This window comes from Mesoplodon densirostris, chromosome X (assembly GCF_025265405.1).
Source record: "Mesoplodon densirostris isolate mMesDen1 chromosome X, mMesDen1 primary haplotype, whole genome shotgun sequence".
NCBI classification, from domain to species: Eukaryota; Metazoa; Chordata; class Mammalia; order Artiodactyla; family Ziphiidae; genus Mesoplodon; species Mesoplodon densirostris.
The window spans coordinates 18131667-18192614 of record NC_082681.1 but is presented as its reverse complement, the minus strand read 5'-3'; the positions used below and the strand labels follow the sequence as shown (position 1 = coordinate 18192614).

General features: G+C 39.8%; 1 pseudogene; it reads left to right on the top strand.

Annotated features, from left to right (window-relative positions):
* The first annotated feature begins 546 nt into the window (after window positions 1-546).
* Window positions 547-58129, top strand: LOC132481494 (transmembrane 9 superfamily member 2-like; annotated as a pseudogene).
* The last annotated feature ends 2819 nt before the right edge of the window (window positions 58130-60948 follow it).

Sequence of the window (60948 nt, the reverse complement as noted above, 5' to 3'; positions counted from 1 at the left end):
AAGGCCCAGGAATTCCCCTCCGCCCACCCCGGCAGCAAGAACTGAAGATGGCGGGGCGGTAACCCTGCTATTGGTACTAAGAGAAGCAAAATCAGGAGGACGCGAGACTCTGTGATGCTGGGAAGTTGAAACCTCTCAGGCTGCTTCCCCCCTCCCCCCCGCCCCCGGGACACCGCGAGGCAGCTCTGAAGGCTGCGCGCGAGGAACCGCCAGAACCGCGGGAAAGGGCTAGGCTGGGGATGCTGGGAGGACGAGGAGGGAGGTGGGGGATAGGGAGGAGGGGTGAGGGGCGGTGGAAGGCGCGGCGGGGACCCGCACGCATGCGTGCTCCGCGCGTTCACAAAGCCAGCCAGGCCGTCTAGCAACCGGTCTCCAGGCCAATGTCTCGCCCGAACAAGTAGCCTTCCCTGGAGTTCTAGTCCCACCAGCCGGTCTCGGCTCTTCCCTGTCCGTCCACGGTTCTTCCTTATCATTTCCGCTTCTCCCCTCCACTGGTTCCGATCTCGCCCATGGTGTGTGTCCTCAAGCGCTGAACCGGCTCCTAGAATGTGTACTCGTGGTTTCCGCCTGGGAACCAACCTCTGTCGCCTGTGGCCCACCCTCCCCGGGCTCAGGTGGCTGCTGGGGCTGGGGCTGCTCCCGGGGTTTAAGGCCGCCCGCTGCGCGGCTTTTTATCTTCCCGCGTTGGCTCTGGTCAACTTCTGCGAGGCAGACCGAGAGACTGCTACCTGCAAGGTGAGGACTAGAGGGAGGAAGTGAGATGTGAGGGGAGGCTTCGGGTTGCGGTAGGGGGCACACCGGGGCCGACCAGTGCTGGGAGCTCTCAGACTCTGACCCGGAATGCCAAAGCCCCCTCTGTGGGTGTGTTTCAGGGTCTCAATCGCTGAGCCTCGCACTTGGCGGATCCGGACCTCTCTTTTTCCCTGATCCTCTTTCCCTCCCTCTTGGCTCCTCCCCCTTCGTCTCTTTTCCTCTAACTCCCTCTCAGCTTCTCCTCCGCCCACCTCACAGCTCCTCCTTTTACACTTTTCTCTCCGCTTCTTGCCCGCGGTCTCGGGCTTCTTCCTTTCCACTCCCTCTTGACCCCGCCCCCTCCCTCCCCCTCTTCCCTCTAGGCTCCGCCCTTCCTCTCGGCCCCGCCCTCTTCTCTTCTCTTGGTGCCTCTAGTTCCTGCTCCTGCTCTGTCCCGCCTACTCCTTCTCAGCCACTCCCCTTCCCCCTTGGTTCCTACCTCTCCCCCCTTCCAATTGGTTGCTCCTCCACCTCTCTCTTAACTCCTCCTCCATCATAACTCCTCCCCTCCCCCTCCCGCTCGGGGGTTCCTTCCTCACCTACTCTGTGTCCTCTCTCTCTTTCCCACTTCCCCTCCCTACTCTCCCCCATATACTGAATATAATCTGCCTTTCAAGATTCACACAGTCACTAGGTCTTCCTTAGATATAGTCCCACCATGTTTCTGTCACCCCTCACTCCTGTGGTCACACACTTTTACCTCCTTAATTCTTGTTAATTCACGTTGGTTTCTCCTGGGCCCTCTCCGCAAACAGCAAGATAATATTGTTTACCTCTCAGACTTGTGAGAATAAAATGAGACAACGTATGAAAAGCACTGACAAAAACACCTGGCACCTGGTAAGCCTTAAATAAATGGTAACCATTATCATTATGAGTTTTCTCTAGCCAGAGATTTCTGGCACAATTCCTCTTCCGCATGTCCACCAAACCCCAATAATATTTTGACTCCCTTCCTTGGCAGTCTTGTTTTTGTAACTGTAAACTCACTCTAAAAATTTTTTTTGCAAGTGATCAATTCAAAAAGTATTAATGAATTGTAAGACTTATTTTCTGACCTCAGGTTACCCAGTCGAGTGTGTGGGGTAATGTTCTCTTAGAAGGAACCACACAGGCATTACAGAGTTGAGAACAGTGCGAGGTGTGGTTTGACTATAGACTTAGCCAAGTTGAAAGCTGGGGTTTTTAGAGGCCAGTTCTAGGTGCAGCAAACTTGCTCTTAATTCTGGAGCTTGCCTTTTCCTGTGAGAAGTATTGATGGTGGTGTTTTGAGCCATCATCTTGTGAAACATGTGTAACTAAGAAATAGCATGTAAAAATTACTTTACACCTGCCTTTTCTCTGACTGGTAATACCTAGTACTGGCTCTTTATTTCAGCAGGCTTCCTAGCAAAGAAATATAATCTTTAACGAATTTCTTTCTTCCTTCCTTCGTTGCGTCTTCGTTGCTGCATGCGAACTTTCTCTAGTTGCAGCAAGCGGGGGCTACTCTTCCTTGCGGTGTGCAGGCTTCTCATTGTGGTGGCTTCTCTTTGTTGTGGAGCACGGGCTCTAGGTGCGTGGGCTCAGTAATTGTGGCACATGGGTTCAGTAGTTGTGGCTCGTGGGCTCTAGAGCACAGGCTCAGTAGTTGTGGCACAAGGGCTTAGTTCCTCCACAGCATGTGGGATCTTCCCGGGCCAGGGCTCGAACCCGTGTCCCCTGCATTGGCAGGTGGATTCTTAACCACTGTGCCACCAGGGAAGTCCCAAGTTGAACATTTAAAAAATTGATTTGTGGAAACTCTTAAATAAGGAAACTAGTTCCTTGTCTGTGGCATCCTTTTTCCAAGTTTGTCAGTTGTCTTTGGTTTTGCTTATTGTTTTTTTTCTTTTGTCGTTTAGAAAAATTGGCTTTTATTCTATTTTTCAAATTTTTTATGACTTCTGAGTTTTGTGCCCTATTTGAGAGGTCTTTACCACACCAGCCAAGATTATAAAATAATTCTCCTATGGCTTCTTTTTTTTTTTTTTTTTTTTTTTGCGGTACGCGGGCCTCTCACTGTTGCAGCCTCTCCCGTTTCAGAGCACAGGCTCCGGACGCACAGGCTCAGCGGCCATGGCTCACGGACCCAGCTGCTCCGCGGCACGTGGGATCTTCCTGGACCAGGGCACGAACCCGTGTACCCTGCATCGGCAGGCAGACTCTCAACCACTGCGCCACCAGGGAAGCCCTCCTATGGTTTCTTATATTACTTGTATGGTTTTAATTTTAACATTTAAATAAGATTAACATTTTCTGGTGTAATATATGAGAGGAGCCCTCTTAATTTTTTTTTCAGATTGGTGACCAGTTGCCTTAACACCATTTATTGATTAATCTATCTTTTTTCCACTTGATTTGAGAAACTATCAAGGTTCTTATAAATATAGTAAGCTCCAAATATGCATTTTATTTATTTATATTTATTTTTGGCTGCATTGGGTCTTCGTTGCTGTGCATGGGCTTTCTCTAGTTGTGGCGAGCAGGGGCTACTCTTTGTTGTGGTGCACGGACTTCTCATTGCAGTGGCTTCTCTTGCTGCAGAGCATGGGCTCTAGGCACGCGGGCTTCAGTAGTTGTGGCTCGCGGGCTCTAGAGCGCAGGCTCAGTAGTTGTGGCCCATGGGATTAGTTGCTCCATGGCACATGGGATCTTCCCGGACCAGGGCTTGAACCCATGTCTCCTGCAGTGGCAGGCAGATTCTTAACCACTGTGCCACCAGGGAAGTCCCGCATTTTAAAATATAGTTGAAATCTTATGTACTTTGTTAGTTTGGGGACTCTAGATGAGAACTATTATCTTTAATTATCTGCTGTCCTTTAGAAACCTTTGCCTATTCACCTTTATAAAACTATAACTCATATATGTTGCTATTTCTAAATTTCTGATTAAATTTCACTAAGTGTAGATACAATTCTCTTGTTTACAGAGTTATAGTAAGGTTATTTACATGTGTTCCCAAGTGTGATAACTTTCCATGTCCTTGTCTTTAAAAAAGAAAAATCTAACCACATGGTATAGATGATAGCCGATGTTCAATCTTTTAAAAAGCAGCATATGAAATTTTGAAAATGAATAAAGGATTACCCAAGTTCTGCTGTTTTAGTGATTTAAAAAATCCTGTCTGGTAAATTATCAAGAGACAGCTGAGATCCAGGGAAGTAAGCAAAAGCGTCCTGTGAAGAGCCAGAAGAGATGTTATAGTGTTCATGAACTAACTTCATGCTCTCAGACCGTCTTTTTGACATAGGCTTTTTTTCTGGCCTTGCTGTGTGGCATGCAGGACCTTAGTTCCCTGACCAGGGATGGAACCAAGGGCTCCAGCAGTGAGAGTACTGAGTCCTAACCACTGGACCGCCAGGGAACTCCCTCCATTTAAAGTTATTATAGGACTTCCCTGGTGTCGCAGTGGTTAAGAATCCGCCTGCCAATGCAGGGGATATGGGTTCGAGCCCTGGTCCGGGAAGATCCCACAGGCCATGGAGCAGCTAAACCTGTGTGCCACAACTACTGAGCCTGCGCTCTAGAGCCCACAAGCCACAACTTCTGAGCCAACGTGCCACAACTACTGAAGCCCGCACGCCTAGAGCCCATGCTTCGCAACAAGAGAAACCACTGCAATGAGAAGCCTGCGCACCACAATGATGAGTAGCCCCCGCTCGCTGCAACTAGAGAAAGCCCACGCGCAGCAAGGAAGACCCAACGCAGCCAAAAATAAAACATAAATAAATAAATACATTTTTTAAAGTTATAAAATATTGGTTATATTCCCTGTGCTGTATGATATATCCTTGCAGCTTATTTCTTTTATACACAGTAGTTTGTATCTGTTAATTCCCTACCCCTATCTTGCCCTTCTCCACTTTCCTCTCCCCAGTGGTAACCACTAGTTTGTTCTCTATATCTGTGAGTCTGTTTCTGTTCTGTTATATTCATTCATCCTATTTTTTAGATTCCACATATAATTGATATCATACAGTATTTGTCTTTTTCTGTCTAACTTATTTTACGAAGCGTAATACCCTTCAGGTCCATCCATGGTGTTGCAAATGGCAAAATTTCATTCTTTTTTATGTCCTTTTTCACATAGTTTTAACAAATCTGATCATTTATTACACAAATTGAGGGCTTACCCTATAGCAGATTAGGGGGAAAAAAAGAAGGGAGAAAAGGCATAATGACAGCTGACAGCCAAAATGAAAGAGAAACTCTTTACAAAAATAAAGGAAACTCTTTACAAACAAGTTTATGTTCTTTGGTAGGGGTGGAGGGGTGTGGGTAGCAGGGGTGTAAATAGTTATCTCTTGCCATTCAGTTTTGGGGCAAATAGCTGTTCTCATCTCATTTGATACTGGAGATGTCACAGAGTCAAAGCAGGTGCAATGATTGATGCTCAAAATGACCCTGGGTCATCAAGGAAGGTTAAATTGTGATCATAATGTTTTGTTTAAGATAGGAAAGAGTGAAGTGTATTTTAGAATAATTCTTATAAAAATGGTTACAATAATACAAGAAAAGCACTTATGCAGGTAGCTTTAATTATTTCAAGTTCTTAACTTGAGTTCCATGGACCCTAGGGGCCCTATGAAGCCTCTTAAAGCTGAACAGGGAATTTGGTGAATATGTGTGCTTTTCTGGGGCAAGGAGCCATGGCTTTCATCCTATTCTCAAAGGGTTCTATAATTTAAAAAGGTTAAGAATGGCTGAGGTATCTGAAAAATTTATGTATTCAAAGACCCCGATGATGCCAGATAAATGAAATGTTATGAATTTATAGCTATACTGTTTTAAAAATTTATAACTGTACTGTGTTATAAATTTATAACACTGTGCTAAGTTATAAATTTATAACTATACAGTTATAAATTGATAGGAGCAATAGACCCAATTACCTTTCACTTACTTCATTATGTATTTTGCAAGTGCTACCTTATATTACTTTGTATAAGTAATGATTTTTTTTCCCTTCTTGTAGTCATCAGTAGCACTATTTGTAAATAGACTGGACTCAGTGGAATCTGTGCTACCTTATGAGTATAATACGTAAGTTGTAAGTATTATAATTATATCCAATATAATTGATATAATTGTGATTAATTTATATCATAATTATGATATAATTGTGTTAAAATGTGCCTTAAGTTTTTTTTTTTTTTTTTTTTTTTAATTTCTTGTTCTCTCCTCTTTGTATGTTTCAGGTGTGGCTCTCATGTTACAAACTCAGGCTGAAGAGAAAGGTGACTTTCTTTTTTTTTTTTTTATTTTACAAATTTAATCAGTTATACATATACATATGTTCCCATATCCCCTCCCTTTTGCGTCTCCCTCCCACCCTCCCTATCCCACCCCTCCAGGCGGTCACAAAGAACCGAGGTGATCTCCCTGTGCTATGCGGCTGCTTCCCACTAGCTATCTACCTTACGTTTGGTAGTGTATATATGTCCATGCCGCTCTTTCACTTTGTCACAGCTTACCCTTCCCCCTCCCCATATCCTCAAGTCCATGCTCTAGTAGGTCTGTGTCTTTATTCCTGTCTTACCCCTATGTTCTTGATGACATTTTTTTCTTAAATTCCATATATATGTGTCAGCATACAGTATTTGTCTTTCTCTTTCTGACTTACTTCACTCTGTATGACAGACTCTAGGTCCATCCACCTCATTACAAATAGCTCAATTTCATTTCTTTTTATGGCTGAGTAATATTCCATTGTATATATGTGCCACATCTTCTTTATCCATTCATCTGTTGATGGACACTTAGGTTGCTTCCATGTCCTGGCTATTGTAAATAGAGCTGCAATGAACATTTTGGTACATGACTCTTTTTGAATTATGGTTTTCTCAGGGTATATGCCCAGTAGTGGGATTGCTGGGTCATATGGTAGTTCTATTTGTAGTTTTTTAAGGAACCTCCATACCGTTCTCCATAGTGGCTGTACCAATTCACATTCCCACCAGCAGTGCAAGAGTGTTCCCTTTTTTCCACACCCTCTCCAGCATTTATTGTTTCTAGATTTTTTGATGATGGCCATTCTGACTGGTGTGAGATGATATCTCATTGTAGTTTTGATTTGCATTTCTCTAATGAGTAAAGATGTTGAGCATCCTTTCATGTGTTTGTTGGCTGTCTGTATATCTTTTGTGGAGAAATGTCTATTTAGGTCTTCTGCCCATTTTTGGATTGGGTTGTTTGTTTTTTTGCTATTGAGCTGCATGAGCTGCTTATAAATTTTGGAGATTAATCCTTTGTCAGTTGCTTCATTTGCAAATATTTTCTCCCATTCTGAGGGTTGTCTTTTGGTCTTGTTTATGGTTTCCTTTGCTGTGCAAAAGCTTTGAAGTTTCATTAGGTCCCATGTGTTTATTTTTGTCTTTATTTCCATTTCTCTAGGAGGTGGGTCAAAAAGGATCTTGCTGTGATTTATGTCATAGAGTGTTCTGCCTATGTTTTCCTCTAGGAGTTTGATAGTGTCTGGCCTTACATTTAGGTCTTTAATCCATTTTGAGCTAATTTTTGTGTATGGTGTTAGGGAGTGATCTAATCTCATACTTTTACATGTCCCTGTCCAGTTTTCCCAGCACCACTTATTGAAGAGACTGTCCTTTCTCCACTGTACATTCCTGCCTCCTTTATCAAAGATAAGGTGACCATATGTCCGTGGGTTTATCTCTGGGCTTTCTATCCTGTTCCATTGATCTATCTTTCTGTTTTTGTGCCAGTACCATACTGTCTTGATTACTGTAGCTTTGTAATATAGTCTGAAGTCAGGGAGCCTGATTCCTCCAGCTCCGTTTTTGGTTCTCAAGATTGCTTTGGCTATTCGGGGTCTTTTGTGTTTCCATACAAATTGTGAAATTTTTTGTTCTAGTTCTGTGAAAAATGCCATTGGTAGTTTGATAGGTATTGCATTGAATCTGTAGATTGCTTTGGGTAGTAGAGTCATTTTCACAATGTTGATTCTTCCAATCCAAGAACATGGTACATCTCTCCATCTATTTGTATCATCTTTAATTTCTTTCATCAGTGTCTTATAATTTTCTGCATACAGGTCTTTTGTCTCCTTAGGTAGGTTTATTCCTAGATATTTTATTCTTTTTGTTGCAATGGTAAATGGGAATGTTTCCTTGATTTCATTTTCAGATTTTTCATCATTAGTATATAGGAATGCCAGAGATTTCTGTGCATTAATTTTGTATCCTGCAACTTTACCAAATTCATTGATTAGCTCTAGTAGTTTTCTGGTAGCATCTTTAGGATTCTCTATGTATAGTATCATGTCATCTGCAAACAGTGACAGCTTTACTTCTTCTTTTCCCATTTGGATTCCTTTTATTTCCTTTTCTTCTCTGATTGCTGTGGCTAAAACTTCCAAAACTAGGTTGAATAAGAGTGGTGAGAGTGGGCAACCTTGTCTTGTTCCTGATCTTAGTGGAAATGGTTTCAGTTTTTCACCATTGAGGACGATGCTGGCTGTGGGTTTGTCATATATGGCCTTTATTATGTTGAGGAAAGTTCCCTCTATGCCTACTTTCTGCAGGGTTTTTATCATAAATGGGTGTTGAATTTTGTCAAAAGCTTTCTCTGCATCTATTGAGATGATCATATGGTTTTTCTCCTTCAGTTTGTTAATATGGTGTATCACATTGATTGATTTGCGTATATTGAAGAATCCTTGCATTCCTGGAATAAACCCCACTTGATCATGGTGTATGATCCTTTTAATGTGCTGTTGGATTCTGTTTGCTAGTATTTTGTTGAGGATTTTTGCATCTATGTTCATCAGTGATATTGGCCTGTAGTTTTCTTTCTTTGTGAGATCCTTGTCTGGTTTTGGTATCAAGGTGATGGTGGCCTCGTAGAATGAGTTTGGGAGTGTTCCTCCCTCTGCTATATTTTGGAAGAGTTTGAGAAGGATAGGTGTTAGCTCTTCTCTAAATGCTTGATAGAATTCGCCTGTGAAGCCATCTGGTCCTGGGCTTTTGTTTGTTGGAAGATTTTTAATCACAGTTTCAATTTCAGTGCTTGTGATTGGTCTGTTCATATTTTCTATTTCTTCCTGATTCAGTCTTGGCAGGTTGTACATTTCTAAGAATTTGTCCATTTCTTCCAGGTTGTCCATTTTATTGGCATAGAGTTGCTTATAGTAATCTCTCAGGATCTTTTGTATTTCTTCAGTGTCAGTTGTTACTTCTCCTTTTTCATTTCTAATTCTATTGATTTGAGTCTTCTCCCTTTTTTTCTTGATGAGTCTGGCTAATGGTTTATCAATTTTGTTTATCTTCTCAAAGAACCAGCTTTTAGTTTTATTGATCTTTGCTATCGTTTCCTTCATTTCTTTTTCATTTATTTCTGATCTGATTTTTATGATTTCTTTCCTTCTGCTAACTTTGGGATGTTTTTGTTCTTCTTTCTCTAAGTGCTTTAGGTGCAAGGTTAGGTTGTTTATTCGAGATACTTCCTGTTTCTTAAGGTGGGATTGTATTGCCATAAACTTCCCTCTTAGAACTGCTTTTGCTGCATCCCATAGGTTTTGGGTCGTCGTGTCTCCATTGTCATTTGTTTCTAGGTATTTTTTAATTTCCTCTTTGATTTCTTCAGTGATCACTTCGTTATTAAGTAGTGTATTGTTTAGCCTCCATGTGTTTGTATGTTTTACAGCTCTTTTCCTGTAATTGATATCTAGTCTCATAGCATTGTGGTCGGAAAAGATACTTGATACAATTTCAATTTTCTTAAATTTACCAAGGCTTGATTTGTGACCCAAGATATGATCTATCCTGGAGAATGTTCCATGAGCACTTGAGAAAAATGTGTATTCTGTTGTTTTTGGATGGAATGTCCTATAAATATCAATTAAGTCCATCTTGTTTAATGTATCATTTAAAGCTTGTGTTTCCTTATTTATTTTCATTTTGGATGACCTGTCCATTGGTGAAAGTGGGGTGTTAAAGTCCCCTACTATGAATGTGTTACTGTCGATTTCCCCTTTTATGGCTGTTAGTATTTACCTTATGTATTGAGGTGCTCCTATGTTTGGTGCATAAATATTTACAATTGTTATATCTTCTTCTTGGATTGATCCCTTGATCATTATGTAGTGTCCTTCTTTGTCTCTTCTAGTAGTCTTTATTTTAAAGTCTATTTTGTCTGATATGAGAATTGCTACTCCAGCTTTCTTTTGGTTTCCATTTGCATGGAATATCTTTTTCCATCCCCTTACTTTCAGTCTGTATGTGTCTCTAGGTCTGAAGTGGGTCTCTTGTAGACAGCATATATATGGGTCTTGTTTTTGTATCCATTCAGCCAGTCTGTGTCTTTTGGTGGGAGCATTTAGTCCATTTACATTTAAGGTAATTATTGATATGTATGTTCCTATTCCCATTTTCTTAATTGTTTTGGGTTCGTTATTGTAGTTCTTTTCCTTCTGTTGTGTTTCTTGCCTAGAGAAGTTCCTTTAGCATTTGTTGTAAAGCTGGTTTGGTGGTGCTGAACTCTCTCAGCTTTTGCTTGTCTGTAAAGGTTTTAATTTCTCCATCAAATCTGAATGAGATCCTTGCTGGGTAGAGTAATCTTGGTTGCAGGTTTTTCTCCTTCATCACTTTAAGTATGTCCTGCCACTCCCTTCTGGCTTGTAGAGTTTCTGCTGAGAGATCAGCTGTTATCCTGATGGGGATTCCCTTGTGTGTTATTTGTTGTTTTTGCCTTGCTGCTTTTAATATGATTTCTTTGTGTTTAATTTTTGACAGTTTGATTAATATGTGTCTTGGTGTATTTCTCCTTGGATTTATTCTGTATGGGACTCTCTGTGCCTCCTGGACTTGATTAACTATTTCCTTTCCCATATTAGGGAAGTTTTCAACTATAATCTCTTCAAATATTTTCTCAGTCCCTTTCTTTTTCTCTTCTTCTTCTGGAACCCCTATAATTCGAATGTTGGTGCGTTTAATGTTGTCCCAGAGGTCTCTGAGACTGTCCTCTGTTCTTTTCATTCTTTTTTCTTTATTTTGCTGTGCAGCAGTTATTTCCACTATTTTATCTTCCACCTCACTTATCCGTTCTTCTTCCTCAGTTATTCTGCTATTGATCCCATCTAGAGTATTTTTTATTTCATTTATTGTGTTTTTAATCGATGCTTGATTTGTCTTTAGTTCTTCTAGGTCCTTGTTAACTGTTTCTTGCATTTTGTCTATTCTATTTCCAAGATTTTGGATCATCTTTACCATCATTATTCTGAATTCTTTTTCAGATAGACTGCCTATTACCTCTTCATTTGTTAGGTCTGGTGGGTTTTTATCTTGCTCCTTCACCTGCTGTGTGTTTTTCTGTCTTCTCATTTTGCTTATGTTACTGTGTTTGGGGTCTCCTTTTTGCAGGCTGCAGGTTCGTAGTTCCCGTTGTTTTTGGTGTCTGTCCCCAGTGGCTAAGGTTGGTTTAGTGGGTTGTGTAGGCTTCTTGGTGGAGGGGACTACTGCCTGTGTTCTGGTGGATGAGGCTGGATCTTGTCTTTCTGGTGGGCAGGTCCACGTCTGGTGGTGTGTTTTGGGGTGTTTGCGGACTTTTTATGATTTGAGGCAGCCTCTCTGCTAATGGGTGGCGTTGTGTTCCTGTCTTGCTAGTTGTTTGGCATAGGGTGTCCAGCACTGTAGCTTGCTGGTCGTTGAGTGAAGCTGGGTGCTGGTGTTGAGATGGAGATCTCTGGAAGATTTTCGCCGTTTGATATTATGTGGAGCTGGGAGGTCTCTTGTGGACCAGTGTCCTGAAGTTGGCTCTCCCACCTCAGAGGCACAGCACTGACTCCTGGCTCCTCAATTTGGGATGATTTGTTGTCTATTCATGTATTCCACAGATGCAGGGTACATGAAGTTGATTGTGGAGCTTTAATCCGCTGCTTCTGAGGCTGCTGGGAGAGGTTTCCCTTTCTCTTCTTTGTTCTCACAGCTCCTGGGTCTCAGCTTTGGATTTGGCCCCGCCTCTGCGTGTAGGTCGCCGGAGGGCGTCTGTTCTTCGCTCAGACAGGACAGGGTTAAAGGATCAGCCTCTTCGGGGACTCTGGCTCACTCAGGCCGGGCGGGAGGGAGGGGCACGGAGTGCGGGGCGAGCCTGCAGCGGCAGAGGTCGGCGTGACGTTGCACCAGCCCGAGGCGTGCCGTGCGTTCTCCCAGGGAAGCCGCCCCTGGATCCCGGGACCCCGGCAGTGGCAGGCTGCACAGGCTCCTGGAAGGGCAGTGTGGACAGTGACCTGCGCTCGCACACAGGCTTCTTGGCGGCGGCAGCAGCAGCCCCAGCGTCCCACGCCCGTCTCTGGGCTCCGCGCTTTCAGCCGCGACTCGCGCCCGTCTCTGGAGCTCCTTTACGCGGCGCTCTTAATCCCCTCTCCTCGCGCACCAGGAAACCAAGAGGGAAGAAAAAGTCTCCTGCGTCTTCGGCAGCTCCAGAGTTTTCCCGGACTCCCTCCCGGCTAGCTGTGGCACATTAGCCCCCTTCAGGCTGAGTTCTCGCCGCCAGCCCCAGTCCTCTCCCTGCGCTCTGACCGAAGCCCGAGCCTCAGCTCCAGCGCCGCCCGCCCCGGCGGGGGAGCAGACAAGCCTCTCGGGCTGGTGAGTGCCGCTCGGCACCGCTCCTCTGTGCGGGAATCTCTCTGCTTTGCCCTACCCAGGTATGTGGGGAGTTTCTTGCCTTTTGGGAGGTCTGGGGTCTTCTGCCAGCGTTCAGTAGGTGTTCTGTAGGAGTTGTTCCACGTGTAGCTGTATTTCTGGTGTATCTGTGGGGAGGAAGGTGATCTCTGCGTCTTACTCTTCCACCATCTTACCCGGAAGTCCCTTAAGTTTTTAAAGTTAGTGAACGAAAGCCCTGAATATATTAAGAAATGTAGTGGTAATTTTATAATAAACGTAACAGAAAAAAGGATTAGAATAGAGAGCTTTCAATGTGAGACAAGTGCTTAAAAATTAGGAAGTTGCCATACTTGATTTTTCTTTCTAAGAAAGGAAAATTATAAATTTACTACACTTTGAACTTGAAAAAATATCTTTGCAGAGTTGTATCTTATTTCTAAAATATCAAATACTAAGGTAGGTTTATACTAAGGTTTTTAATGGATGAAGGTGCTTAGTTTAGTAGTGAGTAGCTGTTATAAGATTCAGTATGATCATTCATTTGAGAATAACAACAAATGATGTACTTAGAAAAAATGATTGTAGTTCCCTTTGGTATTACTTTATTTCTACTAATTAAGCGGAAATAAAATCAGGTCTGATTTTCATTAAAATACCAGGTGTAAATGTAGGGTGTTAGTATGAGAATTTAAAATATTACAGAGGCCTACCATTTATTTTATCTTCTACCTAAGCCATTTTACATTCAAATTTACTTAAAGGTAATTGTAATTCTTTTCACCTAGTAACTATTTGATTTGTGAGTATGTGGGAATGTGTTTGGGGCTGTTTGTTTTTTAATTCCCCTTTGATCAGAACTGATAATTACAGTTTCTAAATGTCCCAGGTTAGAATCAGTACAGACTTTAAGCCATTGTTACCTTATTTGTGCTTATATGTAATTTGAAGTTTAATCCTAAATATAGTGTTGTTTTCTTTTTGATTGTGATTACCTGCGTTACAAAAGTCAAGAGCAGTACCATGAGCATTTTAAATAATGAATTCATAATTATCAGAGGTTAAACAGTTTAAAGAGGAACATATAATGAGGTCTATAAATCATAAATAGAAAGATTCTGGGTCATATTTTTAGAAGAATCTACTATTAAAAGTGGAGAGGCTAGATAAATTATAAGGACTGATTTCTTTGCTGATTTTTTTTTTACCTTACTTGAACCTCTCTCTCTCTCTCTTTTTTTTTTTTTTTTTTTTGCGGTATGCGGGCCTCTCACTGTTGTGGTCTCCCCCGTTGCGGAGCACAGGCTCCGGACGCGCAGGCTCCGGACGCGCAGGCTCAGCGGCCATGGCTCACGGGCCCAGCCGCTCCGCGGCATATGGGATCCTCCCAGACCGGGGCACGAACCCGTATCCCCTGCATCGGCAGGCGGACTCTCAACCACTTGCGCCACCAGGGAGGCCCTCTCTTTTTTTTTTTTTTTGACTTCTGTCAAGACTCCGGAAAGAAAAGCCCTTCTGAAAATCTTGGACAAGTACTATTTGGAGAACGAATAACATCATCTCCTTATGAGGTTATTCAGTTCATCTTATTTTAAATCTTATTTAAAAATGAATCTTCTCAAAACTGACTACATATACAGCCATCCCTCGGTATCCATGGGAGATTGGTTCCAGGACTGACTGCAGATACCAAAATCCACATATGCTCAAGCCCATAGTCAGCCCTCCACATAGGCAGGTTCCACATCTGCAGATTCAACCAACCACGGATCGTGTATTAAATTTTACGTTTGCCATCCACGGTTGGTTGAATCTGTGGATGTGGAACCCATGGAATCAGAGTGCCCACTGTATATTTATTGAAAAAATCTTCATGTAAGTGAACCTGGATAGTGCAAACTTGTGTTGTTCAAGGGTCAACCATAATCGCACCAGAGTCTTTGCTCTAAAAGGAGGTAAAGAAAAAGGAAAGGAGGTAGAATCCGGCATTGCCAGAAGAATACATTAATACAGTTGGCCCTCCAAATCCAAGGGTTCCACATCTGAAGATTCAACCAACCTGGAATCGAAAATATTCGGGGAAAAAAATTCCAGAAAGTTCCCAAAAGCAAAACTAGAATTTACATAGCGTTTACATTGTGTATTAAGTATTATAAGTAATGTAGAGATGGTTTGAAGTACAGCTGACCCTTGAACAACACAGGTTTGAACTGCGTGGGTCTACTTATACCCTGATTTTTTTTTCAGTATATGATCTGTGGTTGGCTGAATCCCTGGATGTGGAACCCTGATTCAGAGGAACCATCTATGTAGAGGGCCAACTATAAGTTACAGGTAGATTTTCAACATCAGGGAGGGTTGGACCCCTAACCTCTGCATTGTTCAAGGGTCAACTGTATAGGGGAGGATGTGTGTAGGTTATATGCATATACTCCACCATTTTATATGAGGGACTTGAGCAATGGTGGATTTTGGTATCTGTGGATTTTGATATCCTTGGGAGTTCTAGAACCAATACTCCACTGATACTGAGGGATGACTCTATATGCTCTTTAAGCTATCTGCAGTAGTTGGTGGTTCCACACAAAGGTTTTGCCTTTCAAGTTTTATTTTTGCTTCATAAAGAAAAAAAGTTCAATTTTTTGTTCTTGCATATTTTGGGTAGGGTGATATAAGTAGATGTAATTGGACTCTCAGTATCTATTGATATTGCCCTTGATATCTTAATAGATATGGGGATAGAGTGAGGATGTTTTCAAGAGCAGTCATGGTTATGAAGGCACTAACTTTTTTCTTCTTTTTTCTCAACTTCATTGAAGTATAACTGAAGTACAATAAACTACACATATTGAAAGTGTATAATTTGATCAATTTTAGTATAGGTGAAACCATCAGACGTTCGCTTGTTTTACAACTTTTTATTTTGAAATAATTACAGATTCACAGGAAGCTACAAAAAAATGAACAGGGAGGTCTTGTATACCCTTTACCCAGGTTTGCCCAATGGTAACATCTTGCATGACTATAGTACAATAGCAAAACCAGGGAACTGATGTTGGACAATGCACAGACCTTTTTCAGATTTCACTAGTTTTACATGCACTCTTGTGTGTGTGTGTGTATGTGTGTGTGTGTGTGCATGTGTGTGTGAGATGCAGATTTGTGTACACACCAGCACAGTCAATACACAGCATAGTTCCATCAGCACAAGGCTCCCTCATGCTGCCCATTTTCTGTTCTTTTTCTATTTAGTTTTCAAAATTCTTTGTATATTCTAAAAATAGTTATGATTCCTTTATTGCAACAGTATTTTGCAAATAGTTTCTCCCAGTCTGTGGCTTGTGTTTTCATCTTCTTTATAGGGTCTTTCACAAAGCAAATGTTTTAAATTTTATGTGGTCCAGTAATCAAGTTTTCCTTTTATGCATCATGCTTCTGTTGTCAAGTCTAAGAAGACTTTGCATAGCCTTAGGTCCTGAAGACTTTCTTCTAAAAGTTTTATAATTTGACTTTATATATTTAAGTCTGATCCATTTCGAGTTATTTTTTGTATAAGGTGTGAGGTCTGGGTTGAAATTCTTTTTTTTTTTGCCTGTAGGTGTGCAATTGCTTCAGTACCATTTGATGGAAAGACCTTTTCAGCAATTTCAGTTCTTCCTCCACTTACTTGCTTTTGCACCTTTGTGAAAAAATCACTTGGGCCTAGTTGTGTAGGTCTATTTCTGGGTTCTCTATTGATGTGTTCCATTGGTCTGTGTGTCAGGCATTTGCTTTTCGATGATTAAAGTTGCACACAATTCCCCTGTGGAGTACCATTGTCCTAAGAGAAAAGTGCGCCTTTTCAAGAAATGCTATCCTTTGGATGGAAGAAACATGACAGTTTAGTTCAGTTGCCAATAAGGAATTTTCGGGTTAATATTTGTATGATTTCAGGATATGAAGTGTTAAATTTCATTGTTTATTCTTGCTTATTGTTTTCTGATGAACCACAATGGCACTTCATCTTGATAATCTCCTGTAACTAGACTTTGTAAACAAGAGGTTTCATATTAAAAGTATCAAATATTTTATTATCACTTTTTTTGGTAACAGCTTTATTGAGAGATCATTCACATACCAAATAATTCACCCACTCATAAGTGTCCAATTCAATGCTTTTTAGTATACTCATGGAGTTGTGTAACCATCACTATAACCAATTTTATTATCAGTTTTTAGTGAAGGGTTGTAGATCAGGGTAGTTTTTATAAAGCTGCAGTGGATTTTATTTATTTATTTATTGGCTGCACTGTGAGGCTTGTGGGATCTTAGTTCCCCAACCAGGGATAGAACCTGCATCCCCTGCGGTGGAAGCATGAAGTACTAACCACTGGACTGCTAGGGAATTCCCGCTACAATGGATTTATACCCCACCTTTTATAATACTGAAGAAGGCAAATTCTTCTGTTTAGTGGTGAAAGCAGTGTGTGTGTATGTGTGTGTGTGTCTACTGTAATCATTTTAAGTATGAACTGAAATGTAGAGGAGATAGTGCTGAGAATGATGGCATACTGAAGTCTCTGAAGAAAAGTTTTATTTGTAAGATAAAGTGCTTGTTTTGTGACATTTGATTTATACAATTTAGTCAAATCTCTTAATATTTTTAATTTTCTTTCTTAATAGTTTTCTTTTAACAAGACAGAAACGTGTAAAAGTTTGTGTAAAATCTTATGATACAGCAAATGAAAATCAGAAGAAAAAGCTGTCCTTCTTTGTCTCTTGTAATAGTCTTTATTTTAAAGTCTTTTTTTTTTTTCTCTGCGGTACGCGGGCCTCTCACTGTTATGGCCTCTCCCGTTGCGGAGCACAGGCTCCGGACGCGCAGGCTCAGCAGCCATGGCTCACGGGCCTAGCAGCTCCGCGGCATGTGGGATCTTCTTGGACCGGGGCACGAACCCGTGTCCCCTGCATCGGCAGGCGGACTCTCAACAACTGTGCCACCAGGGAAGCCCTAAAGTCTATTTTGTCTGATATGAGAATCGCTACTCCAGCTTTCTTTTGACTTCCATTTGCATGGAATATATTTTTCCACCTCCACACTTTCAGTCTGTATGTGTCCCTAGGTCTGAAGTGGGTCTCTTGTAGACAGAATATATACGGGTCTTGTTTTTGTATCCATTCAGCCAGTCTATGTCTTTTGGTTGGAGCATTTAATCCATTTACATTTAAGGTAATTATCAATATGTATGTTCCTATTACCATCTTCTTAATTGTTTTGGGTTTGTTATTGTAGGTCTTTTCTTTCTCTTGTGTTTCCTGCCTAGAGAAGTTCCTTTAGCATTTGTTGTAGAGCTGATTTGGTGGTGCTGAATTCTCTTAGCTTTTGCTTGTCTATAAAGGTTTTAATTTCTCCGTCAAATCTGAATGAGATCTTTGCTAGGTAGAGTAATCTTGGTTGTAGGTTCTTCCCTTTCATCACCTTAAATATGTCCTGCCGCTCCCTTCTGGCTCGCAGAGTTTCTGCTGAAATATCAGCTGTTAACCTTATGGGGATTCCCTCGTATGTTACTTGTTGTTTTTCCCTTGCTGCTTTAAATATTTTTTCTTTGTATTTAATTTTTGATAGTTTAATTAATATGTGTCTTGGCATATTTCTCCTTGGATTTATCCTGTATGGGACTCCCTGTGCTTCCTGGACTTGATTAACTATTTCCTTTCCCATATTAGGGAAGTTTTCAACTATAATCTCTTCAAATATTTTCTCAGTCCCTTTCTTTATCTCTTCTTCTTCTGGGACCCCTATAGATCAATGGAACAGGACAGAAAGCCCAGAGATAAACCCACACACATATGGCCACCTTATCTTTGATAAAGGAGACAAGAATATACAATGGAGAAAAGACAGCCTCTTCAATAAGTGGTGCTGGGAAAACTGGACAGCTACATGTAAAAGAATGAAATTAGAACACTCCCTAACACAATGCACAAAAATAAACTCAAAATGGATTAAAGACCTAAATGTAAGGCCAGACACTATAAAACTCTTAGAGGAAAACATAGGCAGAACACTCTATGACATAAATCACAGCAAGATCCATTTTTACCCACTTCTTAGAGAAACGGAAATAAAAACAAAAATAAACAAATGAGACCTAATGACACTTAAAAGCTTTTGCACAGCAAAGGAAACCATAAACAAGACGAAAATACAACCCTCAAAATGGGAGAAAATATTTGCAAATGAAGCAACTCCAAAATTTACAACCAGCTCATGCAGCTCAATATCAAAAAACCAAACAACCCAATCCAAAAATGGGCAGAAGACCTAAATAGACATTTCTCCAAAGAAGATATACAGATTGCCAACAAACACATGAAAGGACGCTCAACATCACTAATCATTAGAGAAATGCAAATCAAAAGTACAATGAGGTATCACCTCACACCAGTCAGAATGTCCATCATCAAAAAATCTATAAACAATAAACTCTGGAGAGTGTGTGGAGAAAAGGGAACCCTCCTGCACTGTTGGTGGGAATGTAAATTGATACAGCCACTATGGAGAACAGTATGGAGGTTCCTTAAAAAACTAAAAATAGAAGTACCATACGACCCATCAGTCACACTCCTGGGCATATACCCTGAGAAAACCATAATTCAAAAAGAGTCATGGGGCTTCCCTGGTGGCACAGTGGTTGAGAGTCTGCGTGCTGATGCAGGGGACACGGGTTCATGCCCTGGTCCAGGAAGATCCCACATGCCGTAGAGCAGCTGGGCCCGTGAGCCATGGCCTCTGAGCCTGCGCATCCGGAGCCTGTGCCCCGCAACGGGAGAGGCCACAAGAGTGAGAGGCCCGTGTACTGCAACCCCCCCCCAAAAAAAAAAAAACCAAACAGACAAAAAAAGAGTCATGGACCACAGTTTTCATTGCAGCTTTATTTACAATAGCCAGGACATGGGAGCAACCTAAATGTCCATTGACAGATGAATGGATAAAGAAGATGTGGCCCATATATATAATGGAATATTACTCAGCCATAAAGGAAATGAAACTGAGTCATTTATAGTGAGGTGGATGGACCTAGAGTCTGTCATACAGAGTGAAGTAAGTCAGAAAGAGAAAAAAAAATACTGTATGCTAACACATATATATGGAATCTAAAAAAAAAAAATGGTCATGAAGAACCTAGTGGCAGGACAGGAATAAAGACACAGACCTACTAGAGAATGGACTTGAGGTCATGGGGAGGGGGAAGGGTAAGCTGTGACAAAGTGAGAGAGTGGCATGGACATATATACAGTACCAAATGTAAAGTAGATAGCTAGTGGAAAGCAGCCGCATGGGACAGGGAGATCAGGCCGGTGCTTTGTGATCACCAAGTGGGGTGGGATAGGGAGGGTGGGAGGGAGGGAGATGCAAGAGGGAAGCGATATGGGGATATATGTATACATATAACTGATTCACTTTGTTATAAAGCAGAAACTAACTCACCGTTGTAAAGCAATTATACTCCAATAAAGGTGTTAAAAAAAAACAAAAGAAAAAGGTGGATTCCTTTTTTTAAAAAATAAATTTATTTATTTATTTTTGACTGCTTTGTGTCTTTGTTGCTGCTCGCGGGCTTTCTCTAGTTGCGGTGAGGGGCTACTCTTTGTTGCAGTGTGCAGGCTTTTCATTGCTGTGGCTTCTCTTGTGTGGAGCACAGCCTCTAGGCGTGCGGGCTAAAGTAGTTGTGGCTTGAGGGCTGTAGAGCGCAGGCTTAGTAGGTGTGGCGCAAGGGCTTTGTTGCTCTGCAGCATGTGGGATCTTCCTGGACCAGGGCTTGAACCTGTGTCCCCTGCATTGGCAGGTGGATTGTTAACCACTGCACCACCAGGGAAGCCCCAAAGCTGGATTTCTTGAAGAGAGGAATATAACTGAATTATCAACATCACTGTTGTGTTTGGCATCTGAAATCACATGACTTAATTTTTCACTTCCTTTCAGAAGTAGTTTTAATAACTATTTAATATCTACTGAAATTGTATACTATTTTTTTGCGACTTGAGTTTGATTAAAAATCTGAACTTAAATGTAAGATGATGTTAGTATTGCTTGATTTGAAATGCTTTTTAAATCTTTTCCTTAAAAATATTTATATTTAGGATTATTGATAATATGCCAGTGATATGGTGTCATGATATGGAAGATGGAAAAAGTACTGCACACCAGGATTTCCGATAGGATGTTTTATTACCCAACGTGGCATATCGAAAGATGCTTGCATTATCCATGTAAGTGTTGAGAACTTACTATAGAAATATAAGAATGTTGCTTCATTTACAATTTGCTTTCTATTTTAGTCACTTAACAAACATGAATGGGACACCTACCATCTTCTCGGTTTTGTGCTAGGTGTTGGGGATACAAAGACAAATGGTCCCTGCCCTCTAGAAGTTCACAGTCCTATGTAGGGAGATAGACTTGTAAGCAAGTCACTGTGATAAAATGTTATATGCTAGGAGACTAAGGGGCAGTGAGGATATAATGGAGGGAATGAAAAAGTATTTGTCAGATGAATGGGTGGGTGAGCATTTCTATTAGGGAAATCAGTGTGGTCCAAAGCTTGGAAGTCTGAAACAGCATACTGTGATTGGGCGACTGTGAATAGTCGAGTGTGTTTGTGGCATAAGATTTGCGGTTTGGGGGATGCAGGTAGAGATGAAGCTCAGAAGGGGGGTGGGGGAATTCCCTGGCGGTCCAGTGATTAGTACTCCATGGTTCCACTGCAGGGGGCCCGGGTTCAATTCCTGGTTGGGGAACTAAGATCCTGCATGCTGAGCCGCAGGGCCAGAAAAAAAAGGGGGGTGGCGGCTAGGCAGAAGCCAGATCATGGCAGGAGGTCCTGTATGCAATGGTAAGGAAAATAGCATTGACTGCCTGTTATGAGCCAGGAGCAATGTTATATCACTCTATATACAGTGACTAATTTAACCCTTAGAATAGTCCTGTTGCTAGAATCTACTACTGCTGTTTTACAGATAATGAAATTCAATCTCAGAGATGGTAAGGGACATGACTAGGGGCATACAGCTAGTAAGTGGCAGACATAGGACTCCAACTCAGATCTTTTTTATTTTATTTATTTATTTTTATTGAGGTATAGTTGCTTTACAATGTTGTGACAGTTTCTGCTGTACAGCGAAGTGAATCAGCTATATGTATACATATATCCCTTTTTTTGGATTTCCTTCCCATTTAGGTTACCACAGAGCATTGAGTAGAGTTCCCTGTGCTATACAGTAGGTTCTCATTAGATATCTATTTTATACACAGTATCAATAGTGTATATATGTCAATCCCCATCTCCCAATTCATTCCACTGCCCCCTTTCCCCCTTGGTATCCATACGTTTGTTTGTTCTCTATGTGTGTCTTTATTTCTGCTTTACAAATAGGTTCATCTGTACCATTTTTCTCCATTCCACATATATGCGTTAATATACAATATTTGTTTTTCTCTTTCTGACTTACTTCACTCTTTATGACACTCTCTAGGTCCATCCACCTCGCTAGAAATAACTCAATTTCGTTTCTTTTTTATGTCTGAGTAATATTCCATTGTATATATGTACCACATTTTCTTTATCCATTCATCTGTCAGTGGACATTTAGGTTGCTTCCATGTCCTGTCTATTGTAAATAGTGCTGCAGTGAACATTGGGGTGCATGTGTCTTTTTGAATACACCCAGTAGTGGGATTGCTGGGTCATGTGGTAGTTCTGTTTTTAGTTCTTTAAGGAACCTCTATACTGTTTTCCATAGTATAGTGGCTGTATCAATTTACATTCCTACCAACTATGCAAGAGGGTTCCCTTTTCTCCACACCCTCTCCAGCATTTATTGTTTGTAGATTTTTTTGATGATGGCCATTCTGACCGGTGTGAGGTGATACCTCATTGTAGTTTTGATTTGCATCTCTCTGATAATTAGTGATGTTGAGTATCTTTTAATGTGCATCTTGGCCATCTGTATGTCTTCTTTGGAGAAATGTCTATTTAGGTCTTCTGCCCATTTGTGGATTGAGTTGTTTGTTTTTTTGATATTGAGCTGCAAGAGCTGTTTATATATTTTGGAGATTAATCCTTTGTCAGTTGCTTCATTTGCAAATATTTTCTCCCATTCAGAGGGTTGTCTTTTCGTGTTGTTTTTGGTTTCCTTTGCTATGCAAAAGCTTTTAAGTTTAATTAGGTCCCATTTGTTTATTTTTGTTTTTATTCTCATTACTATAGGAGGTGGGTCAGAAAAGACCTTGTTGTGATTTATGTCAGAGTGTTCTTCCTATGTTTTCCTCTAAGAGTTTTATAGTGTCTAGTTTTACATTTAGGTCTTTTTTTTAAACATTTAATTAATTAATTATTTTTATTTTTTGGCTGTGCCGTGTGTTAGTTGTGGCATGCGGGATCTTCACTGTAGGTATGTGGGATCTTTCGTTGTGGCGTGCAGGCTTCTCTCTAGTTGTGGCGTGTGGGTTTTCTCTTCTCTAGCTGTGGTGCATGGGCTCCAGGGCACATGGGCTCTGTAGTTTGTGGCACACGGGCTCTCTAGTTGAGGTGCATGAGCTCAGTAGCTGTGGCCCGGGGGCTAAGTTTCCCTGCGGCATGTGGGATCTTAGTTCCCCGACCAGGGATTGAACCCATGTCCTCTGCATTGTAAGGCAGATTCTTTACCACTGGACCACCAGGGGAGTCCCTACATTTAGGTCTTTAATCCATTTTGAGTTTGTTTTTGTGTATGGTGTTAGGGAGTGTTCTAATGTTATTCATTTACATGTAGCTGCCCAGTTTTCCCAGTGCTACTTATTGAAGAGACTATCTTTTCTCCATTGTATATTCTTGCCTTGTTTGTCATAGATTAGGTGACCATAGGTGTGTGGGTTTATCTCTGGGCTTTCTATCTTGTTCCATTGATCTATATTTCTGTTTTTGTGCCAGTACCATACTGTCTTGATTATTGTAGCTTTGTAGTATAGTCTGAAGTCCGGGAGCCTGATTCCTCCAGCTCCGTTTTTCTTTCTCAAGATTACTTTGGCTGTTTGTGGTCTTTTGTGTTTCCATACAATTTATAAAGTTTTTTGTTCTAATTCTGTGAAAATTGCCATTGGTAGTTTGATAGGGATTGCATTGAATCTGTAGATTGCTTTGGGTAGTATAGTCATTTTCACAATATTGATTCTTCCAATCCAAGAATGGTATATCTCCCCATCTGTTTGTGTTGTCTTTGATTTCTTTCATTAGTATCTCATAGTTTTCTGCATACAGGTCTTTTGTCTCCTTAGGTAGGTTTGTTCCTAGGTATTTTATTCTTTTTGTTGCAATGGTAACTCAGATCTTTTTATCTTGGAAGTCCCAATCAGACTGTTTTTGAAATCTGTCTTGTGGTTTTCAAACTGTTTTCTACTGGGCCCTAGGGTAATAGAAGTGTCTTGGGACTGCCATGGAGGCTGAATGGGCATGGAAGTGCTCAACCAGGGCAGCATTGCTTATAATCTGTGTTACATGTGGAGACTTGACGTGGATCAGCAATGGGGATGAAGGGGGAGACTCGATGTGGTCAGCAGTGGGGATGAAGGGGAAGGGAGAGAGAGGAGCAGAGGATGCCTGCCAAGTTTCTGTTTTGGTGTCTAATTGGTGGTACCCTTCATTGTTTCTTTCCAGAGAAAAGGATAGTGCTTCTTGAATTTCAGTCATTCATGCACCACCTTGGTGATTTTTGCCACATCTGAGGCACCTGTATTATTATTTATCCGTCATTTATTTTTTTTTGGCTGTGCCGCACAGCTTGCGGGTTCTCAGTTCCCTGACCAGGGATTGAAACTGGGCCCTGGCAGGGAAAGCCCAGAATCCTAACCACTAGGCCACCAGGGAACTCCCTATTTATTCATAATTTAACTTAAATTTATTTAACAGGAAATTACAGAAATTACAGGCTTAGTGTACTACTTATATATTTTATTCATCTATTTTCAAGTAACTAGATTAAAAAGTAGAGTACAGATTGTTATTTCACCTACTACCTAAAATTATCTCTTATATCCCCAGTGATATGTATTTCTCACAATGGGAAACATTCACATAGGGAATGTGGGAGGAAAAGCAGCAAACAACTGCTTAATTGATAATTCTTTTAAAGTAAAGGAAAAATGGCTGAAGACAGGAGTTAATGAGTAGGAGAAATTTGCATTAATATAGTCTGTGTTTGATACTCTATATGGACGTCTATATGGAAATTTTTTTTTTTTTGGCTGCACTTCCTGGCTTGCGGGATCTTAGTTCCCTGACCAGGGATTGAACCTGGGCCCTCGGCAGTGAAAGCACAGAGTCCTAACCACTGCACTGCCAAGGAATTCCCTGGAATGGTTCTTTGGAACCATTTAAAGACCACATCTTTGAAGGTCTGGGAAGAATAAATGGACCAATAGGATGAAAGAGCCCCAGTTGACCAGAGTAGCAGTAACTTTTATCAACATTTGTGGGTTGCCACCCTAAGATTACCAAGGTTAAGTGAAACCAGCAGTTGTCTTTTGTCATCCCTTTTATATATAGAGGAATGCTTTCTTGAGAATTTTCTCATTCATTTTTATTTTAAGAATTTTTTTTTTTTTGGCCACACTGCACCGCACATGGGATGTCAGTTCCCCAACCAGGGATTGAACCCATGCCCACTGCGGTGGAAGCATGGAGTCCTAACCACTGGACCGCCAGGGAAGTCCCTAAGGATATTTATTTTGGATAGATGTTGATGCCCTCCTCCTTCCCCTCTTTACAGGCAGACTTCCTTCCATTGCAAACTTAAAGCTGTAGGGAAGTTTCAGAAAAGTTGTTTATAGTGTTATAGTGTAATTGATCTTTTTTGCAGGAATAATTATATCAGCTATTCTCAAAGTGAGGTCTGGGATTCTCTGAGAACTTTTCAGGGAGTCTGCCAGGTCAAAATTATTTCCATAATAATATTAAGATTTTTTTGCCTTCTTTACTCTCACTCGTTCATGAGTGTACCGTGGAATTTTCCAGAAGCTATGTGAAGTGTGATGATGTCATCACTCTAAAGGCTAATGGAATGTGTGCTTCTGTACACTTGTGTTTTAAAATTTTCTCATTTTAAGTTCTAATTTGGTCACTATGGGTAGACATAACCCTCATAAACAAAAGCTCTTTAGGGTTTTTCATAATTTTTAAGAGTAGGAGTCCTGAGATTAAAAAAGTTTGAGAACTGCTGAATTAGGTATTTAGAATCAAAGTGGCAAATATGGTTGTCTTATCAATAAAAAGTTTTAAATTCATTAAGTATGCTAGCATTGTACGAACACCACCACGATGATTACAAAAGTAATACCTGTTTGGGGACTTCCCTGGTGGTCTACTGGTTGGGGCTCTGAGCTTCCACTGCAGGGGGCCTGGGTTCCATCCCTGGTCGGGGAACTAGGATCCCTGCATGCCGTGCATTGTGGACAAAAAAAAGGGGAAAAAAAGTAATACATGTTTGTAAACCCCTCATACAACACAGAGGTATAGAGTATGAAGTGACAGTCTTCATATAATCCTCCTCAATTTTAATAGATTCTTTTTATGTATACGTAATTTCTTAATCTAAGTGAGATTGTAATATATATATTTTTGTAGTCTGCTTCTTTGTCTTTGCTTAGAAGTTTGTAATGGACTTCTTTCCATGTTCATTTTGGATATTATGTACATATACACACATATATACGGAGAGAGGGAATACAAGAATGAGAAAATGATTATACTTTTTAATAGTTTCATAATATTCCATTATATGGATGGATCATAATTTTTTATCCATTTCATCATTATTAGCTGTTTTCAATTTTTGTTATTAATGATGCTGCAGTGAACATTCTTTTACCTCTATGAGCCTCATCTGTAAAATGGGAATAAGGATAGTATATATCACATAGGATTGTTGTGAGGATAAATAGGATAAGACTTGTAAAGTTCTTGGAGCAGTGTCTGACACATAGTAGGCACTCAATAAATGATAGTTATTATTGTGCAAACCTCTGTGTACTCTTTTCTAATTATGACCTTAGGATAAATTCATATAAGTGTAATTGCTGGGTCAAAGGATATGGACTTTAAAAAAAAAACCTTTTCGTTGTAAAATACAGATACAGAAAACCATACAGAACAAATATGAAGTGTAATGAATTGATATAAGGGGAACACCTTTGTAAACCCCAGCCAGATCAAGAAATAGAATTTGGCCAGCCACCCCAGAAGGTATCCATGTGTCCCTACCCAGTCACAACACTCTTCCTTCCCCTAAAATAACCACTATCCTAACTTTTACCCTAATCACTTCCTTGAGTTTATTTTATGGTTTTGTCACCCAAGTCTACATCCCTAGACGCTATAGTTTAGACTTGATCATTTTATGTATCTCTTTTCAATGTTTTCTGTGAGCATTTTCAAATGCACAAACAGTTGAATGAATTATATAGTGGACACTCATAAACCCAGCACCTAGATTCTATAATTAGCATTTTCTGTGTTTGATTTATCACCTTTCTATCCATTTGTCCATTCCTTTATTATTCATCCAAACAATGGTGCATTTTCCTCTGTCCCTGATTCCTTCAAATTGGTAGATAGATCCAGCGGCTTGATTAGATTCAGGTTTGATCTCTTTGGCAAGATAAAGTAGTGATGTGTTCTTTCATCAGGAGGCACATGATATCACTAGAATGTGGCACATTTGTTACAATTGATGAATCTTCATTGATACACCATTATCACCCAACGTCCATAGTTTACATTAGGGTTCACTCTTGGTATTGTACATTTTATGGGTTTGGAAAAATGTATAATGACATGTATTCATTGTTATAATATCATACAGAGTAGTTCCACTGCCCTAAAAATCTTCTGTATTCTGCCTATTCATCCCCCTCCACCTGATGTCTTTTGTTTCTCTCTTTTACTATAAGTGGATCCATTAATTCCTTAGAGGTTGCTGAGGCTGAAGAAACAGGAGCTGCGGAGTGAGCATTCATCAACCAGGAAACAAAACCCTTTTCTCTTGCAGTGTCTATCCAGCGCCCTCTACTGACAAAGCTTCATTCAGTGTCAGGTTGCGAAGGAGAACTATTTAAAATATTGAAAGGGCCCAATAACTTTCACAGAGGTCAAAGAGCATGAATATGGGGATGAGAGGCAATAAATCAATAACTGGCACACCTTACAAGCATGTACTGATCAATACTCTGATGAAAGAGACCGCTTGCCTATCTCCAGAAATCTCTGTGCGGCTCTCCTCTCTCTGGTAATCTGCCCCACAAAATCTAGCCCCCTAGGCCTCTCTGGACTTTGAACTTTGTCTTCTCAACTGGGAGAGATTGCAGGGCTCTGCTTGGGTACCCTTTCCCTGCACCACAACCTGGAAATCCTCTCTGGGAAGGAAGCGTGAGGCTTCCCTTTCTCTGGGTGATCACTCTTTTAATGTTCTTTGTTGTCCAAGGTCTGAAAACTGTTGTTTCATATATTTTACCCATTTGAAAAAGTTGTTTAAGGTGAAAGAGTAAATCTAGTCTCGTGTTATTCAATCATGTCTGGAGGAGGAAGTCCAGCTGTCTTGCTTTCTTTTTGCATACGTTTGCTTCGTGTAACTTTGCCTATCCTTTCATTTTTAACTTTTCAGAATCTCTTTTAGATGTGTCTCTTTTATACAACATATTGTTGAGTTTTGCTTTGTGGTATCTTCTGAAAAATCTTTTCCTCTTAATAGGTGAGTCAAGCCCATTTACATGTATTGATATGACATTTGCTTTCAGTTCTGTTTTATTACATTTTCTTTACTATTTTGATATTTCACATTTTATTGATTCTAAGACTTATGTTTCCCCATATTTTAACATTTTTGAAATCAAGATGTGTCTTCCAGTTGATGGCATGTTAAAGGTTAATTGACAGTGTTTCTTTTTAGCAGCACATAAAATAATGATTAAAAAAATTTTTTTAAATTAATTAATTAATTTATTTATTTTTGACTACATTGGGTCTTCTTTGCTGTTTGCGGGCTTTCTCTAGTTGTGGTGAGCGGGGGCTACTCTTCGTTGCAGTGCGTGGGCTTCTCATTGTGGTGGCTTCTCTTGTTGCAGAGCATGGGCTCTAGGTGTGTGGGCTTCAGTAGTTGTGGCACGTGGGCTCAGTAGTTGTGGCTTGCGGGCTCTAGAGTGCAGGCTCAGTAGTTGTGGCACACGGGCTTAGTTGCTCCGTGGCATGTGGGATTTTCCCGGGCCAGGGCTGGAACCCGTGTCCCCTGCACTGGCAGGCAGATTCCTAACCACTGCGCCACCAGGGAAGTCCCTGTTTTGCTTTGTTTTTAATCCTGTTTGTAATTCCTTAAGTTTCCTGGATTGGTGCCTTTTATCAGTTCTGTAATTCTCAGCCATGGTGAGATATTTTCTTTCCTTTTCAGACTCCAATTAAAGCTAAGTTAAATGTTATTTTCTCCTCCGTGTCTCTCTTTTGCTTTTTTAAAAAATAAATTTATTTTATTTATAAAATAAATTTATTTAATAAATAAAATTTTTAAATAAATTTATTTTATTTATTTATTTTTGGCTGTGTTGGGTTTTCCTTGCTGTGTGTGGGCTTTCTCTAGTTGCATTGAGCGGGGGCTGCTCTTCTTGTGGTGTGTGGGCTTCTCACTGCGGTGGCTTCTCTTGTTGTGGAGCACAGGCTCTAGGCCCGCGGGCTTCAGTAGTTCTGGCTCGTGGGCTCTAGAGCGCAGCCTCAGTAGTTGTGGCACACAGGCTTAGTTGCTCCGTGGCATGTGGGGTCTTCCTGGACCGAGGCTCGAACCCGTGTCCCCTGCAGTAGCAGGCAGATTCCTAACCACTGTGCCACCAGGAAAGCCCCTCCTCCATGTCTGTTAACTTCCTTTCTGTATTTTCCACTTTTTTCCTGTGCTATGTTCTTCTGGTCTATCTTCTAGTCTATAAATTCTCTTTTCACTTGTTACTTTTCTTAAGAGAAGAGAATTTCAGTAATCATCTTTTCATTTCTACAAGTTTTGTTCTTCAGATCTGCTAGGTCATTGTTTTGTACTTGTCTGTTTCATGCACATGCTTTCATACTTGTATTTGATGTCTTTAAAATATATTAAATTTGGTTAATTTTAAATCTGCTTGTGATCATTTCTGGATCTGAACTCTTTACAAGTTTGTTTCTGCTGATTCTTGCTCATAATTCCTTTTTTCCTTGTATGCTTCATTTTTTGACTACATACTTATTGTTCTCGAAGATTATTTGTGGAGTTTCTTTGAGTCCTAGGGTCAAAGTACTTTCCTCCAGAGAGGATTTTCCTTTACTTCCACAAGGAGTCTTTGGGAAATACCTGTCTGGGACCACCTTAAAGCAAATTCATAACTTGAACTTTCTGGGGCCACCTTGATGACGTGAATCCAGCCTGCAAATCTATATCAGGGCTGGTCTGTGGCCACAACATTTTTTTTTTTTTTTTTTTTTTTTTTGCTGTACGCGGGCCTCTCACTGCTGTGGCCTCTCCCGTTGCGGAGCACAGGCTCCGGACACACAGGCTCCGCGGCCATGGCCCGCGGGCCCAGCCGCTCCGCGGCATGTGGGATCTTCCGGGATCGGGGCACGAACCCGTGTCCCCTGCATCGGCAGGCGGACTCTCAACCACTGCGCCACCAGGGAAGCCCTGGCCACAACATTTTAAGGACAGTTTTATTTCTCTCCCCCCGCCTCTGCCTTGTTCTGTTTAGCTTCAAGGCCATCTTCCCAATAGTCCATTGGGACTATAGGAGCAGGTTCACTTCTGGCTCACCTTTACCCTGAGGATGTTACTTTTGGAGGGGGTGAATGGTCTCAGCGTAATGTGCAGAGGGTCTTATATTAGGCTTTTCACCTGGGAGGGCCTTCCCTGAGTTCCCGCCTCCTCATCCCATGAAGCTACCCAAGCCCAAGTTCAAGTTTGCCCAGCTCAGCAGGTGACCTCAGGGCAATAGCAGCATCTGTGCTCCCTTACCCAGCTGACCTCTCTGGCTTCCTACTTTCCCTTAGAATTTGGCATGGTAGTTCCTTACTTTCTTGTCACCTCATGTTGTTTTTTTTCTTTTTTAAATTTTAAAGACTTTACCTTTTTAGAGCAGGTTTAGGTTCACAGCAAAATTGAGAGGAAGGTACAGACATTTCCCATCTACCCCCTGCCCTACCCACGCATAGTCTCCCCCATTCTCAGCATCCTCCACCAAAATTGGACATTTGTTACAACTGATGAACCTACATTGGCCCATCACATCATAATCATCCAAAGTCCATACTTTACATTAGGGTTAACTCTTGGTGTTGTACATTCCATGCTCATGTTTCTTTTAAGGAGATATTTGTTATATTTATCATTTGTAGTTTTTAGCAGGAGACTTGGCCCAAATAAGATTGGAATTGGAAATCTAGTTAAAGTTTTAAAGCATAATTTTAATATCTAGTAGGAAGGAAACTAACATTTAATGACTTCCTTACTCTGTGCCAGGTGCTGTGTATAATTTCTCACTTAATCCTCAACAATTTTATGAATTAGGTGATGATAGCCGCATTTTACAGCTAAGAAAACTAAGGCCCAGAAAGACTCACATACAAAAGATGGTATGTGGCAAAATCTGAATTCTATCCCAATGTTTCTTGATCCAAATTTTGATCTCTTTGTACCATACCAAACTGCCTCATATTTTTTGAGCATCTACTGGATATTAGCTCTGAGAATATATTTGAGAAGTGCCTGGCACATGGTGGATGTTCACAAATATTTGTTGAATGAACGAATGATCCAGACAAAGTTCATAGCCTTGTGATCTACTGGGGACCACAATTTACTAGGGGATGTAAACATGTAAATACACTGAGTACAATTTGATGTGGTAAGTGGCAGAGATATGAGCTGAGTGCTATGAGAGCACAGAATAAAGAATTCTCTTTAGTAATTTTTCAGATTATAAGTAGAGGCTATGGCAGCAAATGAGTCTGGAGAGACAAGCGGGATTCAGATCCTGAAGGGCCTTGTTACCACTTTATCTGTCAGGTTGAGTATGCGTGACGGTGGTTGAAATGCTTTTCATGGGCAGATTTAAGCCTCACAGCACTCTGTTATGATTTCTACAGTATAGGTTCGGAAACCAAGACACTGAGGTGTTAAGCAACTTGGCCAAGGTCACACAGGCTACCACATGCCATTCCTGAGCTTTCAACCTAGCCAGTTTGACTGTGGAGTCTTTAACCCCTATGCTGTGCTGCTTCTATTAGTACATATCACGCACATACCTCTGTACCAGTACATGCTCTACTAGCTGCATTTTATTTCTCTGTATGTTTATACCATCTTTCATTTAACTGTACTGATAGACATTTTTGGTTGTTTCTAGGTTTTTGCAATTATGGACAGTATTGTGGTGAGCAGTACTTACTTTCCATCCCAAGCTGATTCTGATACACCACCTCAGGATCACTCGTACCATCTTCTTTATCATCACTGTACTAAATGATCTCTAAATTTTCTTCAGGGCTATCACTCTCAATTCTGACATTTGCAGAGTCATAATTCTTAATCTAGGAGTCCTGCATGTTGTAGATTACTCAACATGGTAATTGACAAGGCTCATTTGTACTCATTCTCTGAAGATTGAAGGCCTGGGTGACATAATAGCTAATATTTAGGCTTTCTATGCCAAGCACTGCACTAAGTACTTTACATACATTATTCTGTTTAATCCTCTCAACAATCTTATGGACAATCCTATTATTGTCCCCAATTTTAAAAAGGGGAAACCGAGACTCAAAGAGGTTAAATGACTTGTCTGTGGTCATATAGCTAGTAAATGGCTGTCTGATTGCAAAGTTCATATTAACCCTTGTCTTAGTTTGCTAGGACTGCTGTAACAAAGTACCACAAAATGGGTGTCTTAAAACAACAAAAATTTATTGTCTCAGAGTTTTGGAGACTAGAAGTCCGAGATGAAGGTGTCAGCAGCAGTGCTTGTTCCTTCTGAGGGCTCTGAGGGAGAATCTGTTCCATGCCTCTATCCTAGGTTCTAGTGATGGCCAGCAGTCCTTGGCTTGTGGCTGCATCCCTCCAGTCTCCTCCTCTGTCTTTACATGGCCTTCTGCCTGTGTGTTTCTCTCTCTACATGGCCTTTTCCTCTTTTTATGAAGACTCTGGTTATATCAGATTAGAGCCCACCCGAATGGCCTCATTCATCTTAACTTGATTTTGTCTTACAGAGACCCTATTTCCAAATAAGGTCACATTCACAGGTACAGTGGGTTAGGACTTAAGCCTGTCTTTTACGGGGGGACACAGTCCAACCCATCACAACTCTTATACAAAAACTGCCCCCCAGGGCCTCCCTGGTGGCGCAGTGGTTGAGAGTCTGCCTGCCGATGCAGGGGATACGGGTTCGTGCCCCGGTCTGGGAGGATCCCATATGCCGCGGAGCGGCTGGGCCTGTGAGCCATGGCCGCTGAGCCTGCGCATCCGGAGCCTGTGCTCCGCAACGGGAGAGGCCACAACAGTGAGAGGCCCGCTTACGGCAAAAAAAAAAAAAAAAACTGCCCCCCAAATCCTTATGGAAAAGTAGTCCCTCACTCTCCCTTAACCACTGGTTCTCAAAGTGTGTTCCAGGACCAGGAGCATCAGCACCACCTGGGAGCTTGTTAGACATACAGAATCTCAGGCTTCATCCTAGGCCCAGTGAGTCAGAATCTGCATTTTAACAAGATCCCTGGGCAATTTGTATAAACTTTCAAGTTTAAGAAGAATTGACTAAGATAATTATCTTCAGATGTAGTTGTGGCTACTAGGGAGTGAACTAATGAATACTTGGCTGGTAGAGAGAGTTTCACTCTGTTTTTATCTGTTTGATGCTTCTGATTATAAATGTAGATATATCCTCATTATACAAAATTTGGTAAGTACAGAAAAATCTAAAGAAGTAGAGGAAAAATTATTGCCTATAATCTCACTACCCAGAGGCTCCACAGTTAACATTCTGAAACACATCTTCCTTCTCTTTTTTCTTGCTTCATTACTTTTACCATAAATAAAGCCCAAACTCTTTTTGCGGTACGCGGGCCTCTCACTGTTGTGGCCTCTCCGTTGCGGAACACAGGCTCCGGACGTGCAGGCTCAGTGGCCATGGCTCACGGGCCCAGCCGCTCTGCGGCACGTGGGATCCTCCTGGACCGGGGCACGAACCCCGTCCCCTGCATCGGCAGGTGGAATCTCAACCACTGCGCCACCAGGGAAGCCCAAGCCCAAACTCTTGATAGGCTTAAACTTTAAGTACTGATAACACTTTATTAGTTTATTTGTATTACTTCATAGTTTTGTGTGGTTAAAAATCCAGCGATGCATGCATTTGTGAATTTTACATTTGCAATATTATTCCTTTGTAACAACTATTTAAAACTGTAGAATTAACTAACATCTTAATTTTAGGCCAGATGCTCAGGGCTGCAGTTTTATCTTATAAAAACACATTTACACTTCAGTATGCTTAATTTATAGCTTGATTTTTTAGAAGTAATATATCCCATTTTCATTCCGTGATTAGATTTTATATTTTTTAGTTCGTAGGAAAAGTTCAAACTTCTTTCAAATTTCTTTATCTTTCTGCAGTCTGAATTCAACAAAAGTAATATTTTCTACCTCTTCAACCATGTCGATATTACCATTACATATCACGGGGAAAGTGAAACAAATTGGGGTATTGTAAGATTGGTTACTTCTAGACTTGATCCCAAAAGGTAATTATAGAATCTCTTTCTAATTAGTTCCATTAATTTAAAAATTAATTCAAAATGTAGAAAATCTCACCAGAATTTTTATTTTTAGGATACATGTGTGATATAACCTTAGACATAAAATTTGAAAAATCAAATAGGCAGGGACTTTCCTAGTGGTGCAGTGGTTAAGAATCCACCTACCAATGCAGGGGACATGGATTCCATCCCTGGTCCGGGAAGATCCCATATGCTGCGGAGCAACTAAGCCCGTGTGCCACAACTACTGAGCCTGTGCTCTAGAGCCCACGAGCCACAACTACTGAGCCCACGTGCCACAACTACTGAAGCCTGCACGCTCTAGGGCCCACGTGCCACAACTACTGAGCCTGCATGCTGCAACTACTGAAGCCCGTGCACCTAGAGCCTGTGCTCCACAACGAGTGAAACCACCGCAGTGAGAAGCCCATGCTCCGCAACAAGAGTAGCCTCCCCTCGCCACAACTAAAGAAAGCCCACACGCAGCAATGAAGACCCAACACAGCCAAAAATTAAAAAAAGAAAAATCAAATAGGCAATTTTATTCCATTTAACCTATAGTAAGCATCTGAATAACATGTAATGTGAGGAAGAACTGACAGATCTGGAAGAGAATTGACTTATTGAGGGTATCCTAACTCTCTTCTTTAGTTGCTGCCATATGACAAAGAGATTAGATTAAGATTTGTTTCTTCAGAGGACAATTCTAGTACCAGTGGAGTCTATTAGGCAGGTATCAGCTGGGTATAAGGAAGAATCTGCTAGCAATTAGAGCTCTCTAACATTTGAATAAGCAACCTCAAGAATTAGTGAGTAGTTAATCCCTACACATTTGTAGGAAGAGCCTAGATGACCCAGGTCTTTGAGATTTCATAATTAGGCACCCAGCATAGTGTCTGGTCCCTAGTAAGTGAGTGCTTAATGAATTGTAAAGGGCAATTCTGTATTGGGTAAGAGACTGGACAGGTGACCTTTAACGTTCCAACTTTAAGATTCTTTGAAACTGTAGGATAAGAATAGTACTCTTCAATGAAAAGAGATAGATGGGGAATATATCATACAGTGTATCAAATCATGATCCATATGGGCAAAATATTATAAAACCTGAAATATTAGGATGGGAAAAGTGATCCTTTGAAACTTACGTGAAGTATATTAAAGGAGGTAAGTGTGGTATGGTTTTCTGAACACAGAACAAGGAATTTGGAAATTTGTTTTTTTGTCTCATCTCTGCTGGTTCCATTTTGGAAGTCAACCCTAAGTTCATCGAGATGAATCAGACTTCATTGTTTTTAAGCCTACTGGCCTATTTTACTTTAGCCAAGGTTGTTCCATCTGTCATAGCTGATGGCCAAAGGGAAAGAATAGTTAGAGAATGTACTGTGCCAAGCTTTTGACCATGGGTAGGTTAACTTCATCTCTCATAGGTTTAAATTTCCTCATCTGCAATAGGAGAGGGCTGAATTAGGAATCTTTAATATAGATACTGATGCATCAAAACCAATTTTATTTTATTTTTTAAAATATTTTTAATTTTTATTTGTTTATTATGAGTGATATTTAGCATCATTTTACATGTTTATAAACTATCTGTATCTGTTCCCAATTTTTATTGATGTGTATGTTTTTGGGCAAAGGCATCCGTACATTTCATTAGATAAACAGACCCCAAAAGATGAAGAACACTGGTACTTTCCAACTCTGATTTATCTTAGTAAAAAGATATTCTTTTTAAATTAGTGGCTACATTAAAAATTTTTGAAGATTTATTTTATAAGGTGTTGCAGACAGGAAATAAAAGAAGGATTAAAAGGATCAGGACATATTTATGAATAATGGGGTAAATAGAGCTACTAAGAGAGGCCAGGGGATACTAACCATTGTCAAGAGCAACTGCCCATGCTTCTTTGTGTCTGTCACTTCCGATATCTGGGAACATAATTTTAGGTTGATGGACTGTGAGGTCTAACTCAGGATGGCTACTCATGTTGAAAGTCATTTGGGTAGAAAGGTAGTAAACATACAAAGTATGATACAGGAAGCTAATCTCATCAGCTATATGAAAATCACATTTAATGCTTATAATCACATCTCATATTCTCTGGCTCGGATAGAGTAAAAAAGCCAAGAAAATCACTTTCTAGAGCTGCATTTATTCTACACTGCCCATAGTAATAGCTTATGTATGCATGCAATAAAACTGATCTAATCACAGTAAAGCTCATTTATTTGGGCCCCCTGAGAATGACTGTGTTAAAATTCATCTTTTTTCAGAATTAGGCAATAGACGTGGTCATAGACGTGAGTTAGGTCATAGACGTGAGTTAGGTCATAGATGTGAGTTAGGCCTAATGGTTTTCTGGGTCTAGAGTCTTGTGTTTTCTTTCAGGTTCTGTACTTTGTTAATTTCCCTGATGGTTGCTGTAACTGATCATCTCTTTTTCCTTAAAACACCTGCTGCATTTGGCTTTTGGGTTACCACTTTTGTGGTTTTCTCCTGTTTTACTGGTTGCTCATCTGTCTTTTCATTTCTCCAACCTATTTTTTTTTTCATTTTTGGCCTCACCACGCAGTTTGTGGGATTTTAGTTCCCCGACCAGGGACTGAACCTGGGCCCTTGGCAGTGAGGGCATGGAGTCCTAACCGCTGGACAACCAGGGAATTCCCTCATTTCTCCAACCGCTTAATGTTAGAGGGCCCCAGGACTCAGTCTTTGAGCTTTGCCTCTTCTTATTTATACTCACACCTTGGCGATCTTACCCTGTCTCATCGCATCAGATACCTCAATGACGCTTAGGTCTCTAGACTTGTATATCTGGCTGTTTACTTGACCCGTCCACTTGGATGTCTAGTAGGCATTTCCAACTTAACAGGTTCCCAAAAGAACTTCTAATCTTCCCTCCAAATCTGCTTCTCCTGTTGTCTTCTGCATCTCAGTAAATGGCAACTACATCCTTCTAGTTGCTCAGACATCACCCTTGATTCCTCTTTATCATTCTTCACTTATACCCTATATCTAGTCCAACCCTTTGGCAGATCATGGGCTCTATTTTTTTTTTTTTTGGCTGCATCGCACGGCTTGCAGGATCTTAGTTCACTGACCAGGGATCAAACCCGGGTCCACAGCAGTGAAAGCCCTGTGTCTTAACCACTGGACAGCCAGTGAATTCCCCATGTGGCTCTATTTTTAAAATATTTTCAGAATCCACCACTTCCCATCACCTCCACCACAATCAGCTGGTCCAAGACAGGGTTATATCTCACATGGATTGTTGCAAAAACCTAGTTGGTCTCCTTGTCTTCTCACAGTCTGTTCTCAGTACAGCATTCAGAGCATTCCTTTTTAAATTTCAGCTCGTGTGAATCCTCTGCTCAGAGCCTTCCAGTGACTTCCCGTCTTAGAGTAAAAGTCAAAGTTCTGAAAATGGCCTGTAAGGCCTTATACAACTGATATATAAGGCCAGTGGTTTAAAATAGGGCTTCTACCTTGATTAGAGACCTTAACACAATTTTTGCTGCATAATCTCTCATATGAAATGCAGATCTTCCCTGTACTGGGTTCAGGACCCATACTTGAACGGTGAACCTTGATACGCATTATCATGCAGTAATTTAATTTTTCTCTTTAATGTTAAGTTTTGATCTGTAGCATTAACAATTATTATTTCTCTAATTCGTAGCTGTTTTAAATTGTATTTTGGCTTTAAGTAGAATGCATTCATCCTACAAACATGTATAATATAAGCGCACCTTATGCACGAGACAGTAGGGTTACAGGAATGAATAAAAAGAGGCACACACCAATAACCTTCGCAATCGTGAGCGACTGGTTTTATTGTGCATATACACGTATAGATAACAATCCCATAAGGATTACATATTATTCTTTAGACAGAAGCCAAGGGGTAAACTGTATGTTGAGTAAATAACTCAAAATGGAAGCATCATGGTTTCTCCTTTTGATTTTCTATCACCCTTTATTCCTCTTTTACTATTCGAGTGACAGAAGAGTCTCTATTTCTGACCAGGCATTTGCTAGATTCATCAGTCCTGTCTAGTTTCAAACTTCTCTAGTTTTTGTTTTCCATCTTCTGGTTTTAGTAATCATTCTCTTTTTCAAACACAAAAGGTTCACATAGGTTATATACTCAGTACCTTTCATCATTAAGCATGGCATTTTACACACAGTAGGCCCTCAAATCTCTGGGTGCTTATAAATATGATTTCTGCATCATCTATTTGATTTTCTAACTCTATAGCTAAGGTTACAAGATAGTTTTCTGTTTTAGTATGTAGAAGGGGGGATGCAATAAAAGATGAGAAATAAAGCCATTTGCTAATAGAAGGATTTAAAAAAATCTATCCACGGGCAAAGAGAAGGTTCTTAAGTATTGTGTTTTGGGCAGTATAGTGAGTCTTATTTGTGTGTTAGGGACATTTAGAAACAAAAATCTTTTAAATCGTAAAGAGTTTTAAATGCAGAATATAGTGAAAGGCCTATTTTTTTTCAGCCTTCTATTGTTAACGTGCCTGAAGAGCCATGAATCAGAAATTTACGATATCAGTTTGGTATAAAAATTCATTTCCCTTCCTTTTTTCCCTCTCTTTTATTAGCTATAAACATTCAGATGAAAACCACCTAACTTGTAATGGACCCCCTATGGAAATTCCTGGAGAATATACAGATAAGTTGAATGTAACCTACACTTACTCTGTGAAATTTGAAGTAAGTATTCCATGCCGTCATCTTATTTTTTCCCAAATCAAGTATATAAATATCATATATTTCATTAATATTAAAGCCTTAATTTCCATCAATTTAAAGTTGTGTAACACAGCTTAGGAGCCCAAGAAAGTAGGTAAGTTCTTTATGTTAAAACTATTCAAAAGACAATAATTACAGGAATTTCTGTATTCTATCTACTACATTTCAGGTACCTTGCCCAGTACTTTACTTTCTCATACTTCATACTGAGGTTTGAATGAGATATATGGGTAATCAGAGGGGTGCAGTGAGACCTTCAAGGAAGAATATCTTGTGGAAGAGACACAATCTATTGTAGTGAAAAGGGCTGACATATTGGACATTTGGACTGACCTACAGTTCACATTGGGGCTTGGCCACTTACTAGCTGCATGAGCATAGGCAAGTCATGTGATCTCTGAGGCTCGATTTCTTCTCATGTCATTTCATCCTCATTTTCAGAATATATAAAGCCCTTAGCATGACACAGAGTAGGTCCTCAACATATAACATTCATTATTATTTGTACATCTGGAATTTTTCCTTTTATAAATAGCTATTTTTATAAAGATGGTATGTATTTTTGGTAAATAGATAGATAGGTAGGTAGCTAGACAGATTGACTGTTAACATTCTGGTGAATAACGTATCAGCTCTTTGAAGCGTTTTCCAAAGAGTTTTCTGTAAACTAGTTCTTTCATATTTTATTTATTTTAGCTTGGTATTTTAAAAGGTGTTATGTGAAAAAAGGATCTATGATGAGGTCACTTTGGATAATGCTAGGTTAAACAACGTTAAAACAATGGCTTTATGAGTATTCAGTATGTTAAAAAGCATTGTGGGGCTTCCCTGGTGGCGCAGTGGTTGAGAGTCCGCCTGCCGATGCAGGGGACACGGGTTCGTGCCCCGGTCCGGGAAGATCCCACATGCCGTGGAGCAGCTGGGCCCATGAGCCGTGGCCGCTGAGCCTGCGCATCCAGAGCCTGTGCTCTGCAACGAGAGAGGCCACAGCAGTGAGAGGCCCGCGTACTGCAAAAAAAAAAAAAAAAAAAGCATTGTGAATTTTCAAAAGATGATTATAATATGCAGCATTTCATAGACCATGGCAGGAACTCATGGGGATATAATTTTCTGTAGAATATATAAGGAAAACACTGCGTGTGGTGCTAAAAATTGTACATCTTTGTACAAATGGGATATTACATGTGCTATTTTCACTTAATGTGTATGTCATGGACATCTTTCCAGTTCAATAAATACAGAGTCACAGCCTTCTTTTTATTGACTACATAGTATATTTAACATACAGGCTGTAATTGACTTATTTAGTGCCATATTGATAAAAACAATCCAAATGTCTAATTTTTAATTATTATAAACAATGCTTTAATGAGCATCCTTACTTTTTTATTTGTCTGATTATCTCCTAGACTTAAATTCCTAGAAGTAGGATTATTTAGGTAACAGGGTGTGCACATTTTGATAATACCTTACCAAATTCTTTTGCAGAAAAGTTGCTAGGCCTGAAGATCTGCTGTTTCCTCACACACTCAGCAATACTAGGTTTTTGTCAGTTTTAAAAATCTTGCTTCAGAATTTTAATTCTGTGAGTATAACAAAGGGAGGTAGATTCATACTAGGCAAACGCCTAAGGATCCAATATATAAACCAGAACACCAATTTTGTAATTTATGTGAAGGAATATAAATGTCTAGTGGACCACACCATTCATGTCAGCTGGTTAGCCCATCTGCCTATAATAAAGATATATGAGAAAGCAAATATAAATAGAATAGAATAAATTGAAAGTTTCTTGGTGAGCATAGGACCCCAGAGCAAAAGTAAGAGAGTATTAAAAGATGATATTCAGGTGCACTAGTGCTATGCTTGCCCATGGACCAGATATCTGGTTCATATTCATGGGTCAGGTACTCTTAGCCTTGGACAGTATTGAAGGTGCTTCTCCAAAAGATGAACTTTGGGGCTTTCCTTTCATAGGGAAAACTTTTTATGACTATGTAGATATATGTATTTCTCTTTATAGTTTTTAAAGATTATGCATCATATTTTTGATTCAGCTTTCATTATACTTGATTTTATATAAGGCTTATTTCTTATGGCTTTAGATTTGCTTTCCTGAGACAAAACCCTAATCACCTTATTTGGGATTAGGTCTCAAATCTCTTTGAACACTTACAGATTGTGCTTGGTTTGTGTCATTTCTATAGATGGCCTGACAGCCATTGTAACACGATTCTTCCTAATCTCATTCTGAAAGCAATTCCAGTTTGGGGATGCCTTGCTTTTGTCCCTATGTATCACCTATAAAATGTTATCTCCATTTTATAAATGAGGATCCTGAAGCCCAGTGAGCTGAAGTAATTTTCTCTGGATCGTAGCTAGCAGGAGGTGGAAGTGATATTCAAACTCAGGTCTGTTTGGCCCCAAACTCATAGTTTATCCACTATTCCATTCTGGCTTTCTATATTAAAGGTCTATTATATTTTCTGCCTACAGAGTTACTGTAAAGAAAATGAGAAACGTTTATGTTAGAAATGTGTGTGTGTGTACTTTGAATCATCCAGCTAGAGGTCAGGATTACTTGATCCTACATCCTGCAGTTTACCCAAAGTACAATTGGTGAAAACAGGCAATTTACTAGTCCAATAAGTATAGTCCAGTCTTCTAATCTCTGGATGAAACACAGAAGTGTAATCTGGGGAAAGGAATGAAATACACCCTGAAGAAATTAAAATAACCTTTCCCCAGTGACTGAGAATAGTATTCCAAGTCTAAGCTATTATCAGAAGTTGATTGAAGAGCTGAAACCCTTATACATTTTTATCACTTATCAGTTGGCTATTAAAATTTTAAGTATAGGATGGTAGCTAGACTTATGGTGGTGATCATTTTGAAATGTATAGAAATATTGAATCACTGTGTTGTGTAACAAGAACTAACATAGAGTTGTAGGTCAATTATACTTCAAAAACAAACAAATAAACAAACTCATAGAAAAAGAGATCAGATTTGTGGTGACCAGAGGCAGGGGATGGGGGGAGGGGGGAATCACATGACGGTGGTCAAAAGGTACTAGGGATGTAATGTACATCATGATAACTATAATTAACACTGTACGTTATATATGAAAGTTGTTGGGAGTAGACCCTAAGAGTTCTGATCACAAGGAAAACATATATATATTTTTTTCTTTAATTTTGTATCTACAGTATATGAGATGATGGATGTTCACTAAACCTATTGTGGTCATCATTTCATGACGTATGTAAGTCAAATCCTTATGCTGTACACCTTAAACTTATACAGTGATGTATGTCAATTATATCTCAATTAAACTGGAAGAAAAAAATAACAAAATAAAAAAATTTAAGTGTAGGAACGCTTACGTTTACAGTAAAAGCCAAGGGAAAGCACATCTAAATTGAAGTTTAGATTCATGCCAGGAGCCTGCACGATATGGTTTTAGTGGTCTGCCTGCGTGTCAGGAAGTAACTGTGGCAGTCAAAAGAGCTGAAGTGCAAGTTCAGATGCAGCTACACCAAATGGGGGTTTTGGGGAATTGCCTTATTTGAGGTTAGGTCTCAACTCCTTGTTCTTTAAGTTTCCTTAATCCTGGGAGGTATTCCAGGAGAGGAATTTTTCCTTTCCCATTGAAACTCATTTAGGGTGCTTAGAAGGCTCCTGGCTTCCAGACGTGGTACGGTGGAAAGAACCAGACACACCCAAAGTTTGAATCCTGGTTTTGACATTTACTAGCTGTGTGAACTTTGGTAGGTTACACTGAGCCTATATTTCCTGATCTGTAAAATGGGGCTAAAATAGTTACCTCATGTGACTGCTGTCAGAGATAAGTGAGCTAACATATAAAATATTTAGCTAGCCCGTAGTAGACACACAGTGTTTCCTATCCCTTCTCTCAGATACAGGAGCACCTGATTTACTAATGTTTCATACAAGAGTAGCTCAGGTATGCAGAGTGCACTTACACAGTGAGAACGCACCAAGCCACAATATTCTTTTTTTTCCTCTTTAGTTAATTTCTTTTAACCACAATATTCTTTACCTGAACACCAGAAAGTTGCTGTTATAGTTGTGGGGAGGGCTCCAGGAAGAGTGGTGATGGATATCTCTGATGGTGCTGTTTCTTTATTTTCTGTCTTGGGTTTGGGTTGATTTTTTTTTTTTTTTTTACCCAGTGATAATCGTACATGTCAACATTTCTCAAAGTGCGTTCCCAAGAACACTAGTCAAATAAGTTTGGAAAATGCTACTTTCTACCGTCTCCTTTCTTAGCTTCACAAAGCACATTAATGTTTAAAAGTCTCCTAATAAAGAAACCTTCGACTGAGTCTAACTCAGCATTTTATAATCGTCTTTGACTATGGAGTACCATTCTGGAGTACCATTTATATCCCACTGCAGATTCCACTTTGTGTACCCTAGGTGTACATAGTTGTTGTGTCTTATAGTAGCTTACAAAATCCTATTGAACTAGAAATTTTTATTTTTTTAAATTAGAAAAATTTTTATTGAAGTATAGTTGATTTACAATATCGTGTAAGTTTCAGGTGTACAGCACAGTGATTCAGTTATACATATATATGTATATATATTCTTTTTTAGATTCTTTTCCCTTATAGGTTACTACATGATGGTGAGTATAGTTCCCTGTGCTATATAGTAGGTCCTTGTCAGTTATCTATTAAAAAGAAAAAAAAAAAAGAACCTCCAGAAGGAACCATCCCTTGCCAACTCCTGGATTTTGGACTTCTAGCTTATAGAACTGTGAGAGAATAAACTTCTGTTGTATTAAGTAAAAAAAAAAATTATAGTAGTTATTCATGTTCATTGTAGAAAATATAGCAAAATCACAAAATGTGAATAAAAGTCATTTAGAATACCACCACGTGCTGAGAACTACCATGAAAATTTTTGTGTATGTAATTAAGAGTGATAATTCGAAATCAGACAGCTGGGTGTGGGTTTTTTTCCTCTAGTTGCGGCGAGCGGGGGCTACTCTTCTTTGCAGTGTGCGGACTTCTCACTGCGGTGGCTTGTCTTGTTGCAGAGCACAGGCTCTAGGCGCGCAGGCTTCAGTAGTTGTGGCACGTGGGCTCAGTCGTTGTGGCTTGCGGGCTCTAGAGTGCAGGCTCAGTAGTAGTGGTGCACGGGCTTAGTTGCTCCACCGCATGTGGGATCTTCCCCGAGCAGAGCTCGAACCCATATCCCCTGCACTGGCAAGCGGATTCTTAACCACTGTGCCACCAGGGAAGCCCGTATATAGTGTTTGTATAGCATTTTTTGATAAAGAAATATCTTACATTCTTCTTTCTTGAACTAAGTCTTTGAAATCTGGTGTGTGTTTTATATTTAGAGCTCATCTCACTTAGGACTGACCACGTTTCAAGTGCTGAATAGCCATGTGTGACTAGCTGCTGCCATCTTGACAAAGATCTAGACCTCCACATTTTCAGGGACTGTCCCCTTTGGTCTGTGCTTCTACTTGTTTTTCACCTTTTGTTGCTTCTCACTCTCAATACAGAAAATCCCACCAGGTCCTGTGACATGGATTGATCCCAGGCACTTGGCTGGGTGAACTGCAGTCTCTCACCCTCCTGCACACTGCAGAAGCCTTCCACAAAGACAGTCTCAGGCTAGGGGAAGGGTAGGTGTGATCCTGACACAGGGATGGGGCGGGGCGGGGGGGCCTGGCTGAGGAAGCTGAACACGTCAAACGACTTACAGATGTCAGTGCCATACAGCAGCTATGGCGCCTGAGCCACCTGGGTTGCGATCTCCATCCTCCTGCGCCACCTCTCCCACCTTAGTGCAGCCACCTGCAAACTGCTGTTAGGACGCAGAGCTTGTGGTCATCGGCCGAGTTGTTGGCCTGAGCCCCTGGTCAGGCAGCTACTGGCCACAGAAAGGTTCAGAGGCAAATATAGCAATTTTTAGTTTTAAAAGTTTTGTCTTTTTGCTTTTTAATTGAACATCTTATGCACTTTATGTTTTCAGAAAATAATACATGTTCCCAAGTGGGTACAAAGTTTGGTGTTTATATAACAATTTTGTTCAGAAGTTATTGAAGGATGGGACCATAAAGATTAACATTTGAGTGAAGACCTTTTATTCATCCATTTATATAACAAATATTTATTGAGGGCCTATTATGTGCCTAGCATGGGAATTTTTAATACATCGTGTGAGTCTAGAATGGGAAGGAGTTATGGTGGGTGAATTGACCAAGAAGACTTTATAAGAGAGAGGCCTTTAGCTAGTCCTTGAAGGATGCTGAAGATAATTTGGATAGAAGGGGTAGAAGTGTGCAAGGCATTCTGGGAAAGCCTATAAACTGAGATAAAAGACCTGGCATTTAGGAATCTGGAGAGGAGCTAGAGAAAGGGCTTTTCAGGTAAGAGTGTACATGGTATATGTGGGGAACAGTGAATAGACTTGTCTGATTGAAACAAAACATTTTTCATTTGCTTATTCATTCAGCAACAGGCAGTAAATGCACTCCACATGCCAGGTGTTAAGCCCTGGGGTATATAAAGGCCAAAAAGATTCAGTCTAGTACCCCAGACTTTAATTGTTTATATAGTATTGGTAGAAAGGTTAGAAAGATAGGTTTGGGCCAGATTTTGAATGGCTAAGGTATTTCTATTCACCATATTTTACTTTAGAAACTTACTGTTTTTATACCACCAACCAAAGGTTTTTTGGTTTCACTCTAATCACATTAATTTTAGCTATGTATCTATATATGTGAGTTATATAAGCTTTAGTTGTGGGCTAGCTTGGGACCCTAGCCACATATATAGTTGTTTTTTTTTTTTGCAAGATGCATTCCTGATTTTCAGGCACGACAGTCCAATAATTGAATTGAGAATCAGAGAATTTTGGTGCTGGTTTGCTTCAAACTCATACTGTGACCTTGAGCAAGTTCATTTTCCCTTCTGGACTTCAGTTTCTGCATAGTAAAGTAAGGGAATGGAGCTGGATCAGTAGTTCTCAACCTATCAGATCGATGTCCTCTTTTAATAACAAATGTTTTATCATTCTCCCATTACTACTGTAAAATTATATTAATAGGTACTAGATAATTAAACCTGTCTTACACATAGTTTCAATAGGCATCAATATAGCACCCTAACTATAATATAAAGGAGAAATAAAGATAAATTAGCTTTTAATAAAATAATGTATGTTTCAGTATATATTTCAGTCATTGTCAGATGCATGCACCTATGTGTATAATCATTGTAAACATGACATCTGCGAATGCATATGGCTATGAGAATATTGTACATTGATGGCTCAAATACCACATCTTTCTAAAGGATGCCATGATTTTCTCAAATGTTGATCAATTTTGGTGAAGTTTCAAGCCAAACATAGTACCATTTTCCCTCAATTTACATGGTAGTTGCATTGCTGGGGGAAAAATCAATGTATATTAAAACTGTGTAAAAATACTTTATCTGTAAAATGAAGTTAGAATCTAGGTGCAGACAATCATAAGCAGTTTTTCACTCACATGAATGTTGGATGGGGCTTTTGGAAGTTCTTCTCAATTCTTTGTGTGGGTCTCCTGGTGCCAAGCAGGACGTCTGGCCTTCTATTCAATACTATGCTGCTAAATACCAGTAGCATCCCCACACCTTTTCATTATGCCCCCTAGAGGGTGCTGCTTCCCCTGTCGAAAACAGCTAGACTAAAAGAAGCTGTAGTTACCTGCCAGCTTGATTCTTTGATTCCCTGCCTGTATTTTTACCGAGTGAAACCCATCATGTGCTGTGTCCTGAATCAAGAATTCTCGTCTATATTTCTACATTTGCTTCTTGTGACTTCATTATAAATAGCATTAAAGACCTGCTTACCTTGTATGCATTTATGACAATTGCTATGTCTTATAAAAGATTTGAAACTCTGGGATGTAAAGATGCAGAATAATTCATTAATTTTAAATGGATTTAAAAAATGGTTTCCACCATTTAGTTATCTTTTTGCATTTGTCATTTTGTCTCAAATGTACCTTAGGATTTTAAAACGATTTATTTTCTTATGGAGGAGTAGTATGTGTTGTGGACTGTTATTTCCAGCAGATGGCAATGTTTGGTGCAAAGACTACTTGATTTAACAACTGCAGATTTTCTACGCTCTCTTTGTATTTAAAAGCCAAACTTCATAGTGCATATTTGAAAGTTTCTCTCCTTTTTCTTACATTGTATTTTTTCTTCCAGTTTTATTGAGATATAATAGATACACAGCACTGTATGAGTTTAAGGTGTACAGCATAATGATTTGACTTATGTCACGAAATGATGACCACAATAAATTTAGTGAACATTCATCATCTCATATAGATACAAAATTAAAGAAATAGAAAAACAATGTTTTTTCCTTGTGATGAGAACTCTTGGGATTTAGTTTCTTTAACAGCTTTCATATATAACATACAGTAGTGTCAATTCTATTTATCATGTTGTGCATTACATCCCTAGTACTTATTTATCTTATAACTGCAAGTTTATACCTTTTGACTGCTTTCACATAATTCTCCCTCTCCCCATACTCTGCCTCTGGTAACCACAAATCTGATCTCTTTTTCTATGGGTTTATTTGTTTGTTTTTGAAGTATAATTGATCTACAACACTATGTTAGTTCCTGTTACACAACATAGTAATCCAATATTTCTATCCATTTTAAAATGATCACCATGATAAGTCTAGTTACCATCTGTCACCATACAAAGGTATTACATAATCATTGACTATGTTACTCACCCTGTACATTTCATACTCTTGATTCATTTATTTTGCAACTGGAAGTTTGTGCCTCTTAATTTCCCTCACTTATTTCACTCCTTTTTATTTATTTTATTTTTTGGCTGCATTGGGTCTTTGTTGCTGCATGCAGGCTTTCACTAGTTGTGGCGAGCGGGGGCTACTCTTTATTGTGGTGCTCGGGCTTCTCATTGAGGTGGCTTCTCTTGTTGCGGAGCACGGGCTCTAGGTGCGTCGGCTTCAGTAGTTGTGGCACGTGGGCTCAGTAGTTGCGGTACATGGGCTCAGCTGCTCCACAGCATGTGGGATCTTCCCGGACCAGGGCTCGAACCCATGTCCCCTGCATTGGCAGGTGGATTCTTTTTTTTTAATTTTTAAATTTTAATTAAACATATATATTTTTAAAATTTATTTATTTTATTTATTTATTTTTTTGGCTGTGTTGGGTCTTTGTTGCTCCGCGTGGGCTTTCTCTAGTTGGTGGTGAGTGGGAGCTACTCTTCGTTGTGGTGCACAGGCTTCTCATTGCGGTGGCTTCTCTTGTTGTGGAGCACAGGCTCTAGGCGCACGAGCTTCATTAGTTGTGGCACATGGGCTCAGTAGTTGTGGCTTTTGGGCTCTAGAACGCAGGCTCTGTAGTTGTGGTGCACGGGCTTAGTTGCTTCGCAGCATGTGGGATCTTCCTGGACCAGGGCTCGAACCCGTGTCCCCTGAATTGGCAGGCGGATTCTTAACCACTGTGCCACCAGGGAAGCCCCTTCACTCCTTTTTAAAAGACTTGATATGAGTTTACTTGCTTAAGGTGATGGACAGTCTGGTGAAGAGATGCATGCAATTCAAATTTTGAAAAATTAAGTCACATTTTAGTATACGAACAATATTTTAATAAAATGGCTAAGATGAATCCTTTCATACAATGAATATTTATCCCTGGATTTGTCAGTTCTATAAATTCAGATTTTCTTACAGGTTTTAACAATAGTTTATTTCAAAACAATTTCATACTACAGAAAAATTGCTAGAATAATACAAAGAACTCCCATAGTTCTGTTAACCAGACATCCCAATTGTTAACATTTTACTTAATTTGCTCCATTGTTCACTCTTCTTTGTGTGTGTCCATTATCATTAGTCTTTCTGTGAATCTTTTGAGAGCTAGGTGATGTCTCATTACCCCTATACCCTCCAGAGTATCTTTCCCTAAAACAAGGTCACCCTCCTATATAACTAGCATACAACCGTGCAAACCAGGAATCAGTATTGGCATTACATTACCATCTGATTCACATTCATCCATTCAGATTTCACCAGCTGGCCAACAATGTCACTTTTCTCCTTTCTGGTTCACTATCCTATCCAGGATTACATGTTATGTTTAGTTTCTGATCTCCTCCAATCTGGGCCAGTTCTTTAGTCTTTCCTTGTGTTTCATATTCTTGAAATTTTTAAAAAATATATTTATTTTTTATTTATTTATTTTTGGCTGTGTTGGATCTTCATTGCTGTGTGTGGCCTTTCTCTAGTTGTGGCGAGAGGAGGCTACTCATCGTTGCGGTGTGCGGGCTTCTCATTGTGGTGGCTTCTCTTGTTGCGGAGCACGGGCTCTAGGCACACAGGCTTCAGTAGTTGTGGCACGCAGGCTCAGTAGTTGTGGTTCGAGGGCTCTAGAGCACAGGCTTCAGTAGTTGTGGCACGTGGGCTCAGTAGTTGTGGCTCACAGGCTCTAGAGTGTAAGCTCAGTAGTTGCGGTGCATGGGCTTAGTTGCTCCGCGGCATGTGGGATCTTCCCGGACCAGGGCTCGAACTCGTGTCCCCTGCCTTGGCAGGCAGATTCTTAACCACTGTGCCACCAGGGAAGTCCCTCTTGAAAATTTTGAAGAGTGCAGACCTTACAATCTGTAGGATGACCATCAACCTGGGTCTGTCTGATGGTTCTTCGTGACCAGGCTCAGGCCATGGATTCTGGACAGGAAGACCACAAAAGTGATAGCTTGCATCAGTAGACACATAATGTCAACCTGACCTTTCATGGATAATGTTAACCATGATCACCAGGTCATCAGGTGTCAACTAAAATCCATTGTTCAATTAAAACCCATCATTTCAGTTCTTTTTAAAGCAGTGTATATTGGCTTACTTCATACCCACCCCCAAAGTTCAGAAGAAACACTTAAAGTTACCTAATTTTAAATAATAAGTCATTTCAAACATAACTTGGTCAAACTGTACCAGTGTTTTCCTTTTGCTAAGAGCATGCCATTAATTTAAGAGGTAATAATACTGCATTAATGGTTTAAATGTTTACTGGGGATTATCATTTAAGATCATTTATTGGGGATATTTTATAAGAAAGCTATTGAAAGGTTGAGTTTGACTACACACCAGCAGAAACAGCTGGTGATTATATTTTCTTGTGTTTTATTCTGTACTGAGCACTACAGTATTAAAACAACTTTTATAAATTCGTTGCTAAAATATTTCAAAATACTTAACATACAAAAATGTAAAATATTAAAATATTCTATAAGAAATAATGACTGAAATTGAATACTGTTTTCTAATTAAACAAAATACCCTAATAATAAACCTATTTGCAGGAGGTGGATTTTGTGTGTTGCAGTGATGCAAGTTGTCTTTTAGTTCAAATGTTGAGTTCAATTTAAATAATAATATTGATAATACTTGTATGTGGTGAAGACTGCAAACCATATAGAAAATGTATAAGTAAGATCTCCCTTCCTTTACTACCCTCCCCCCAATTTCTATTCTCTTGCTCCAAAAGTATAACCATTATTATTTCTTCCAGAAAAATGTCTGCATCTACAAAATATGTATATAATTTTGTGGGGGGAATGGAATCTTGCTGTACATAACTTGTCTTACCATATACTTTTCATCTTTCTTTTTTGCTTAATGATATTTCATAGACATATTGTCACCTATAGATGCACATCATACTTTTTAATGGTTACGTAGTATTCCTTAGCATGGATTACCACAGTTTATTTATTCCCATTCTGTTGGGAATTTTTGGTTGTTTCTACGTTTTTAAATTTACAAACAAAACTACAGTGACATTACGTATACCTTTGTAAGCATGGTATGAAGTTGCAATTAAGATGAAAATGCAGTCTGGACAAAAGGAAATGAAGTATGGGGTGGATTTAGGGTTACAGAAAAATAGTAGCAAAAAGGTGCTATTTCTGGTGAACAGCAGTAAGCTAAAATTATTTTTTCCTAGTCCCTTTCTGAAATGAGGTAGAATATCAGTAAATAAAGAAATGATAAAGTATCAGGCTAGATTGCATGATTCCATGAAGTTAGCAGTAAAGAAATAGAGAAAGTACAGGCAGAATAACTTTCTGTCTGTTTTAGGATTATAACCAGTAAAAAGTCAGTTAAAGTTTGGTCATGTGATTTTGTAATTTTGTTTTTAGGAAAACAAACATATCAAGTGGGGTTCTAGATGGGATTATATTTTGGAGTCTATGTCTCATACCAGCATTCAGTGGTTTAAGTAAGCACTTGATGAAGTAAAGAATAAGTAGCTTCACAGTAGGAAATGTATACAAACATACACACACATACATACATATATGTATTTTAAAAATTATTTTGTCACCAGAGATGATCTTTTTTTCCTTTTAGTTTTATTGAGATATAATTGACATACGGTACTGTATAAGTTTAAAGTATGCAGCATAATGATTTGACTTACACTGATGACCACAATAAGTTTAGTGAACATCTATCATCTCCTATAGATACAAAATTAAAGAAATATAAAAAGATTTTTTCCTCGTGATGAAAACTCTTAGGATTTGCTGTTTAACAACTTTCATACATAATGTACAGCAGTGTTAATTATATTAACCATGTTGTACATTATACCCCTAGTACTTCATCTTATAACTGCAAGTTTGTACCTTTTGACCACCTTCATCCAGTTCCCCCCACCCCGATCCGAGATGATCTTGAGTGACATTTTTTCTTCTCTGTGGCTAATTTCCCTTCTCCTTCCTCTCCTCCACCTCTCCACATATGCAAAGCAAAAGAAAAAAGGAAAATCTGTTTTAAATATACTAATGTTTATGCTGAAGGGAAGGAGAAGGCTGAGATGTTCTAGAGAGAAGATGTCTGCATGTAAAGAGTAGTCCATGCTGGGAAGTAGGCAGGATAGGACTGTGGCAGTGGACACTGTGCAAAAGATGGAATGAAAACAGGAGAGACACTTTCATTTGTGGGGTCAAAGTCTGAGCAAACTGGAGTGTAAGAGAAAGAAGTAACCAGATGGGGTGGAGGAAAGTCAGGATGTCATGAAAGACTGGGAAGAGAGCAGAGAAAGATGAAAAGATTAAATATGAGAAACCAAAACATTGCAAGTGGTCAAGGCAGGTCATATAGACGAGAGGACTGTGTTGAGATAATGTCTGTGAGTGAAGGTGGATTCATTCTCCACATATTCTTTTTCATCCCTATTAGGGTGCCAAGCACTAGGAGAGGCTCTCAGACATGGCGGTACATAAGGCCAACAGGCTTCTGCTCACAGGAAGCTTATATTCTAGTGGATTCAGAGTGAAGGGACTTGATTCCTCAGGAATCTTCAACAGGACAGACCACAGAGTTAGGAGTCCTTCATGACTGTGGAAGGAGTAGTTTCAACATGAAATCAAAGGATGGACCAACTGAGAACATGATGATTGGGGCTGTCATAAAGCGCTGACAACGAGAGTAGGATCTTCAGTTAGTAACTTAGGAGACTGATCAGAGAAGCCGACGAGAAATAGGTGAACCTGTGTATGTAGTATTTTTTCCCCTGTTATCCTCATATCCTATAATAAACCAGCTTTGGATGGAAGAAGACTATAAAGGTAAAGATGAAAGTAAGGAAAGGTGTGATTCTATGAGTATGGTCTTCTGAGTTGATGATTTTCCTTATATGCCATTGGCTTTATTTTTTAAAAAATTTATTTTATTGAAGTATAGTTGATTTACAGTGCTGTTGCCTTTAAAGTGAGAATAGCACCCCCTTCTCCTCCTATTTCTGTCCTTATTCTTCCTTCTCCTCTACCTCCTTCTCCTCCTCATTATTATTATCATATTGTAGCTTTTCTAGAAAATCCTCTGTTTGGGCAATAGTCCAGGTCCCATTTTGTCACACCACCCAGAACTCTCTTCAGATAAACTTTATTTACTTATTATTTCTTTAAAGATTTACTTATTTATTTTATTTATTATTGGCTGCATAGTGTCTTGGTTGTGACACATGGGATCTTCATTGAGGCATGCGGAATCTTTTGTTGTGGTCTTCTGTCTAGTTGTGGCGTGCGGGTTTTCTCTTCTTTAGTTGTGGTGCGTGGGCTCCAGAGTGCATAGGCTCTGTAGTTTGCAGCACACAGGCTCTCTAGTTGAGGCGCACGAGCTCAGTAGTTGTGGTGTGTGGGCTTAGTTGCTCCACGACATGTGGGATCTTAGTTCCCTGACCAGGGATGGAACCCGCATCCCCTGCATTGTAAGGCGGATTCTTTACCGCTGGACCACCAGGGAAGTCCCTGGATAAAATTTATTTAAATGCTTTCTTTAAAGGGGTTGTGAAAGGGAAGGGCGTCCAGATAGATTGTGGGGCTAATCTCTAGTAGTAATAATATTTATAATGTAACAATAAATGTACTTTAGCTTCTGTCTCGAGCTAATTTACTTATCACATTTAACAGACATTTTAGACATTATCTTAATGGCATTTTTCCAAAACAGTGCTGGCCTTTTCATAGATTCTGGTGAAACTTTTTTGATGTGTCTGGACTTGTCTGGGCGGTGGGATGGCAGAAGGTCTTGATTTTGATTTGGGCATAGATTTTAAGATTCAGTTTTGGAAACAGTATGTAAGAGCTGGTAGGTAAGTGGTCTATGGGGTCTTTACCCCGAAGCTTGATAAAGACTTGATAGAGTTAAAAGCCTTGGTCCATCAGCTAAGAAGTCAGTCAGTCAGTCATCAATTCAACATTGATTCCTGAACTTCCATTCTCAGTTTCATGTTCTGGAACTATGTCTGTGTTCCTGATCTTATTCATTTCTCCTTGTTTCTTTTTGGGAATGTACTCTTACAAAGTTCTAAAATAACCTTAAGAATAGTGTTGCTTCTATTGATTTATTTGTAATGCACTTTTGTGATAGAGCTTTTTTTAAAAAAAATTATGTATTTGTTTTTGGCTGCGTTGGGTCTTCGTTGCTGTTCGTGGGCTTTCTCTAGTTGCGGCGAGCAGGGGCTACTCTTTGTTGCGGTGAGCAGGCTTCTCATTGCGGTGGCTTCTCTTGTTGTGGAGCATGGGCTCTAGGCACACGGGCGTCAGTAGTTGTGGCTCACGGGCTCTAGAGCACAGGCTCAGTAGTTGTGGTGCATGGGCTTAGTTGCTCCGTGGCATGTGGGAATCTTCCCGGACCAGGGCTCGAACCCGTGTCTCCTGCATTGGCAGGTGGATTCTTAACCACTGCACCACCAGGGAAGCCCCTTGTGATAGAGCTTTAAGTTCATTTAATATATTGATGTATTCAGCCTTTGATCCACATTTAACCTTAGAAAACTGATCAACATAATGATAATTTGAATGTCTTTCTTTTACGTGTGCACACATTTTCTTTTTAAGAAACTTGAGAGTTAACTTCTCTTTTTCCTTCTTTATGTTTTCTAGTATTATGAATTCCATTGTTATTGCTGTCTTCTTATCTGGAATGGTGGCTATGATCATATTAAGGACTCTCCATAAAGGTATTATCAGATATAATCAGATGAGTTTTCCCATAAGTAAAAATGCACATATTTGATTCAGCAAATATTTGAGTGCCTGCTTGCCCAGTTCTCAATGTTATATTTCTACTTAGAGTATAACACCTTGAATACAATGCATTTTGATGTCTAGTAATTTTGCATATTATGCTGAATCAAAGTACAGAGTGGTGTGTTGATTCTTAAAAAGTACAGGTAAGTTTATTAGAGAGTTATTTGCTATCAACTCTTTGGTTATATTCCTTTTCATGTTTCTGACCTTTCAAAATATCATTATTTAAGATTTTCATTAATTTGCGGCATGAGATAAATATACGAAACACTGCAAAATACTACAATTTAGGGTAAATTTAGTTTTATCAATTTATACTGTTTTGACTCTTATAGTCATTTGTGTATTGATGAACTTTTAATTTCTATAGAATTGGTTGAATCTTTTTTTAAAATTTTTATTTTTGGCTGCGTTGGTCTCTGTTACTGCACACAGGCTTTCTCTAGTTGTGGCAAGTGGGGGCTACTCTTTGTTGCGGTGCACGGGCTTCTCATTGCAGTGGCTTCTCTTGTTGTGAAGCACGGGCTCTAGGCGTGCAGGCTTCAGGAGTTGTGGCACACGGGCTTAGTTGCTCCGCAGCATGTGGGATCTTCCTGGACCAGGGATTGAACCCTTGTCCCCTGCATTGACAGGCGGATTCTTAAGCACTGCACCACCAGGAAGTCCCTTGGTTGGATCTTTTTTGTATGTTAAATTGTGTTGCTTTCTTCATGAAAATCAAGCCAGTTGTGTCCTTTATATAATTAACACACTCCCTCCAATGCAAAACTTAAAGTAAGGGAATAGCTCATTTGTATGGCAGGGTCACATACCTGCCAGAGACCTACTCTATCCAAAATGAGCCATTGGTTTCCAGCTAGTCTGTCTCTAGAGGAAAATTCATTTTTCTCTAACTTTCAGAGCTCTTGTAACTTTCTGTCCTAGTAACTCCTGTGTTTATTAAAGACTTTCTCATATGCAGGAAGATGCCCAGAAGGAATTTGGTTGGAAGCTGGTTCATGGGGATGTATTCAGACCTCCAAGGAGTGGAATGTTGCTGTCAGTTTTCCTGGGTCAAGAACACAAGTTTTGATTATGATATTTATTACTTTATGTGAGTAATATCAGATCAATATGTGTCTTCTTCAACAGTCTTAGTGAGCTGCTAACACATGTTAAACTTTGATTCATATGTACAAAAGAACTTTGAAAATTCTACCCTAAAGTTTAAGGAAATGTGTGTTTTATAGTACTTATATTTCTTTCTTCTCAAATTAAGGATATGAGTCTGAATATGTTCCTATATAAAGGAACTTTCATAGCTTCTTCAGTTTTGAGTAATTTATAGTAATGTCCAATACACTTGTTCCTTGCTTTGCAAGGTAGATGCGTTCTTGAAAATCAGCATGTGGGGAGAATCATATTTTAAATGAACTCAGGGAGTTATAATTCAAAGACTAGCATTTTGAAATACTATGGCAAGCCTGAGTGCTGGTCTTTAAATGTATAAGCGCAATGGCATCATTAGTAGGCTTACAGTGGCTGATGAACCCTGGCTGCCTTCATTTATCAACTAAAAATGGAGTTTGTCAGTTTTTGATAACCAGAGTGCTGATTTTCACAAACAAAGCTGCTGTAAATAAATGGCTTATTAGCTGTTTCAGATGTCAGTGATAATTTCAAAATTTAGCTCTTAAGGTTATATTTTCCTGAGACCAAGTCTCACTGTGATTTTTCCCCCTTACCTTGAATAAAAGGAAACAGAAGGAAATTTTTGTGGGAAAAATGATTTGCTGTTTATGCAGTGACTACTGGACTAGGGAAGGGGAAGATCTTTTGTTTAATTTTGATTTAAACAGTGAGATTAAAGGCTAAATTGAAAATATATCATTTGCCTTGTATGGGAAATCAGACTTTTTCACTAAGAAAAAATTGTCAAAAAAATTAGCTAAGAGAATAACATCAGAGAATTTCCTTGTATGCTGTTTCATAAAAATATCTTCATAAGGTTGTCTTTATTATAAAGTCCTATGTGCTTTTGAGGCCATTATTGTCACTGGTTTGATATTTCTCTTTTGTGCCTTTAGTTCTGACCTGTCTTGGTTTCCTTTCCCCTGTCAAACGAGGTGCTTTAATGACCAGTGCTATTCTGTAATGGGTCCTTCTGGGAACCTCTGCTGGATACGTATCTGCTAAGATGTATATGAGTAAGCATTGCAACTGTTATTATTCCAGTAAGTTGGTGTGTTAGAAATTAAAAAGCTGTAAAATTAAAAATTCAGGGCTTCCCTTGTGGCGCAGTGGTAGAGAGTCTGCCTGCCGATGCAGGGGACACAGGTTCGTGCCCTGATCTGGGAAGATCCCACATGCCGCGAAGCGGCTGGACCCGTGAGCCATGGCTGCTGAGCCTGTGTGTCCAGAGCCTGTGCTCCGCAACGGGAGAGGCCACAACAGAGAGAGGCCCGCGTAACGCAAAAAAAAAAAAAAAAAAAAAAAAAATTAAAAAATTGCATGGGGAATTTTAGCTGACCTAGCAAAATGTAGTTGTGTGTTAGTTACTATAAAGTATTTGTAAAGTGGACTAAATCCAGTTGCTCCAGTAACTCTTCTGTCCTTTACTTCCTCAGCATTTAGAGGTATTAAGTGGAAGACAAATTTTTTGCTGACGGCACTACTGTGTCCTGGGTTAGTATCTCACGTTCTCTTTTCTCTACGCAATTATACTCTTTCTTATACTTTAAAAAAAAATAACTTTATTTATTTATTTATTTATTTATTTATGAGTTGGGTCTTCGTTGCTGCACCCAGGCTTTCTCTAGTTGTGGTGAGTGGGAGCTACTCTTTGTTGCGGTGCATGGGCTTCTCATTGTGGGGGCTTCTCTAGTTGCGGAGCGTGGGCTCTATGCATGTGGGCTTCAGTAGTTGTGGCACGCGGGCTTCAGTAGTTGTGGCTCGTGGGCTCTAGAGCGCAGGCTCCGTACTTGTGGTGCACCGACTTAGTTGCTCCACGGCATGTGGGATCTTCCTTGACCAGGGCTCGAATCCGTGTCCCCTGCATTGGCAGGCAGATTCTTAACCACAGTGCCACCAGGGAAGCCCCTTTCTTATACTTTATCTTGGAAAAATCATTTTACATGATAATGAAGAGTAGAAAGGAGTTGAATGACCACTGTGTTTTCTGTGGCTGCAGCATTCTTTTTCTGGTGTATCTGCATTCTTTTCATCTTTTTGTACATCTTAACCCCTAGTACAAAGAGATGGCGATGGTGCTGTGGTATTCCATTTTGATCTTTTTTTTGAAGCAGGTTTCATAAATGCTCATCTCAGTTATGCATCTTGCCTTATATATCACGTTAGAGTGGCAATTTATACACTACATTGTGTTATTTTCCTCGTCCTTGCCTTCAGTGATTATTTCTTCATGTCTCACCTAGTTACTGCAGTGTCATTAGTGCTACAGTCCCCAGGCACAGTCATGGTCAGAGTGGGAGTCGGGGTGGTGCTGCACAGTGGCCATAATGGGAGCTCATCCAGTCCCCTAATTATAGAGATGTGGAATCAGAGTGTTCAAGGTCACACAAGAAGTCAGTCATGAAGCCCAGGCTGTATATAACGGAACTCACCCCTTACATCCTGTCCAGCGCTCTTCCCATAATACCTCACTGATAAGGTGCTGACTTGCTTAAGGTTTTATCTCCAAATTCTTTTTTTTTTTTTTTTTTTTTTGCGGTATGCGGGCCTCTCACTGCTGTGGCCTCTCCCGTTGCAGAACACAGGCTCCGGACGCGCAGGCTCATCGGCCATGGCTCACGGGCCTAGCTGCTCTGCGGCATGTGGGATCTTCCCAGACCGGGGCACGAACCCGCGTCCCCTGCATAGGCAGGCAGACTCTCAACCACTGCGCCACCAGGGAAGCCCTCTCCAAATTCTTTAATATGTTTTGTCTTAGTCAGCTTGGGCTGCCATAACAAAATACCATAGACTGAGTGGCTTAAACAACAGACATTTATTTTCTCACGGTTCTGGAGACTGGGAAGCCCAAGATCAGGGCATCAACAGGGTCAGGTCCTGGTGAGTGCTCTCTTCCTGGTTGCTGCTAGCTGCCTTCTTGCTGTGTCCTCACATGGCAAGGGAAAAGAGAGAGAGAGAGCGAACTCTTTGGTGTCTCTCCTTATAAGGGCACTGATGCCATCATGAAGACCGCACCCTCATGACCTCATCTAAACCTTATTACTCCCTAAAGGCCCCATTTCCAAATACCATCACATTAGGGATTAGGGTTTCAACATATGAATTTTGGGGGATACAATTCAGTCCATAGCAAGTTCCATTAAAAAAATTATTCCCTTGATATGTTCCGAAGGACAAGTTTTTTTTTTTTAAGGAAAACGTAGTGGATTATATCTTAACTGTTATGTGGTACTTTAATTTTCTTTTGTTGTAAAATTCCCATGTCCTTGATGCTAGAGTGTGTCACAATAGTGGAAGTCCTATAATGAAACTTATACATAGTAAATTCAGTTATATTATATACTAATTAGTGACAAAATGAGAACAAATGCTCTGTGACTGAGTATAATGCCATAAACAATTCAGTGCAGTGACAGATGATATATTCAGTAGACTCATAATCTTTTATCTACATGTGGCTTGTTTTCTCCTAAACTCCAGGGAAAAAGGTAATATAATTGAAAAGATTGAACATTATAAGTTTGCACATCAAATACATGTACTGCAGTTTTTGACTTATTTAAAATAAGGACAATGCACTCCCCTCCCCCTTACCACCTTGAATACAGCCATCTGCTTTTTCTATAACTCTTTTCAAGGGAACTAGAATGGGTGGTCTTTCCTGAGGTGAATGCTTTAATATATTTATGTAAGAGTGCAATGTCCTTGACAATATTTCAGATATTTGTTGCTTCAAGTTCAAGACTCAGATGAATCTGAAATTGAATAACTTTGGCAACAAAGTGCCATTGTGCTAAAGTCATTATACTGGATTGTCATGCAAGGGATATTACAAGCAAGAACTAGTCAATAAACCATGTACTATTCTCTTCATTATTTAGTTACTCATTCAACATATTTATTGTGTTTTTAAAAAAATTTTGTCTTGTTTTTGTTTTTTACTATATTTAATGCATTATGCTAGGCACTGTAGAGGAAATAAATGTAAATCTCCCCTGAAACTGCCTTCGTGGCTTCAGATAAATAATAATGGCCCATTTTTCATCAGACAGATGTTCCATCTCATTGTAAAAAGAAGTTACGTCATTGAAATAGAAAATGTAAAAGAATTAGAATATGCTGTGTCACTAAGCTTGATTAACTTAACTGAACAATTAATGTCTGAAAAGCATTAGCATTTACAATGCGCTATGAGTCGTTTTTATCATGTTTTCTATGGGATCAATTTTGAAGAATGTTTTACACAGAAAAATTTAAAAGTTAGAGTAGGAATCCATAATAACATGGCTCAGGGTTACATGGGCTATGAAATGATGCAGTGGCAAACCACTTCTGTGAAAATAAATTTTTTTTTTAATTTGAAAAGCAACTGTTAACAGTGGTTGTCTCCTGGGTGGCTGGGGGACAAGAGTGAGAAGGAGACTATTTTATACTTATTTTTCACTGTTTCTCTGTTTCTTTTTACTTTTCACATTGTGTACCATATGCATGCATTACCTATTTTAAAATAATTTCATTATAAACAACAATAACAACAACTCATAACCATATTTTGAAGTGGAGAGGTAGCATTAGAGGCTACTGGCATAGGCTTTAGAGTCAGACACACACACACACATGTACCCTATGCTCTATACACATAGGGGTCCATTTCCCAATTCTGCCCCTTTCTAATTAATGAGGCCTTGAGTAGGTTGTGAATAATGCTGCAATGAACATGGGAGTGCAGCTATCCCTTTGAGATCCTGTTTTCATTTCCTTTATATATATACCCAGAAGTGGGATGGCTGGATCATATGGTAATTCTATTTTAAAAATTTTGGGAAACCTCCATACTGTTTTCCTTAGTGCCTGTACCAATTTAGATTCCCACCAAGAGTGCACGAGTGTTCCTTTTTCTCCACATCCTCGCCAACACTTCTTATCTTTTTGGTGATAGCCATTCTGACAGGTGTGAGGTGATATCTCACTGTGGTTTTGATTTGCATTTCCCTGATGATTAGTGATGTTGAGCATCTTTTCATGTGTCTGTTGGCCATCTGTATGTCTTCTTTGGAAAAGTGTGTATTCAGGTCCTCTGCCCATTTGTCAACCAGATTGTTCTTTTGCTATTGAGTTGTGTGAGTTCTTTATATACTTTGGATGTT